Genomic DNA, 72089 nt, shown 5'->3' on the forward strand with positions numbered 1-72089 from the left:
GTTTTGTTGGCAACTCCACTTGCAGCCAAATGGGAACTGGAGAAAAATGGTAAGTTGATCCATTCTTCTGATTCTGTATGATTTGGGGGCATTTATTTATATATGCACTTACTTAGCTCCTACTTTATATATACAGTATAACACTTATATAGTAAAACGCTGTACTAGGACATTTAAAATATAAGATTGAAGACAAACCCGGCCCATAGGGAGTTTACAATCTAGGGGAGAAGGCAAACACAGAAACAATTAACATTTAAACATTCAAGACTGAAATAGCCTGTGATACCCCTGTCTCTATCTCCATTGTCTCTTCAGTACCTAGTCTGGTAACAGAAGAAATTACAAACTTTCTAAATATTTAACAAGACCCTGCTTCATCCACCCTCTGCTCCATTGTGACACCAAGTCCCACTCTCCAGCTGGAGTAGAAGGCCAGTGAAGCAGAGAACATGACATTAATCGATGGTATTTATTGAGTGCTTACTGTTTGCAGAGCACTGTACTAAGTGCTTGGGAAAGTACAATACAAAAGAGTTGGTAGAAACGATCCCTGCCCATAAGAAACTAATGGCCCTGTCCCACTTTGGGCCAGCAGATGGGTGAAGCAGAAAATATGGTCTGACCCCTCCAACCTCAGGGCCAATTCAGGAGTGTTATCCTTTCTTTTAGGAAGCTCAGCAGGGAACGGATCGTGACTCACTACAAAGACATTTTATGGGCCATCTCAAATATTGAAAAAGAGAAGCAGCATAAGCTCACTGTGGGCAGGGAATGTGTCTGTTGATTGTTATATTGTACCCTCCTAAGTGCTTACTTATATTGTACTCTCCTAAGGCTTGGAAGTCTGAAGGACCTGGGCTCTAATCCCAGCTCCACCATTTGTATTCTTTGTGGCCTTGGACTCAATTAGCTTCTCTGTTCTTCAGTTGCTTCATGTGTAAAATGTTGATTAAGACTGTGAGTCCCCTGTGGAACATGGACTGTGTCTAACCTGTTTATTTCGTATTTACTCCAGGATTTAGAACAGTGCCTGGCACATAGTAAGTGCTTAATAAATATCGTAAAAAAAGAAGACATTAGCCCTCCAATTGTGTCAAACTTTGTCTGTCTCTCATCATCAGAGGGCAGGTACCTTAGCCCTAGATCTCTACCTTAGTCTCTCAATGATGTACTACCATGCTATCACTGTTGATCCATATACCTATAAAGGGCTCTGCATGGAGGAACTGACAGCAACTGATTCTAGAATTACATTGCTATAAATTATTCTGTTAAATGAATTGTAGAAAGAGGGAACTTGACTGATGATCCTATAACTATTTCTCTGTACTTCCCATCACGCATTATTTCCACAACAGTCCTTCACTGGGACCTGATCCGGGAAGACAAGGCTTGATCCATGATTGAAAACAATACTAGTAGATTCATGCCAAAAAAGAGGCGGGAAAGGAATGGGTCACTCTTTTCCAGTCATGGAATGCACGTTTGGATTCTTTCAATTTCTACCATAAAGCTACCATTTAAGCATGGAGGTCCCTTCTTACTAGAACCTTGGATTTGAGTCATCTGGGCAGGGAATGTATCTGTTATATTGTTGTGTTGTACTCTCTTAACTCTTAGTACAGTGCCCTGCACACATTAAGTGCTCAGTATATACGATTGATTGATGGGTAGTCAGTCACTTACGTGAGAGCTCCACAAGACTCATTTCTTGTGATTCTCAGTTTATGTTGTAGAGTCAGATTGGCATCCTGATGCCGCAGCTGAAGAGGTGGAGCTCACGTGTGATTCATCTGAAGAGGATGTCACCTGGACATTAGGCCAAAACAGCAAGCTCTTGGGAACCGGCAAGACATTGACTGTTCAAGTCAAAGAATTTGTGGAAGCTGGAAACTACTCCTGTTGGCATGGAGAGGAGGTGGTGGGCCACTCATTTCTGCTGATCCACAAGAAAGAAGAAGGAATTGGATCCACCGATATTTTAAAGGACTGGAAAGGTAATGAAATTCTTAATGCTCTGTTCCCCTACGCAGGCAGTGGTAAACAAATAAGGAAAATAAGTCACAGAAAATCGAAGTATTCTCTTGCTTGTGCTTATTTGGACTGGTGAATTATCAGTCAATAGATGCTTATATGTTGGAAACACACCTTAGGAATCCCTTAAACAGTGTTAAAATTGATTATACTCAAAGACAAAATGTGTATCTGCCTAACTTATTGTTATTGGGAAGTCATCTTAGAAGATGCAAATCATAAAAACATGCTTACAGCCAATTAACCACTCTAACCACTAGAGAGGAGAAGAGAGATGCGAATAATTCAAAACAGGGAAGCTGACGGGCAGCGGAGAGGGCAACCACAGGACGCAGCCCAGAGAGCCTAGGTTGTGACCTGCTGGCACTAGGGCAAGGCGGAGAAAATAGAGTCTGCAGCTGGTGAGAATTTATAAATCTAGTAGTAATAATAATAATAATATTTGTTAAGCACCTTTATAAATTCTAGTAGTAATAATAATAATAATATTTGTTAAGCACCTATTATGTGCAAGGCACTACACCGATTTCTGAGGTAGATGCAAAATAATTAGGACAGACACAGTCACTGTTCCACCAGGGGCTTATAGCCTAAGGGGAAGGGAGAACAGGCTTAGAATCTCCATTTTTCAGTTGAGGAAACTGAGGCACTCAGAAGTAAAATGACTTGTCTAAGGTCATGCAGCAAGCGACAGAACCATGATTAGATCCCAGGTCCTATGACTCTCAGGTTTATGATCTTTCTACTAGGCCATGCTGATTTTCAGGATGCTGCATATAGTCCCTTTCAATGATTGGTTAATAATAATGATTATTTGTTAAGCGCTTCCTATGTGCCAGGCACTGTACTAATTGCTGGGGTGGGTACATGCAAATCAATCAATCAATCGTATTTATTGAGCGCTTACTATGTGCAGAGCACTGTACTAAGCGCTTAATCATGCAAATCAGGTTGGACAGAATCCTCATCTCACGTGGGGCTCACAGTCTCAATCCCCATTTTACAGAAGAGAGAACTGAGGCCCAGAGAAGTGAAGTAACTTGCCCAAGGTCACACACAAGACAAGTGGTGGAGCTGGGATTAGAACTTGTGACTTTCTGATTCCCAGGCCCGTGCTCTTTGGTAGAAAGTTCCCTGCAAATTCATGGGTGATATTTTAAGTTGATACCATGCTTTCATTTTTTGAAAGAACTTTCACATGAATTGTTTCACAAAAGGACAGGTGTTATCCCTATTTTATACATAAAGAAACCGAAGCTCAGAAAGATCAACTGATTTTTCCAAAGCCATATATCAGATTCACAATGGCTGGGACTACAATCTAGGCCTAGACCACATACACAGTGACTTTTCCAGATTCCACTTTGGGTCACATCAAAATTTAGCTCATTTCCAAGGCTCGTAGCAAAAGGAGTGATTCAATATTTGTGACAAGTTGACCTCTATAATCAGTATATTACAAAAATACTTCCATGTTTTGTTTCTTTTCAACTCCAGAACCCAAAATCAAGACATTTTTAAAATGTGAAGCCAAGAGTTATTCTGGTGCTTTCACATGCTCGTGGCTGACAGATGTCAGGAGTATGGATTTGAAATTCACCATCAAGGGCAGTAAGGAGTAAGTATGACTGTTTCTATCTCCATCTTCTTTTCAGATTGGGTGACCTAAAAGTAAGAAACCAAGAGGTTAAACCCAGCATTGTTTCTAATTGACACTTTTCGCTTTCAAAGTGTGAGAAGAGTCTGAACATTAAAGGCAAATGAGAGCCTGTGGGAAATAGCCATGTCAAACCGAGTGTCTTACTGTGTAGTGTGTAGTTGGTTAAATAAACTACAAACTCCTTGAGGATAGGGATCATGTCTACTAATTCAATTCTACTCTTCCAAATGCTCTGCACACAGTAAGTGCTCGAACAGATAATACTGTTTGATTTCTCAAAAGTCTTTCCCATCCCCCAGCAACCCAGAAAGCATCATCAATGCTCATGACACCTTTAGGAACAAAGAAGAGGCAAAACAGAAGCTGAGAGTGATTAGTCAAAATAAAAGCTTTGAAGAAGGCTTCAAAAAGTCTCAGGGTCCCACAGAAATCTTCACCCAAATTAGCATTGTCACTGCCAACCCTTCCTAGCCACTCCCCTCTTTCCTTCGGCTAACTTGGCACTAGTATAGGCACGTTTACCAGAAGACAATTACACCGAATTATCTTCCAATCCTAACTTCCATGCAAACTGAATAAAAGAGGACTTAGAAATGAGATGCAAAGTCTACATGTCCTCTCTTAGGCTTAGGGCACATGTGCCTGTGCTCAATTGCAAGCCCTCACTACACTCCATTTCATCTCACTGGGGACCCTTTGAGCATAACACGAAGAGAAATTCAAACTGAGATAGAAATTATTACTCTGGCTGATAACCAGAACGAAGTTACTTCTACTGCAGCCCCAGTTTACTTCTCTATTTTCATTTCCACCTCTGGGTTTCATTTCAGCTCCTCCGTCTCCCAAGGAGTAACATGTGGACAGCCTTTGCTTAGTGAAGAAAAAGTCCTAGTAGGAGTCAAGGAATACAACGAATACACAGCCGAGTGCCAAGTGAGCTTCTGCATGTATGCTGAAGAAAGCCAGCCGATTAAAGTTGTCCTTGATGCTATTGAGAAAAATAAATACGAAAACTACACCAGCAAGTTTTTCATCAGGGATATTAGTAAGTTTTCAGAAGAATTTCCATTTGCTTTGTTCCTGTGGTCACGTCAATCTGAGAGTTTGAGGTATATAACATCTGCTCAGGAAGGTTATGAGAAAGGAGACTTTATTAGTGCTTATTGCTGGTTCTCTTATCTATAGGGGTTTAATCAAACTTGTGAACTACCTGCTATCAGTGGAAAACACCTCCAGTCAGATTTTCCTCTCAAGGGCAACTTGAGGTCTCACTGACTAGTTGAGCTTCTCCTCAGCAACAACGTTTTTTTTTTCTAATCAGCCTAATTCTAATATGAAGAATTTCCCTTCTTTTTTCTTAAAGATGGCTAGAGGGATTAACCTTGTGAATTTACCAGTAGGAAAAAGTTTCATGAGCTTCCATTGGATTATGAACTTTGCTGGAAGTTTTGGGTCAGGCTGGAGCAACAGGAATTGTTCACTGTGCTTCCTTAAATGTCTGAAACATCTAGATGAGGAGCAATGTGCCCTGGGAGTCAGAGGACCTGGGTTCTAATCCTGACTCCCCCACTTGCCTGCTGCATGACCTTGGGCAAGTCACATAGCTTCCCTTTGCCTCCATTTCCTCATATGTAAAACGGGAGTTCAATGTCTGTTCTCACTCCCCCTTGGACCGTGAGCCCCATTTGGTACGGAAACGGTACCTGACCTGATTAACCTGACCTGACGTGACCAGGTACCTGACCTGATTGTATCTACCCCAGCACTTAGAATAGTGGTTGATGCAGAGTAAGCACTTAACAAATAAAATCATAACAATAATAATAATAATCTTCTCTTTCTGTCACTGATATCGGTGTTCTCACAGAGTGCTTGCCCTACTTGACCTACAAACAAAAGTTAAATCTCAAGGCTGGTCTCAGTACACATGCACTCACTAATTATCTAGAAGACAGAAAAGTTTTAACATTTTATTTTCTTTTTCTTCAGTCAAACCAGATCCACCTACCAACTTGCAGCTAAAACCCTCCACCAACAGTCATAAGCCTGTGGAAGTGACCTGGGAATACCCCCAGAGCTGGAGCACCCCGCATTCCTATTTCTCTCTAACTTTCCAAGTTCAGATTCATACTCCTGGCAAAAAAGAAAAGGTATGTCTCAGTCATCATCAATGGTATTTACTGAGCCCTTATTGTGTGCAGAGCAGTGTACTAAATGCTTGGGAGAGTACAGAGGTGGTAGACAAATTCCTTGCTCAGTCTCGAAGGGGAGACTGACTTTGATATAAATAATTTATTATAATATAATTCACAGATATGTACATAAGTGCTGTGGAGTTGAAGGATGGGCAAATATTAAATGCCCAAAGGTCACAGATCTAAGTGCATAGCCAGAGGAAAGAGTCCTCCTGGAGGAGGTGACCTTAATAAGGCTACTTAATAAGTATGTCCCCAGTCTGACACGTTCCAAACTTGTTGTATAGAACACAGGGACCAGAAATTGGTTCAACCAACATCTGGACATTGTCTCTCTATAAAAATCCAATACCTGTGCTTTCGACTGATACCAGTGGCAAACACCTTCAAAATGATCTTCCTCTGAAGTTTGAAATGAGAAACTCCCTGCATTTTTGTGCTCCTCCAAAGCAGAGACTTTTAGTCTTTGAACATAGTTTGCGGAAGTACAGTGCTTTGCACTACATAGTAAGTGCTTAACAAATACCATAATCATTATTATTATTTTATTATTCTGTCCATTCCAGGATTATTACCTAGAAGCAAGTTAGGTTCTTGGAGATGTACATAATGCAGTAGAAGTAACTTTCTGGAATTAAAACTTTGATTGATTTAAAATTCCACTCAACATTGTTCCTAATGCAGAAGCTCACTTAATGGGATGACACCTGTTGCATCAGAGAAATGTAGTGCTGGATTGTTTTTTTTTTTCACAAGGATTATTGCTAGACGGAAGTTTTTAAGCATTCCTATTATGTATCCCAGACTGATCCCACTCCTTCCTCTCCCCCTCGTCCCCCTCTCCATCCCCCGTCTTACCTCCTTCTCTTCCCCACAGCACCTGTATATATGTTTGTACATATTTATTACTCTGTTTATTTATTTTACTTGTACATATCTATTCTATTTATTTTATTTTGTTAATATGTTTAGTTTTGTTCTCTGTCTCCCCCTTCTAGACTGTGAGCCCACTGTTGGGTAGGGACTGTCTCTATGTGTTGCCAACTTGTACTTCCCAAGCGCTTAGTACAGTGCTCTGCACACAGTAAGCGCTCAATAAATATGATTGATTGATTGATTGATGTGGGCCGAAAGCCAAAACGTCTATGATTGTCTTGATTGTCAGATCATCAGTCTCTGCCCCTCTACAGGGCCGTGCTGGAGTTGTAGGGTTTGGAATTGGAATCCACTTGTCAAAGCTATACTCAGTGCTTGGCAAATAGTAAGCGCTTAACAAATACCATTACTATTATTATTATTATTCTCCTCGGGAGAAGCAAGAGGAAATAAATACATCGTTATTTTGGTGTGTTTCAAAAACGAGGCCAGTAGGTGGCCATATCTCCTAGGCATCGCCCTGGCCTCCCATTGTTCCCCGGCGTAATCCCAGTGAACATTTTTGGAAATGTTCATGAGTTAAGTGAGTTAAGAACTTCAAAATGGTCGAGAGAACAGCTGCCTGAGCAGCAGAAGGTGTTCGTGGTGTGATCGTTTCAGAAAGAGGACCACTGATGACGCCCCCTGAGCAAACTCCTGCCTTCTGATGTGGTTTTTAACTTTTAGTCATGCCGCTTTTACCTTTTAGATCCTGATGGCGGACGGGACCTCAGTTAATGTCAAATGCCACAAAGAAACCAAGATTCGAGTCCAGGCCAGAGATTGCTATTATCATTCGTCTTGGAGCAAGTGGGCATCGGTGTCCTGCAATGACGTGAGTGGGGCTGTAGGAGCCATATGTAATGGCCCAGAGATCAAGGGGTGAGCGGATGATTTGCAAGATAAGGAGGGAGATGGAATGCAGCAGAAGGGGACAGTAACCAAGGAAAAGGGGCCTCTGAAAGTGGGCCATGTCACACTATTCCTGAGCCTATGGCAGAGAATTCCTTATTCCTGAGTTCCCTGATGCTGGTCTTCAGCTCGCCCTGTCTACCAAGGCCAAAACTCTGTGAGTTGAGGTGTTGAGAAATCAGGACAAATCCTTGCCCACATTGTTAAAAGCTATTCTCTCTTTCCCTAGATGGTCTTTAATAATAATCACTGTAGCGTTTGCTAAGCGCTTACTATTTACCAAGCACCGTAATAATAATAATAATAATAATAATGATAATAATCATGGTATTTGTTAAGTGCTTATTATGTGCCCAGCACTGTACTAAGCGCCGAGATGGATACATGCAAATTGGGTTGGACACAGTCCTTGTCTCATGTGGGGCTCCCAGCTTCAATCCCCATTTTACAGATGAGGTAACTGAGGCACAGAGAAGTAAAGTGACATGACCAAGGTCACACAGCAGACAAGTGGAGGAGCCGGGATTAGAACCCATGGTCTTCTGACCTGCAGGCCCGCGCTCTATGCACTACACCATGCTGCTTCTATACTTCATGCTGCTTCTTAAGCGCTGAGGTGGATGCAAGATAAGTGGGTCTGACACAGTCCCTGCCCCACATAGGGCTCACAGTGTAAGCAAGATGGAGAGCAGGTACTGAATCCAGCAGAGAACCCAGGTCCACCGACTCCCAGCCTATGCTCTTTCCACTAGGCCACATTGCTTTGGCCATAATCACACTGAGAACATCCTTGGCATAGACCTGCCCTTCCCTACACCCCTAAAATAATTCTGCCACAGGTCAGTGGATGCTTTTTCAACTCACTTTACCCTGCAGAAGTGTCCCGGGTATTGCCAAGGGATAACTTTGAAGTGTAGGGTTGAGATGGGCATCTCTGAGGGAGCAGCCTACCTAGCTACAGCTCTGCTGACGTGATAGTATTGAGGTAGCATTACTGGAATCAAAATTAGCTGAAAACTAAAAATGAGGTTGGCCCGGTGGAACTCACGGGTATCTGATGTTCTTTCACTTTTACTTCTGCAGTTGAAGTTCTGCAAAATTTTCATTTCTCCCAGCCTCAGAAATGTCAGAGAGATACTATAACTGATGGATAAGAGCATCAGTAAGGTACCATCGTCATCATCATCAACATCAATCATCATAATTGAGAAGCAGTATGGCTAGTGGAAAGAGCCAGGGCCTGGTGGTCAGAGAACCTGGGTTCTAATACTGGCTCTGCCACATGGCTACTGTGTGACCCCGGGTCTCAGTGTCTCAGTTCCTCTCTGTATCTTCTCTCTGTCTCAGTTTCCTCTTCTGTAAAAAAGGGGTTTCAACACCTGTTCTCCCTCCTACTATGGCCTCTTTGTGGCACAGGGACTGTGCCTAACCTTATTAAACTTGTATCTGCCTCAGTACTTAGATGAATGCTTGGCACATAATACGCACTTAAGAAGTACCACAATTACTAATTTTTATTATTATCATCAATGGTATTTATTGAGTGCTTTCTGTGTGCAGAGCAATGGGCTAAGCATTTGGAAGAGTAGCAATACAATATAGTGCTACGGGCTATTTTTTCATTTCTAGGCCATTTCTCCCTTATCTCAGTTTTTTATTTAGGTCCACCTAGATAAGTATCCGCAATTTGCCAGTGCTCATTGAGGGCTGCAGGAAAAGCCAGTGAGAGAAGAACCCGCAAAGATAGAATTATAGTTCATGGTGGATAGTATTCCTGGTCTGCATCTGCCTCAGGGCTGGGCACAAACCCCTACCGGAGACTTGAATGCAAATATTCAGGCAGGAAAGGAACAATCAATCAATCAATCGTATTTATTGAGCGCTTACTGTGTGCAGAGCACTGTACTAAGCGCTTGGGAAGTACAAGTTGGCAACATATAGAGACAGTTCTTATCCAACAGTGGGCTCACAGTCCAGGCCCAGTCAGTCAGAAGTTACCCGGAAGGTGAAATGTGAGAATTTTGGATTAAAAGCTTCAGCACTCTGACTTGCAATCAGTCAATCAGTGGTATTTATTGAGTGATTACTGTGTGCAGAGCATTGCACAGAGCTCTTGAAAGAATGCAACAGAATTGATAGACACATTCCCTGCCCACAGTGAATTTACAATCTAGAGGGAGTTTACAATCTGTATTTCTTGACTCTTTCCCAGGTTAAGCATTCCTGAGAAACCACCAGTGAAAAGGAGGAAGAGGGAGAAACACGAACAAGAGAGAAAAAGGAAATGAAAGTATCAAGATGTCCTCTGCATGGTTTGCTTTTGATGGATTGACAGGATGAATGCTATTTTTATTTGAATATTACCATATGGCAAGTGAAACAATAAGTTATGATGATGAAAAAAATTAACGCTTGACCTGTTTGAAAGTATATCAGTGAGTTTACTTATGTTGTTTTAGAGTACTTGTGTTATTTATGTATTTATTAATTTATATTTATTGTTATTTAATATTTGTTGAGTCCTAACAACTCACAGCCTAGGAATAATTTATACTGGTATGTTCTTATGGTGCAAAAATGTGAATTTGAAATATTTATTATTTATTTTCACTTTAGAACTGAAACTAAACAGGCCTCAGGTTTGTGATAATTGGCAAGAAGAAAATGCTCGGTGCTTTGCCAAAAGCAAAAAGAATAATATTGTGCATCTGTATTAGATGGAAAAATAAGAAATATTTAAAATATCAGTACTTGGGTACACACATAATTTATCTGATATTTGGATAATATGTGCAGTAACTGTTAAGATTCCACTTTTATGTACTCAGAAATGTTTTTTAAAATGTTTTATGTACATGATTATCTGATATTTGGATAATATGTGCAGTAACTGTTAAGAATCCACTTTTATGTACTCAGAAATGGTTTTTTAAAAGTTTTATTTTTATCTAAGTGAATTTTGCATCTTTTTTACTATTTATTCTGAATTGAGCTAATAAAAACTTTCTTTGTAAAAGCTTTGAACTCTCTTGGATTATTTCACTGCCAGGTGATGACTCTCCACCGGGCTTATAATAATAATGATGGTATTTGTTAAGTGCTTACTATGTGCCGAACACTGTTCTAAGTGCTGGGATAGATACAAGGTTATCAAGTTGTCCCACGTGGGGCTCCCAGTCTTCATCCCCATTTGACAGATGAGGTAACTGAGGCCCGGAGAAGTTAAGTGACTTGCCCAAAGTCACACGGCAGACAAGTGGCAGAGCCGGGATTAGAACCCATGACCTCTGACTCCCAAGCCCGGGCTTTTTCCACTAAGCCACACTGCTTCTCTAAGCGAGCTTTATGCTCACCAGAAACCAAGGGACTCCCATCCAAAGTTCACCCTTTGCCTTCCCCTAAGTGTATTTATCCTAGGACTGCAAGGCATTTTGAGATACATTCATTCATTTACATTCATTCATTCGCTCAATTGTGCTTATTGAGCACTTACTACGTGTAGAGCACTGTAGTAGACATTTGGGAGAGTTGGCAGAAGTAAGTGATGGCTCTAAAGGAGCTTGGTTAAGGTTAGGTGAGTTGGGAAGGGGTGTTGCTGGTGAGATGCCACAGTAAGACAGGCAAATGGCTTTGGTTGGTCAGTGGTTGAATCAATCAGTCAGTCATATTTATTGAGCGCTTACTGCACGCAGAGCACCGTACTAAGCATTTGGGAAAGTACAATAAAACAAAGTTGATAGATTAAAGAAAACCTGGGTTTATTTGGAGTGTTTGTCGATCTGTGGAATAAGTTTGTTCCTACCTCGTGAAGCATATTATTAACTGCCTTCATTCCGTGAACAGCTTTCATTTCCACTTCAGCAAAAGTGCCCTTCTCTTTGCAGGCTCACTAAACCCAGGAGTTTTCTGAGCTCAGAGATCCTACCTAAGGTGTAGCATGAACCAAAGGAGAAGTAGCATGGCCTAGGGGATAGAGCACAGTTCTGGGAGTCAGAAGGTCAGGGGTTCTAATTCCGTCTCTGCCACTTATCTGCTGTGTGACCTTGGGCAAGCCACTTCACTTCTCTGTGCCTCAGTTATTACCTCATTGTAAAATGGGGTTTGAGACTGTGAGACTGTTGATCTCAGGCCTTTAGTTTCATTCATATTCAACTGTCCATTCAATCATCTCTTCTGATTCTATTCTTTGTAAATGTTTCTACGTCCACTAGAGTGTAAACTCATTGCAGGCAAGGAATGTGCTTTATGTGTCTGATGTACTTTTCCAAGCCTTTGGTGCAGTAAAGTGTACTGTACCAAATGGCCCCTTAATAAATAAATAAATAAATCAAGCTAACGATCATATTTATTTAGCACTTACTGTGTGCAGAGCACTATACTAAACACTTGAGAGAGAAGAGAACTAGAGTTGACAGACATGTTCTGTGCCTCCTGTCTAGGGTGGGAGACAGACATCAAAATAAATTATGGATATGTACATAAGTAATGCTGATGACGGGGTGACTATCAAGGGCTTAATGTATCAGGGTGACTAAAAAGAGAAAGGAGTAGGGGAAATGATGGCTTAGTTGGGGAAGGCCTCTTGAGAGAAATATTTTTAAGAAGGCTTTGAAAGTGGGGAGAGTAGTAAAACGTCAACTACGAAGGGGGAAGAAGACTCCGGGCCAGGGGGAGGACATGGGCAAGGGGTCTGTGATAAGATAAGAACAAGACTCAATGAGCAGTTTGGCATTAGAGGACCAAAATCAGCAGGCTGGGTCATACAACACCACTGAGACAAGACGGGCACAGGCAAGGTAATTGGGCGCTTTAAAAATCAATGCTGCGGAGTAATTGATGGGTAGGTAGTTGAAGTTGTGGAGATGAATAAGTTCTCCAAGGCAGTGGTTGTAGATGGAGAATAGCAGGACTGCCACAGAAGAGGGTGGGAGGTAGAGGAGAAGCCTGCAAAAGAGTGTGAGAGTGAGGGGTCAGAGAGACACAAGTAGGACCAGGAGAAGACAATATCAGTGAAGCTTAAGTTGGATAATGTTTCCAGGAGAAAGGGTGGTCGATAGTGCCAAAGGCAGCTGAGAGGTCGAGAAGGATTAGGATGGAGTAGAGGTCACTGGATTTGGCAAGAAGAAGGTCACTGGTGATCTTTGAGAGGGCAGTTTCCACGGAGTGAAGGGGAAACTGTGGAAGTCAGATTGGAGGAGGGCAAGGAGACAACTGGAGAAAGTGGAGGCTGCAGGTGTAAACAACTTGCTCAGGGAGTCTGGAGAGGAATGGTATGTAAGAGGTGGAGTGATAACTGGAGGGAGCCTTGGGGTCAAGAGAGAGATTTTTTTAAGCTAAGAGGTACTATTACTTCTGCTACTGCTACTATTATTACTACTACTACTACTCCTTACTACTACAATAACAACTATCTCCATTACTACTTAAATTCCCAAACCAATATGAGATTAAGGAACTAATGAGAAAAGGATATTGATTCAATTCTAACCTAAGATTTCAGTAACACAGTTCTGGAGGCTGAGAATCTGACTCTTTGCAAAATGAAGTTCAAGAAGCACACTGGGGCGCCCTTGATTTTTCAGAATCATCAGTTGGATTCCTCAAGACAAACCGTTTGCCTGGTAGGTTAGCTTCTTGGGAATGGAATGTGAGCCTAACAAATCCCTTATACTTAGACCGTGACCCCCGTATGGGGCAGGGACTATATTTGACCTAATTAACTTGTATCTACTTTAGCTCTTAGAGCAGTTCTTGACGCGTTGTAAGCATTTAACAAATACTACATCAGAAGTGACCTTCTAATGACCCTCTTCCAAATATGGAAAATATATAATTTCATTTGAAGGTGCATTTTTAAGCTACTTGTATTCCCTAACTTCAGCTGAATAATAACTATTTGCTAGTCTCCAATGTCTCTCATCTCATGATCTCAGAGCTCTTGATGAGCATTTAATGAACCATGCCTCGGCAATGGAAATTATTAGTCCATTTTTATGAGGAGGAGTCTGAGGAGGAAAGTACTTGAGTACCTATCCAGGTTATGAGGCCAGCTCAGAGGCAGTGATGGAACAGAACCCAAATGTCTAGGCTCTGGAAATATGCTTCATTCCTGATGAGACTCATCTTGTTCCACGTGTTTTTCAGCAGAAGGATCTTATAGCCTCTGGACTACACTGGAGAGATTATTATCATCACAGTAAAGTACTGAGATAGGTACCCTCTCTCCATAGCTGGCACGATCCTAGCCACAGACATTCTGAAGTAAAGATTATCATTGATCACGTACTCTCTTAATCACAATGTTCTCTTAGGGCAAAATGCAACCCAGGAGACATTATCTTCACAACATCACAAGTATAGGGCAAGTGAAGGAAGCAACATGGAGACACCCACACCACGTATATTTGCATGTGACACCATTAATAAATTTGTACTCAGAGACCGACCAACCAAATTTGACTTCACTGATAAATTTATCACTATTGTATAGTGGTATATATATGTATATATATATATGTCCATGTATATATGTTTGTACATATTTATTACTCTATTTTATTTATTTATTTTACTTGTACATTCTGTTTATTTTATTTTGTTAGTATGTTTGGTTTTGTTCTCTGTCTCCCCCTTTTAGACTGTGAGCCCACGGCTGGGTAGGGACTGTCTCTATATGTTGCCAACTTGTACTTCCCAAGCGCTTAGTACAGTGCTCTGCACACAGTAAGCGCTCAATAAATACGATTGATTGATTGATTGATATGGTATACTGTATTGTATATATGCCTGGTTGAATCAAAGATCTGAAGTTTCCCTGGATTCCCATCACCAGTGATAGCTGAGCTGCAGGTATGTCCAGTACTATCAATCTTATTCTATGTCATCACACTTGAGGATGTGAAATGGACCTGGAAGCTGGAGCCCAAGATACTTATACTTTAATAAGTGCTTACTATGTGTCAGGCACTGTGCTACGCACTGGGATGAATACAGGATAAATAGTTCAGACACAGTATCTGTCTCTCGCAGGGTTCACGATCTAGGAGGGGGAGAACAGAAACATAGAAAATACTTAAATAATAATAATCACAATGGCATTTGTTAAGTGCTTACTATGTGCTAGGCACTGAAACAAGTGCTGGAGTGGATCCAAGCAAATCGGGTTGGATACTGTCCCTGTCCCACATGGGGCTCACAGTCCCAATCCCCATGTTACAGATGAGGGAACTGAGGCACAGAGAAGTGAATTGACTTACCCAAGGTCACACAGCAGACAAGTTGCAGAGGCAGGATTATAACTCGTGACTTTTTGACTCCCAAGTCTGTGCTCTATCCAGTTCAGTGAGAGCATTATAAAATAGAAAAATATCCCTAACTGGGATTCCCTCAAGGCTCAATTCCAGGTCCCCTTCTATTCTGCATTTAAATCCACTTGCTTGGAGAACACATTTGCTTCCATAGCTGGAAGCAGCTGGCTCAGTGGAAAGAGCACAGACTTGGGAGTCAGAGGTCATGGGTTCTAATCCCAGCACCGCCACTTGTCAGCTGTGTGACTTTGGGCAAGTCACTTGACTTCTCTGTGCCTCAGTTACCTCATCTGTAAAATGGGAATTAAGACTGTGAGCCCCACATGGGGCAACCTGATCACCTTGTTTCCCCCCCAGCGCTTAGAACAGTGCTTTGCACATAGTAAGTGCTTAACAAATACCATCACTATTATTATTATTATTATTCAACTACCATCTTTATGAAGACAATTGCCATACTGGTGCCTTGGTAGAGAGACTGGTATCCTGCAGGTGGTCAAACAGTGAAAAATGCGTGACAGGAAGAATGAATCCAGGAGCCCAGAATAATAAAATTATGAGGGATTTTTTTTTATAATATTTTGTAAGTGCTTACTATGTGCCAGGCATTGAAATAAGCGCTGGGGTGGAGATTTAAGCCAATCAGATTGGACACAGTCCACATCCCATCTGAGGCTCACAGTCTTAATCCTCATTTTACAGGTAACTGAGTCACAGAGAAGTTAAGTGACTTGCCTCAGGTCACACAGCAGACAAGTGGTAGAGGTGGGATTAGAACCCAGGTCCTTCTGATCCCAGGCTCTATCCACTAGGGCACACTGCTTCTTCTTTCACAAACCCGTTTGCTAGAAAATCGGAAAAGGCAAGCAATTTATTGTCCCTAATCAGCTAAACCACCCACCCTGCCCAGAAGGGCTTCCTCCTTTCCAATCCAATTAGCTAAGAACTCACACAGTGGGATGCCACTGCCGATAACTGATGTTCTTTTCCTGAGAAGTTGCTGAACTGTCAATGTTTCGTAACAGACAGAAATCTGTTTTCAACCTACATGGAAATGGAAGTGAGTGCTAAAGCACTGAATAGGATGCAATAGGTTCCTGAATAGGTTTGTTCCTGGGTCCCAGGGCCAAGACAGTTCAGCACACAAACACGTGTGGTTGCCCTGTTGGATGCTGGACTTCATGGCTGTTCCCTGAGATTTGAAGTCTAGGCCACTTTCAGTTTGATCTGCATTCACTTCCCGCCTGGCTCAGTGCTTAGTGCTTAGCCCTCTCAAGATGGATCATGATCACAACAAAGGTAGGAAGAACCCATGGTTTATATTTCTTTGGCACCTCTTTAACCTGTGTGGTGTGTAGGGTTCAGTCATTCCGAAGAAATCCAGGAAATCATTGATGTTATAATGAGGTCTTTCTCCTGTAGGGAATTCAAAATTTGTAAGTAGGCACAGTTAAATGAAGAGGTAACAGCCAGAGCTATGTGCTTTAAAACCCTTTCAAACAGGTATAGCTAAAGGGCAGACAAGAGAATTTCAAGGGACAAAAGGATCAGTAAAGCTACAGAGCTCTAAATGGTTTGTTTTTTCTACACTTCCTAGGAGCTATTGGACATTATTGGAGGTGTTTGGCTTCACTGACAAACTGGAAGTCCTTTCACCCCCTTTCTGATAAAGTGAGTTTTCCTGAGTGAGGAAAAAAGCCTTGGAAAAAAAGCCTGTTTGTCTTAGTGCTGTGTTGGCCTATTAGCTGAGTTACTGGGGAGTAAGCAGGCAGGAGTCAAAAAAGAGTTCCACTTATGTTATATCTGAGGTACAAAGGAAACTAGTGTGAGGTAATTTGCGATGACTTTAGTCTAAAACCTTTTCCACACACTCCCTCAAGCAACAGCCTTATCGTTAGTTGTGACCAGGCCTATAATGAGCGCTAATCAGGTACTTGAATCAGATAATCAGGTAACTGAATTTCACATTAGTACATTAGCAGTTTTAAACCTCTGCAAATACCAATCCTTTGTATCTTTCTGTTGGTCTTCTTCCCAATTTAGTGTGGCTCAGTAGAAAAGAGAATGGGCTTGGGAGTCAGAGGTCATGGGTTCTAATCCCTGCTCTGCCACTTGTCATTTGTGTGACTTTGGGCAAGTCACTTAACTTCTCTGTGCCTCAGTTACCTCATCTGTAAACTGGGGATTTTTAAGACTGTGAGCCCCACGTGGGACAACCTGATCTCCTTGTATCCCCACCACCACTTAGAACAGTGCTTCGCACATTGTAAGCGCTTAACAAATGCCATCATCAACATTAAATCTTGACTTCAGTTATTATTCTGTTTCGGAATCTGGTCCTGTTATGATTACTGAGGACTTCACAGAGCTAATCAACATGATCCTGAAGTTTCAAATTTCCCCTGAATTTGCTCTAAACATAGGATTGTTAATTTAGTTCTATTTGGTGTTATAGAAAACTAAGTGGCCTTAATCTCAAACCCCTGAAGTTTCTGTTTCAGAGACTAACAGGCACTTCCCACTGAGCGCTAGTACATTCAGAGTAGTAGTGGGCCTACTTCTGTCACTTAATCTCTGTAGATCTCCTGTTGGAGGCCAGCAGGTAAATATTTTTGTATTTACCTACAATACGGCAAAGGGGATGAACTGTATTTTAACTGTTATTTCTCTTTCTGGGAGACAGGGTCTTCCAAGTCTTATATTTGGGACTCGAGATCTGTTTGTTCCTCCACAGTCCAGGCGGATGTGAAGAGTTTAGCCCTTGCTCCGCTAAGTCTGGGGAAATCAACTGGTGAATCAGCAAATGGGATTGATTCAAAGTTCAGTGTGAGGAGCACATGAGGTGCTTCTTTCTTCCAATTAAGACTTTTTTCCAGATGGATTTTCCTTCAATTGGACTCTTATAGGACTTTGGAGAAAGGGCCTTCCTGATCAGTGGTTGCTCAGTAGAACAACAATGTAAAAATAAGCTGAATCTTGAAATCTGGCCCTGCTCCTACACTAATTGTCACTGCATTTTTGCCATCCAGTAAACAACCATAACACTACATTTCTTATGAGACTTAGAATCTACCGTACCATTTAGCCAGACATGAATTCAAGAAATTGCTGGTTCTCACCTTCTTTTACCATACCCTGATTTGAGGTGTCTTGTGTTTCTGTTTATTTCATACGTGTTTAGTACAGTGCACTATACTTGGCAGTGCTCAGGAAGTGCCATTTCCTGTATTACCCAGTCACTAGCTTTGCTTCCACAAGGCAAACCTAATGGAAAGTTGAAACATTTAGTTTAAAAAAGTGTTTTACGGGCTCTAGATTAGTCAGCCCGTGTTCAGGGGGATTTGCTACTAGGAATTTTTTTTCCACAAATGAAGGCCATTGTGGGCAAAGAATGTGTTTACCAACTCTGTTGTATTGTTCTCTCCCAAACACATAGTAAAGTGCTCTGCACTCAGTAAGTGTTCAATAAAGTGTTCAATTGGTTGATGAAAAAATTACATTAAGGTGAATAAAGGATATTCTTGCCTTAAGACTACATCTTCATGCATACCTTAACCTTGGCCTGGAAGTTCATCTGATTGGCATACGCTCCTGGGGAATGTTGGGGTCCTGCACTTCCTTCCACGATACCACATGACTTCCTAGCTCCTGAGGACACCCTTGGAACCCCCAAGGAAAAATACATAATGAGGATGTGGCTGAAAAGGGAAAAAAGCCTCTGATATTTCTGGTACTCAGGTGGGCTTGCTTACTTTAGGCTTTTTAAGAAGCTCAGAGGCAGGACAGCTGCCATGTTACTCCAGAAACATGTGTTTTACCTGCCCAACTTAATTTATATGAAAGGTAAGGTTGGCCTTTGAGCCAATTAATTGGGTAGACTTGCCATGGATATTTTCTATCTTTCCATCTCATTTTTTCCCTACTGAGAGATCCTCCTTGCAGCCCCAGCCAGTGTTTCCGGATTCAAATCATGGATGACTCAGATCCAACTGTGGGAAATTCTTGATCTTTGCACTACAGCAAAATAGCTGAGTAAATCCATTTGAGCTCACCTCCATCTTAGGAGCTGGGTAATGATTCAGAACAAATGGTGTAGATTTAACCGTGCAAAAATGTTTATTAGACGTAAGTCGAATTTCAGGCTACATAGAGGCACTGGCAAATGATCCAAATCACTAGGGTCTCTAATGAGGAAAATCACCTAACACCAGCCTGCAGCTGTGTTCTTCCACAGCATTCCTCTTTCTGTAAACTGTTTGCGAAGGAATGATAGTAAAAATGTATACACACCAAAAACACCTAAAAAAACAGACAAAAACAAACTACTCGCCACTTTGCTTTAAGAAGCTCAACCTCAACAGTTCCCAGTGGTGCTGGCAATTTTCAGGGAGTCACATTATCACGTTACAGGCTTTCAAATACTTTTCCCTCTTAGTGTGTTTCCATTCAAACTATAAAATCAAATCATAACAAATATAAAAAGCTACCTGGAATTAATGCATAAGCTTATTCAAAAGATGAGCCTGCTACTTCCATGCTATTATTTTAGCCATGCACATTAACATTCAGCCCAGGGGATTGAGAGGGAATTGAAAGAAGGGAGGCTTAAGGAAATAAAAGTTTTCCTGGGATACTAGTATTCCTTGCATTCAGCGGCAGCATTAGTAAGACTGGAAAGGAAAATTCAGCCCTTGTTTTTCAGGCCACCTTGTGAAGGAGATCTACCACTGGGGAATTCATGAAATTGGCATTTGATAACACAATTTCTTATTCTTGGTAACCATTACCACCCAGAGAAACTTCAGCTGGACGTCTTCAAGAATGAGTCTGAACTGAATACTTGGGTGCTCCAAAATATTAAGTGACTGACTAGCTCATTCTGGATGAGCCTTGAAACTGTAAAATCCCTCTGGAATAGCAACTTCAATACTAACAAGGGCTCATTTTAAATGCTCTCCTCTCAGGTTTCTTTTATGAAGGCACTACTGAATTTTAATGCCAATATTTCTTACAGGCAAGCCTCACTTTTAGATAATCCTAAAAGTTTGCCTTTGCTTAAACACGTTTCCTCCCCTTTCAACCTTTTAAGTATTTCAACTCACTTGAATTGAATAGTGACTGAAGCTCATTTTAATTTGGCATAAATAATGTATTCGATTCCTGGAAGGCTTTAGCCTCAGGAGATTGAAGTCAGACCACTTAGTTGTATATTCCCAAATCAGGGCCAAAATTAACCATCTTGTATTTAGGGGTACTAAAGGAAGAGGTGGAATTTGGAATTTCATCTAGGATTGGATTGTGAGATGAGTCCCAGGGCTGGCTGAACCTGATTGCCAAAGAGGATAATGATCAAAATACATAATTAGTGTAACAATTTGGAGTGGAGCAAAACAGAAATACTAAAGTTGGGGTTTACAAGGCAATTTTAAAATCATGAGATTTAAGATGGGTGAAGGCCTAGCTGAGGATCTGATTAACTTAAGTCAGACAGCTTGTCTTTAGGCTAAGCAGCTGCCTGAAAGCCTTGATTGGAGATATGGCTGGAAACAGCATTCAGGCCAAGAAATTCCTCCTGAATAACTCACAATGGCTTTGCTTTTATCACAGGTGTAGTTTAGGCCGAGAGGATCTCTTCTGAATGGGTCTTAGAGGAGCAGCTAAAGCCATACCCCACCACACTGCCAAAACTCAGTCTTTTCCTAGCTCCTTCCCAGGGAGAGCTGGGGCCCACTCCTGATGGGATGGGGCTTTCCCACCATTGGCAAGGTTAGTCTTATCCCAGAATATCACAGCAGGTTCTGGGAAATTGTAGACAAAACCAGCCCCTTTGCAATTAGGGGGGCTCCCTTCCCTACAACCCCCCTGCCAACTATTTTAAAGCCCTGTGCTCTAGGTTGGGCCTTCCTCCCGAATGCGAAAAGTGTCTAATCTGTTAGCATGTTACCTTTCGGTTGACTAAAATGAAAAGTATTTACATATTGAAAAAGAAGATAAATCACAGTATTTTAAGGCCTTCCCAAAAGATATGCTGACTTTTGTGATTTGACTTGCTCCAAGTGTATCATTTCATCATTTGACAGTGTACTGTTTGGGTAACAGAATTCCATGATGGCAGTCTATTCCTTGATGCCAACTCAAACCTTCAGCTGTGTAGCATTTCCCTGGTTCAGGCTTACTTTAGTTTCCATCAGGATTAGTATCAGTCTGTAGCGACAGGCTACTGCAGAGTGGTTCATTATCAACTGCACATCTTCTTGGCTGTGTGCCTTAAAAGGTGTAACCATCGGCACATAAGTGACTGTCTTTAGGGCTTATGATGAAACTCAGAACCTGTTGAGTTGAAGAGTTTGTCAGAGAATCAGTAGACTCTTAATACCAGCACTCAGCTCCCCACTGCATCCTCCAGTATGGCTACTTAGAATAAACCAAAGAGGCCCAATATTTCAACAAGTCTCCTAGGCACAATGTATTAAACTACTGCTCTTCAGGACTAAATGGTACAAAGGATATGATGACCCCTTCGACCAGTATGGTGGATACTTGGATAGAGAAGAAGGGATGAATCTAGAGGTAAAACCAACAGGATTTAGTGGCAGGGGGAATTGTGAGAGTTGAAGAACCACAAGGAGTAAGGGATAACACCAAGGTTTCAGGCTTAAGGGAAGAGGGAGGAGAGTGGTACTGTCAATCATGCCAGAAAAGCTAGGTAGAGAAAGGGATTTGAGGGAGATAAGGGGCAGTTTTAGATATATTGAACTTAAGTTGCTGGGTGGCATCTCCACTTGGAGATGCACCAGAGGCAGAAGGAAATGTGAAATTGCAGAAGGCGTGAGAGTCTTGCTAGTTTATTTAGAGAGGTGTTGGTGTCCATACCTAAATATGTCCACACACCAACAGAAAGACTTGTTTATGTTTACCTGGCAGCCGCAGTTCTGCATACGGAGGACATAGGAATTGTGTGAAAGGGCGTATTGGGGCGTGGATGTGAAGGAGGCTTGGGGAGATGGCTAGGATATATGACAAAGGGGCTGAGCGGCATTGTGTAAAACTCTGAAAATACGGGAATGGAGAAGTCTAAAAGGTGAAACTCTGAACTAATTAACTTGAGTTTTGGCACCACCTAATGGCAGAAATCAAAAACAGAGCATTCATCCTATATCACAACATCCACATTTAATTTGTCAGAACAAAATGTTAGCTTATTAAAGTGCTTGACATTTGCCTTCTGAGAAGTTACCAACCCTTGTTTTTTGAATGGCTTCAGTGTTGAATATTCTGAAGGGAGCAAGGTATTGCCGATGAGAAAAACTCTTAATCATGGATGAGCCCCTTTAATAATTAACAAAATATTTTTCTTTAGTCACAATGCAGACATGATAAACTCTTAAGGTGATGTGAGATGGAAAAACAAGTTTATTGCTGCATTTGAAAAGAAGTTTGGCATATTTGGCTAAATTAGTTGTGTTTTTAATATATAAACTGCTACTATACACAACTTCAAATCATAAAAATTTAATTCTCAAGATTTTTTAAACCACCTGATCTTGATGTCTCTGTGACACGGCAAAACGTTTAAGACAACATAGAACAGATAGTAACCGTTTTAAGAAAAGGTATTTATTATTTACACCACTGCTACAGTCCCTTAAGAACAATATATACCATATTTATTTGAAAGGGTCAGATTTCTTTCAAATACAAGAACTGCATAATGCAACACTGTCAATAATGCCAAACAGCAGTCACATCACACTTCTATAGTGCAGGCTTAAGCAGCGCAAGTAAATGATTCTTGGAAAACAGTATGGCTAGGTATATTAATTGAAACACAGTGCTTGCACCTGGACAAGCTTGAATTAGAACCAAGGAGGTTTTGTTCATGCTTTGCAGGGATAAATCTGAGACAGTCTTTTTGAAATTTAGTGCTTTTTAACTGGTTATGAAAATGGTTTTTCAGCAGAAGTGCTTTTACTTAGCCACCAAAATAACATCAGATTTTTCTCCCCTCAGCTTTCAGTATCTGTCTTTTCTAATCCAAGAATCCACCTTTTCACACTATGGCATATTTGCCTTTGGGGTGGTGCTTTCCAGTCTTGAAGTAAACCATCTTGCACAAAGAAACACTGACACACAAATACATACCAAACTGAGACAGCTTGCAGTTTAGAGACCTAATACTGGAACAGGAAAGGGAAATGATGTCTTGGACAAGAGAATTGGAGGGCCTGCTAAAATTTCAAGGATACCAAATATGGCTCCTTACTCAACTTTTTTGGTCTAAACAAAATACTAAAATCCTATTTCCAGTTTCAATATGGGTTTTGGTCTTTACAGAGCTTAATGATACAAAACATAAAACCTGGAGTCAATTATTTCAAAAGTTACTAAATGATATCTTTAGGATTACTAAAAGCATTCTTCTCCATTTTTAGTGAAAAACATTTACAATAATCATGGTAGCAGTGCAAGAGAAAGTATTGTTTTAAATAGTGACACTAATGTGTACAAGAAAAAGAAACTGGCATTTTTTTTCCTTTTAGCTTATTGCTGTGATCTTCAAAAAAAATGTAAAAAAAAAAAACCCAAAACAAAACAAACAAACAAAAAAAACCCACAGAACTGGAAGACCAAGTATAAGCAGTCAGTCTGGTGTTTGCTTCAGTGTCCAGCACTATTATAATATCTAGCAAAAAAGCAAGGAAAGGTCCCAGGATCTTTAATCTTCAATCAAAATGCCAATAAGCGTTTGTTAGGATTATTGTCCTTGCTTCTTTGAGAGGTATCTGCAAGGAAAAATAAAGATGAAAAGGCTGTAATTAAAAAAAAAAAAATTGAAGATGGTCCACCAGAGAGATACATGTAATGGAACATTAAGATAAAGACATTTGTAAGGTAAAATAAGGATTTATATTAGACAAATGAATTGATATTACTTTATAATTTGTAACCCTAGATGCCCTAGTTTTGCTAATGGGACTTTTTTCTCTAAAGATAGGCCCTTCAGATAACAGACCAAAAGTGAAAGATTTTAATCATGGATCTCAAGTAGCAAAAATTGTCCATTTGTTCCACAGGTTTTTTCTTCTATAAAACTAGTGACAATCCATCACTGAATTGGAATCTGTATGTATCTGTAACCCACAACCCTATCAAATCTACAACACGACAATGAAAGGGCTTGTTTTTATTGCTATACCTAGGGGTGCAAATAAATACATACTAAGAAACCAATTCACAAAATACAAATACATAACAAACAAATTTCACAAACTTCCAGGGTCCCAAATATCTTCACTATTCTTGTCAAAAACTGGAGCAAACAGATTCCAATCAATTGCAGGATCAACCTCCAGCAACTAGGATCTGTGACCTTTGGACATTTAATATTTGCTGTTCATCTTAACCTCAGCACCATGGCACAAACATATCTACAAATTAATATTTATATTAATGTCTGTCTCCCCGTCTAGACTGTCAGCTCACTGTGGGCAGGGACCATGTCTACTGACTCTGTTGTACTTTCCCACGAGCTAGTACAGTGCTCTGCACTCAGTAAATACAAATGAGTTACAACAGTTAGCAGACAAGTTCCCGGCCCACGTGCTTACAGTGTAAAGGCGGATACAAACATTAATATAATTTAGAATTTAAAGATATTTACATACTTGCTGTGGGGTTGTGGGGCAAATATCAAATGCCAGAGGTCACAGATATGAGTGCATAGATGATGCAGAAGGGAAAGGAAACTGGGGCAAAGGGGGCTTAATTGGAGACGGCTCCTTGGAGGAAATGTGACTTCAATAATGCTCTGAGGGTGGGGCAGTGGTGATCTGATGGTATACGGAGAGGACGGAGGTTCCAGGCTATGGGGAGGATGTGGGAAAGGGGTTGGCAGTGAGACAAACGAGACTGGGGTACAGTGAGTAAGCAGGCACTAAAGGAGCGAAGTGTGCAGGTTGTAGTAGGACATCAGTAAGGTGAGGTAGAATGGGATGAGCTGACTGAGTGCTTTAAATCAGTCAATCACTGGTATTTATTGAGCGCTTACTATATACAGCCTGTTGTTGGGTAGGAATTGTCTGTTACCAAACTGTACCTTCCAAGTGCTCTGCACATAGTAAGCACTCAATAAATATGCTGAATGAATGTACAGAGCACTGTACTAAGAGTTTGGGAGAGTACAAAAGAATTAGCAGACACATCCCCTGCCCACAATGAGCTTACAGTTTAGAAGGGGAGGGAGATGTTAATATAAATAATTTATAATGTAAAATTTAGACAGACGCTTTATAGATAGAAGGAAGTGTTTAAATAAAATAGAGTACCAATCGATTGTATTTATTTAGTGCGTACTGTGTGCACAGCACTGTACTAACCTCCTGGGAAAGTGCAATATAACAGAGTTGGTAGACACATTCCCTAACCAGAATGAGTTCCCAGTCTAGGGGGAACAATAATATAAATTAATTACAGATGTGTACATAAGTGCTGTGGGGCTGAGGGAAGGGTGAATAAAGGGAGCAAATCAGAGTGACGCAGAAGGGAATGGAAAGAGGGGAAATGAGAGCTTAGGCAGGGAAGGCCTGTTGGAGATGTGCTTTCAATAAAGCTTTGAAGGTGGAGAGAGTAATTGTCTGCCAGAATATAAAGAGGGAGGGCATTCCAGGCCAGAGGCAGGACGTGGGTGAGAGGTCGAGGATGAGATAAACAAGATCACGGTACAGTGATTAGGTTGGCATTAGAAGTGTGAGGGCTGGGTTGTAATAGGAGAGCAGCAAGGTAAGGTAGTAGGGGACAAGGTGATTGGGTAATTAATTTGAAGTAATTAAATTAAAGTGACTGAGTGCTTTAGATGTTAAGGAGTTTCTGTTTGATATGTAAAATGATTTATAAAAAGTGCAAGGTGATATAGGGAAGGGTGGTGAGGTCTTATATAATAAGGCGGTGGTGACATGGGAAGAAGATAAATTAACCAGGGGAGCTTCCTGAAGGAGGCAGAATTTTAGAAGGGCTTTGAAGATGGGGACAGAGTTCCAGGCAGAAGGAAGGAAATGAGCCAGGAGTCAGAGGCAGGAGAGTTGGGAATGAAGCCCGGTGAAAAGATAAGCTTGAAAGGAACAGAGAATGCAAGATGGGCTGTAGTAGAAGACAGTGAATAGGTAAGGAGGAAGCAAACTGAGAGAATGCTCTGAAGTGATGTTCAACAGTTTGATGCAGGGAAGAATAGAAGCAGTTTGGTCTAGTGGATAAAGCACAGGCCTAGAAGTTAGAAGGACAAGTCAAGACATTATAAGTTTTATATATATCATCTCTCTCCCCTTCTAGACTGTAAGCTCATTGTGGGCAGGGGATGTGTCTGCTAACTCTATCATATTGTACTCTCCCATGCTCTTAGTACAGTGCTCTGCACACAGTAAACACTCATTAAATTCCATTGATTGACTGACTTAAAGAACTCAATCAGTTCACCCCATCCTTTTCTGTTAGGTGACCTTGGGGAAGTCAGTTAACTTCTCTGTGCTTCAGTTAACTCTGTAAAATGATTAAGACTGTGAGCCCCATGTGGGACATGGACTGTGTCCAACCTGATTAGCCTGTATCTACACCAGTGTTTACCACAGTACCTGGCATATAGTAAGTGCTCAATAAATACCATCAATTGATTGCTTAACAAATACCCTAAAAATAGCTAATTAATGAAGGTTTTTTAGGAGTGAGCTGTATGCCGAATGACATTTTATAAAGATGATCAAGCAACAAAGTTAAGTATAGCTGGAGAGGTTGGAGGCAGAAAGACTAATGAGGAAGAAAAATTCAAATAGTCTAGCTGGATAGGATAATGATGAGCAGCTAGACCAATGTGGCAACCATTTGGATGGAGACAAAGAAGCAAATCCTGCAAATGTTGTTGGGGGCGGGGGGTATGGCAAAATTTAGCAACATGCACAATAAGGAAGTTGAAAGAGGGAGAAAAGTCAAAAGTAATGCCAAACTTGTAGGCTGTGGAGATGGGGAGGATGCTGTGGTTAGCTGGATTTGGGAGAGATGATAAGTTCTATTTGAACTTAAGTGTTAGCAGAACATCCAAATGGAGATGTCCAGCAGGCACGAAGAAATAGAGACTGTAGATGGGGAGAGAAGTTGGTAGTAAATAATAGTATGTATTAAGCATTCCCTGTGTGCAGGGAAAGAAAACAAGGAGGAAATTAGGGTAGCTAGCGATCATAAATAGCACTACGTATAATAATTTTACCAAAGGAAACGATAGCTGAAGACATGGGGTGAATAGATGTGAAATATCTGATCCTAGCTCTAGAAACCTGGAAGTGAAAGGGATATAATTCTGTTTTACCCTCCAGCACTAATCCTTCCAAAGAAGAATTCACTACTTGAAAGTTTTAGATATTTCCAAAGCACTTATTGTCAGAGTAATAAACTGATCAGATGGATTTGGCTTCTGAAACAAGTTGAGGGTTAGTAGATATGATTTGGTACAGTAATACAAAGAATGCTTCAAGGTTCTACATGGGAAATATATTTAGAAATTTCCTACTTTAAACAGAAATGTTAAACTAGCAATTTACTGGGTCCCAAGATAACTCTGGGCCATTAATGAGGAACAGAAAAAAGTACTCTAGTACTTACCTTTCCCAATGTTTGTGATTCAGTTCCAAGAAGTCATCTAATTTTGCTATTTCCTTGAGGTACTGGGTTAGCTTTAAAAGCTCTTTATCTTTATCTCGATTCAGGTGAGCCTTCATAAATGGCCTTATCTAAGTGGAAAAACAAAGATCATTAATCACTCTAGACTAAAATAAAAATTTCTAATCAATTAATATCCTTCCACTGACATATGAAGTAATGAAGTCTGTCTCAAAACCCTAATTACATTTCTTACTCATTACCCTCACTTCACTGAGGGCCACCTTATAGTCAGAAAGCTTTTCAATCCTTCACCAACTCTATCACCTCATAGCACAAGAAACTCTATCTTGCGGAATTAGATTTTTACCATTCTTTAGCCTTGTTCTCTAAAATGGCTTTTCTGTAGTGCTTCAATGCTTCTCCTTTTTAAAAAATATATTATGCTTTTGCTTATTTCTAGCCTAGGTTGTTTCTCTCATTAGCCAAAACAATATTCTCTTACCTTATATCTTCTTCGTGCAAACCAAGTTCAGTGAAACAACACTAAAGCAAGGAAAGTTAAATGATAAAACCCAAATAAGGGTATCTGCTTATCAATGTTAGGTATAGTGGTTGCCTGGCTAGGTTTAACTTCCTCAAATATTAGACACAAAATCCACTGCACCTCAGTAACAAGTGCCAAAACCCCTTTTAGCCTATTCCTTTTTGCCATTTTAAGCAACTGTGCTGTTCTATTCTCCTCAAAATTCAAAACCAGAATACCTGAAATACACATTTAGATTAAATAATAACTAGTTCAATTGTTCAATTTTAAAAAGACTAAAAGAGCTATATTTTTCATTCCCATTCCTAGAATATAGTATCAAATACAAAATTGTTAGGAATGTACTCCAATTTTGAGCTGTTTCTCTTTTATATTGGGCAGATAACTAACGAGAAATGGAAAACTCATGCAAACCATCTAAGTGTAGGCTAAACTGTTCTTTGGAAAACAAAATCTGTGAACTACATGCTTTAGCCTTACCTTGAGAGAAACTGGTCTTGAATTCTATTCCAAACTGTGTCTCATTAATTAACTTTACAGTCATCATGGACTATAATCCTCACACTCAATACTTTTCTATCAGTTTAGCGAATTTTTATACCAACAGCTAGCCAAAGGCACTCTCACCTACAGATGCTTTCTTAAATGGCATTGTTTACTAAGCGTATTTTTCCATCAACATCAAAACTAAGGGTTCTAACAAACTTAAAATCGCTTTCTTTCTAAATTGCATTGTCTTCTTTTGTATCAGTCAATAGATAAGTTATGGCATTTTGCTCTAGATTTCCTTATTATGCATTAGTAAAGGCCATGGTTCTTTGGTCCATGGCAAATAAAAATGGTAAAGTTATTTTTATTCAGTTTTCTAAGAGATTTCTTGAGAAAGAATAGAGCTAAGTGCTTAAAGTTTAATGTCAGGCTGGCTACTGGCTTGACATGATGTATTCAGACTTACAGATGAATGAACTAACTTGACCTACCTTGCTCATTTCCCACTACAACTCAGAAAAGTGAGGTGTGTAAGCTATCACCAAACTAATTAATGTGCCTCAATTTCATCTTTCTCACCCTCAATCCTTTGCTCAAAACCTCCTTCCTACCTCCCTCCCCATCACATCTCCTCCAAGAAATCTTCCCTAACTTGCATCTCACCACCGTATTTTCCCTCCCTTTGTTTCCCCTACCGTAATTTATTTCAATATCTGTCTCAACCATTAGATTGTAACCTCTTCCAGGGCAGGGACTGTGTCTAACTTCTCCATTTTCACAAGTGCTTGGTACACTGTTCTGCATAATATAAGCACTAAATAAATACCATTGATTGACATAAAATGGTATGTTTGGGTTTTCCACTGTATTTTTTCTATACCAAACTCAATATCTGGAGGTCAGCTCTTAAGACCATACAAAATAGCATTTGGCGGTCTAACATTTTCATACATTCTCTCGGTTTCAATGACAGAGTTTCTTAATTTCTGAGTAAGCAAGCGATACAAATCCAAATGGTGTTCCTCCTGTTGCATTACAATGATGGACCTGGAAACTGGTTGAGAATTTTAGTTTATGTGTGTTAAGCTGAAAGCTCTTTTGTGATCAGATAATAAAACCTGGATTAGCTGGTAAACAAAGAAGATGTGATTCAACCCACATGGTGTGTATGCGTGTGTGTGTGTGGGGGGGGGGGTGTCAATGTAGTTACAGGGCATTTTTCATATATTTGGTTGTAAATGTTACATGGTTATACTGAGCTAGAGTGATCAAAATGTGCAAATTACACTTTATTTTGACATTAAGAAATTTATACTTTTCAGAAGTGCACCAATATGAAAAGTACCATTCCAATGTATTTGGGTTTTTCATTCCACAAATGAAAGCAATAACAAAAGCTGCTGGAGCTCCATGTCATGTCAGTGTCATCTTTTAAGTTTTTCCGTTCCAGGTTTAAGAATAATTCTCTCAAAATGACTACAGTTTTTTAATACAAATAATACTGTTTTCAAATTGCTTTCTGCTTTCAAGTCGTATCTTCAAGATTAAATGAATACATTATTAACTGAATAAAGTTACCTTTAGTCCATTTTGTGGGTTCATTAGAAAATTTCTTCCAATATCATCAAACATAATGGTATTTTTCTTACTATAAAACTCTGAAAATTTTCCCCAAATAACACCAAGAGGTTTTACCTGAGGAAAAAAATATTATTCCATTATAATTTCCATTTAAAAACAAATACAAATCATGTAACTTGTTCTGTTTTACTTATATCAGAGATCAGCTTCCCACAGAATGTTCTTCATTCATTCAATCATATTTATTAAGCGCTTGGGAAAGTACAATACTCAATTAACAACCTTCAATGGGTTATTTCTAACTACCTGAAGTCGGTAATTTCAATTCAAGTAATTATCTTAAAATAAGAACAAATTAAAAAATAGTTTAAGGTAGATGAGGACAGAAAGATCTAATGAAAACATGGTTTTTCAAATATTTAAATGAAGATCTTCCAGTTAGAGCTTGTTTGCAAATTTTCAAAAGTAGATTTTAAAATTTCCACAAAATGAAAAAGAACTATTCAAGAGGATTATGATAAGACTTTGTAGATTTGGAATTATTTATACCAATGGACTGGTTATCTAAATTTGCTGAGCTGCAGGTCATAGGATAAATTCTTCTTTTAAACTAATGAAATACTCATTTTTGTTTTGTTTTTTCCCCCATCTAGATTGTAAGCTTGTTGTGGGCAGGGAACCTGTCTACCAACTCTGTTGTGTTGTACTCTCCCAAGTGCTTAGTATGGTGTTCTGCACACACTAAGCACACAACAAAGTACCACTGATAGATTGATTTGGAGTCTTTTTGCCTTCATTTAGATTGTGAGTTCTGTGTAAAACAGGAACCCTTTCTAATCTTATTGCCTTGCAATTACCCCAGAATTTTGCTTAGTGTGTCACATATAGTAAGTCCTTAAGGTATTTTTTCCTTTAGAAATACAATTTACTTTTGCTTTAAAAAACACATTTTAAAAAATATGTCTCAGTATGCATTAATTATGAGTATCCACAAGTTTCAAAAAACTCAGTAATAACTCCCTAAAAGTCCAGTGTTCTAAATGGTTAAAATGGAATTATTAATAATTATTGTGGTATTTGTTAAGAACTTACTAGGTACCAATCACTTTACTAAGAGCTGGGATAGACACAAGATAACCATGTCGTGCACAGCACCCTGTCCCACATGGGGTTCACAGTCAAAATAGGATGGGGAATAAGAATTAAATCCCCATTTAGTCGGAGTAGAATGGGGAAAAGGAATTAAGTCCCCCTTTTACAGATGAGGAAATTGAAGCACAGAGAAGTTAAGTGACTTGCTCAGTGTCACACAGCAGGCAAGTGGCGGAGCTAGGATTTGAACGCAGGTCCTCTGACTTCTAGGCCTGGGCTCTTTCCAATAGGTCATGGTAGTTTTCAATTAAGTGCTATTATATTAATTCCTTCCTTAGGCTAAGCCCTGGCTCCCAACTGTTAAACTTACCTAAAATTTCAGTTGGTGCAAAGGCTTAATTAAAAAAAAAAAAAACACAACTAAAAACAACAACAACAACAACAACAACAAAAAACACCCAGTAAAAGTCTTCCTTTTCTCAACTACAATCAATCAACAGAATTTACTGAGTGCTTACTGAGCACTGTATCTAGGGCTTGGGAAAGCACAACAGTGTTGGTAGACACAATACCTGCCTACAGAGAGTTTACAGCCTACAGTCTACATAATCTTATTCAGTGTCTTATTTTGGAAAGTCTCCTTTTCCCTTTAACTCAAAGGATACCTGTACTCTTTTTAATCAAATATAACTATATGTTAGCTGCATTTTTGTGCCTAGACGTAAAGCAAAATCTTCCAAATATGAGAAAAGTGAAGCAAACTGATGATTCACAATTTTAAAATATAGAAATGCAAATACTTCTTACATCTATAAGTCCTCTCCTTGGAGTGTGTACTGTAATCATGGCAGCACTATCCAACATAAAGGTGATTTTGTAATTTGCATTTGTGCTCACTCCCAGTTCCTACAAACATAAAAGTTAAGAACTGTGGTTTCAAAAGTTGCAGGGCAGTTTTGTTTTTCCAGTCTTTTTCTGTAATACACAACATTCTTTGGAAACACTGCATAGCCTCTACAGCAAGCCCGAAGCACCATTTTCAGTTAAAACACTCTAATCTCGTCATTGTCACTTCCTGAATCCCTTAATTTCATCTTAATGTCTGCCTTTGCCCTAATGGCAGAACAGGTTCACTCTAAGTCCCAAGACTTCAGTCCTAGGCAAGGCCTGGAGAAAGTACAATGTGACTTACAGAAATGTATATAACCCAAACCTCAAATGTGGATGTCTATTCCTTGCTCTTTGTGGAACCAATGGAGAAAGAATCCTGAGCCTTGAAACTATGCTAGAATAACTGTAGAGAGCAATCAGGAGGCAGTGAGGAGAGTATCTTAGCATAACAAAAGGGTGAATTGCCTCCCCAGTTCTCCTGACAGTCTTGGTACTTATTCTTTTAAATCCACATCAACCTAGTATACTGGAAAGTAGCTAAAGGGAAAGCAAGAGGAACTAGAAACAAATGACAAATTCTCCCAAATAAGTAGGCTGTTCTTTTTCAAATGCAGTCAGTTCTCTATAATGTTTATTCTAGATAGGGAGCAGAATTTGAGGACATTCCTCGGATAATATGTATTTTTCTGGGTTGAATGGAAGTAACTGTTGGAAGTAACAGTTTTGCACATATGCATGGTGATGGACATAGCACTAATATCAGTTTTTCTTACCATGGGTTTGTTAATAATACGGTAACCCCTGCGTTCTACAACTGACAGAGCCATATTCCAGAAGGAAAAGGGTCCGTTTGCTTAGAACTTTTATCTTCTCATGGATTCCATTCCTCTCAGGAAGTAATTCTAATAGTAGGCAAGGAAATGAAATCTAGACACTCCAGCATAAAATAAATCTCTTGTCCAATCTAGGCATCCTTATTTTTCTAGACACATTTCAGGAAGATTTAATCTAGGGACTGTTGATAGCCCAATGATAGTTTCAAAACTGGGGTAGGGGATGTCTTCTAAAATACTTACTTTCATTTTGGCTTCAATCCACTTCATATTTGTAGCAGCTAAAATATGAGGAAAAATAATGCAGTATGAAAAAGCTTGAATTTTCTAAGAGTAAAATTGCACTTCTTTGACAAAGCACTTTTTTTAACCAGCAGAAATGACACTTGATAGCCCATATTTTTATGACTATTTTACTTTTAAACCTTAGAAACACATGGAAATTTTGATAGGTGTCCCCAGGATAAAAAAAAAATTCTCCAATGGTTTTACACCTCTTTTAATACCCTGTGAGAATTTTGTGAATATTAGTGTAATGATATAGCATTACAGTGGATGAGAATTAGGAAGAGCACAGGGAGCAGTTTTTTAATAAACGATGCTTTTTATTACATCTGTAAGTAATTACATCTGGGTTTCCAAATGCAACTAAAAGCAACTAACAAGCCTTATACGACTTTCACATTTTACCAATCAGTTCCCTCTATATCTGTCTCCATGAAGAATACCAAACAGTTACTTGAAGGCACTTGTCTCTGGAATTAAACTACTGAGGCAACAATTTGTCTCTGACCTAGCTATTATTTCTGGAATTCACCTGAAAGAATAAAGGCCTACTCCCATTTTATACTTCTGAAGTTGTAGAATATTTAATTGTTTTAAGGCTTTTCTTTACACCCAGTGATTTTAAAAACTTTGGCAGCAGTAATTCTTGTTTACAAAGGTTAAATTTCATTTTTAGATTATTTTCAGTCTTTCTGAACATACGAATATAATAAGAGCTTCATTATCAGGAATTGTCGGGAAATGGGAGGAACCAGTTATCTAGTTAGTGGAAAAGGCACCCGATTCTAGTCCCTGATTAAGCCCTCTTGTCCCTGGCTCACTCTCCCTTCTGTGTCATCTACACACTTGGATATTGTATAGTCTTCCCACCCCTAACCCCTCAGTACTTATGTACATATCTTTAAATTATGTACTATAAATTATTTATTCATATAATGTTTGCCTCCCCCTCTACACTGTGAGCTCATTATGGACAGTGAACAAGTCTGCTAATTCTGTTCTATTATACTCTCCCAAGCACTTAGTACAGTGCTCTGCACATAGCAAGCACTCAAAAAATATCATTGATTGATACTCTGTCACTTGTCTACTGTGTGACCGTGAGCAAATCAGTAAAGTGGGAATGCCTGTCTTCCCTCCTTCTCTGACTGTGAGCCCCATCTGGGACAGGGACAGTGTCTAATATGAAACCTCTCTAACGTCTAGCACAGTGCTTGGCACATAAGCACCTAATAGCATTATTATTATTACTGATATTGAAGAGCCAGGGTTCCTGAGTAGGGGGAGGTACCTAACAGAGAGGGCTCAAGAACGTCTTCCAGGGACATGCCAATCAATGGTACTGAATGAGCATAGCTCATGAGAAGCAGCGTGGCTCAGTGGAAAGAGCACGGGCTTTGGAGTCAGAGGTCATGGGTTCAAATCCCGGCTCCACCACTTGTCAGCTGTGTGACTTTGGGCAGGTCACTTAACTTATCTGTGCCTCCGTTACCTCATCTGTAAAATGGAGATTAAGACTGTGAGCCCCCACTGGGACAACCTGATCACCTTGTAACCTCCCCAGCGATTAGAACAGTGCTTTGCACATAGTAAGGGCTTAATAAATGCCATCATTATTATTATTATAGCTCACAATGGCCACCAAACTGAAGCTGTTAAGTCAGTAAAGTGTTGGTGCAAATCCCAAGGAAACTGTGCCTCTACTGAGATACCACCAGATAATTCAAAGATCATAAACTTCTCCCAAAGAGAACTTTAAACCTCTTCTTCCATAAGAGAAGCAGCCAACAAAGTTTTGCTCATGCACTGGTACTCTCAGAAAGGCCAGTTTCTGGTGCTTTCTGCAGTGGCTAGGTGCTAGATAACAGAACTTCACTAAATTTTGCTAGTACTTATGCCTCAAATACTGCTATGTAAGATCATACTGTGGTTTGGGGGGGGGGGGCATAAATCACCTAAAGACAGAATAAAGTCTAATAACTGACAGTTTCAAAAATAAATATTAACCTTCTAACAAACTCAGCTATCACAAGCACCATGAGTTAGTGAAGGTCCACTCTTATGAATAGATGTCATTCTTTGGTTGCTTTGTTGATGATCTGTTACTCTTGTGGTTTAGGCAAACACAAACATGCTGCCACCAAAATATAAAGAAAGAAGTCTGACACTTAAAATTTAGGCTATTTTAAATCAGACAGTTTGGAGGCAGGATGGCAAAAAAAATAACAACATGGAAACATTTCTGGTATAGAGGTAAACCCCCCAGAGTCAAGTATGTCTCAAACAAAGCTCCCTTAAACATAAAAATGTATCTTACACCATATAACAATATCATAATCTTCATACGCAGAGGTCAGGAATTCGTGAAGATAGGGTCTCATTAACTCTACCCCAGTCTCTGCACAGGACCTGTGATCTTTAAAAAGAAAAACAACCCATAGACAAAATGAATTACTACAGTGGACAAACCAGTATAAGCATTAGTATGCTACAAAGTTCAAGAAAAAGCAGAGTTTCATATTGCTGTTGGCTGTACTTTGCTGGCTGGTTTTCCGTAACTGTTAGTGAAGAGTCTGCATTACTTACACACTTAGAATTGAATGTTAATGCTCTAATTGCAGTCTCCAATTTTTAAGTAGGATCCCCAATTCTGTTCTACTCTAAGGGCAAGGATTCTCTGAAGCTACACTATGTAAAGCCATCATGACAAAAGCACAAGAACAAAGCCCAACAGATCTGACCCAGTACAATATTAAAAATGGTAAATTGTTTTTTAAATAAGAACAGCGGTGTATGATTGCCTGCTTAATTTACCTGCAACCATTTCTCCAGCCAAATTTAACAACTTTGACTCACCAGGCTGCTGTTTGACTTTTAAATAAACATGGTGTTCTTCTCTATTCTCAACCTTTCGTGTCCATAATAGTAGCATATCAATAATATCTATTTTCAACAACCCAGGCTTAACATTTTCTTTGCCAGAGTTACACAATTAGGGTGGTCAATGATGGCCCTTGGGAGTAACAGCCATTGAGATGCACATGATATCTGTAGACTGTGAGCCCACTGTTGGGTAGGGACTGTCTCTATATGTTGCCAACTTGTACTTCCCAAGCGCTTAGTACAGTGCTCTGCACACAGTAAGCGCTCAATAAATACGACTGATGATGATGATGACGATGATATCACACACATTAAGCTGGTTTGTAGGATAATTCCATTCACACATAAGTCTGCCCAATTTGCCAAATTTTATATCATTTCTCCCATCACCTAAACTCCCCTCTTGCTCCACAGCCACTGTATTGTTGATGATGGTATTTGTTAAGTGCTTACTATGTGCCAAGCACTGTTCTAAGCGCTCCTTTCTCAGGTCCAGGTGAACCAGGACACTAGATCCGAGCTACCAGAACCCAAGAGGGGGTGCCATGGGGAAGTGAGGGGAGGCTCTGAAGATTAAAATACCTGACAGAGGCACTTGATTCCCTATCCCTACTGACCAGGAACAGGGAGAAACTAGTAAAAAATATTCCAGCAAGCTCCTCTAGACTGTAAGCTCCTTGTAAATGCGGAAAATGTCTACCAACTCTGATATATTGTACTCTCCCAAGTGCTTCGGACAGTGTTCTGTACATATTAAGCACTCAATCGTACCTGTGAGCACTGTGTGCAGAGCATTGTACTAAGTGCTTCGGAGAGTACAATATTACAGAGTTGTTAGAAATGTTCCCTGAGTAAATCCCATTGAGACGGTCAGGGAATGGGAAGGTAGTCAGTCATAGGACAACGCTGGCCATCCTATACACATGCACTTTGTATAACAGAGTTTAGCAAATTTTAATGTATGGCAAAATTTTAAATCAATAAATCTGCATCAGGGAAGATGCCAATTAATACTTCAAAAGAAACTTGGCAGGTCAAAAATCAAAACTTAAAATAAAATGTAATGCCACACAAAACATCTGAGTGTCATAAAAGTTACTAATAAGCAATCGTTCTATTGAGGATATGGGAGAAGGAGCTGACTTACCAAATAGAGTGTAATCAACATCCAGTACCAAGAGCTTTTTCCCTTCTCTCGGAGGATTCAAAATTTCCACTTTGTAATCTTTAACTCTGCGAGAAATTTTTAATAGATTTTCTTCCCTAATGCAAAAATAAAAATACAGTCAAACCATTTATCTCTCCTTTAATATCACCTCTTCTGAAAGTAGAAAGTACTCACCGATTTTCTACTTCAACTACTTCCTCCTCAATGTCAAAATCATTGACAACGTCATCATTGTCAGGGGGTGGGCCCAAAACGTCTTCCTGTAAATGTGAAAAAAATAACATAAAATTATTTGGGATTGTTTAATCCTAATATAACACCAATTGACCGTTCCCCTCTCACACTGTAATGGGTCCCCAATGTATCACATGGACAGGCTAATATAGCAGGGATCACACTGTAAAGAGGACCCAGCCCCCAAAATACATAGTACCATTGACTGCACTTACTGAATACTTCCTCTGTATCAAGTTTTGTACTAGTCACTGGGAAAACGAACAGCGTTATTTACTCATATAGTCCCTGGCCCTCAGTGGGACCCCTATCTAAGAAAAGTGAAGAGAGAAACAGGCGATAGAAATTCAGGAAGTGGTATGATAAATAATGCTAAAGGAAATTCACAACAAAAACAGTAAGAGCTGCAGAAAAAAAAAAAAAAATGTTTCCAGCACAGACACATGTTCATCTGGGACTTGCATTCTAGCAAGCTAGCTTGTGACACAGTCCAAGTTTATAAAACTTTAAAAGCAGTGAAACAGGTTAATTTCCAGAGGAAGCATGTCTTACCCTTTAAAAGGACTTTTTTTTTTTGCTACTGTACCTAGTTCTCTATAAATCAGCTGTTTTATGCTAAGACTTTCATTTATTTTTTTCTAATTTATTGACATGCTGGGATAATCACCTTCTAACTTGCATAAAATATTGCACAACCTAATATTTTAATGGGACCAAGTAATAACAGAAACAAAGATTTACCAAGCTCTCCTCCCGAGTTCCCATCATCATGATTTTAGTATTTGGTTTCAGTTTGAGGGCACCAAGCTTAACATCATTTTCTGCAGGTCTGCCTACAATAAAAACAAATTACTTTTCTTGGAAAAGTTGAGGGGCTGATTTCAGTGCTCCACGGCATAAAACTTAACATAAAAATGTGTTGCGCAAGTTCTACAACATATTTTTAAATTAGCATAGCAATACATTACAGCTGAATTAGTCCCACATTTAAAATTTTGAAAAGCAGCTGCCAATACAGCAGCTTCTCTATCCTGCCCTAAGACACATAAAACAAACTTATCCTTTATGCCAACACGAGAGGCAGTACTTCCGCACCAACTCATAAGTACTGTACCCTAAAAGATGTCGGGCGACTTTTTCTGTTCCACAAAACGGCCAAAAAGCAACTACAAATGGAGTGGAAAGAATGAAACACCAGAAGTTAGCAAAAATGCCTTTTGGTCTAGATGTAAATATTGTGTGCTGATATGCAAGCCATAAAGACCTTTTTGGACTGCCACGATTTCCAGCAGAAAGGTTCATTTACGGGGAATAGAGAGCCCATGCAGAATAGAAAGGTGCCACGATAATAATGATAGTATTTACTAAGTGCTTACGACTTGCCAAAGCACTGCACTTAGCCCTAGGGTTGATACAAGAGAATCAGACCAGACACAGTCCCCATGTCACATAAGGCTCACAATAAATGAGGTAGGAAGAAAGGTATCTGATGTCTATTTAACAGAGTAATTCGGATATACAATATGTCTACCAACTCTATTGTACTGTACTCTCCCAAGAGTTTAGTACAAGGCTCCTCACACAGCGGGCTTTCAATAAATACCACTGACTGATTCAAACTTTGCTATTAGACTTTGACGTGACTGTTTTTACTACGTGCTATGACACTACTGATGCCGCAGCACTAATGTGCTATGACACTAGTGATGCCGCAGCACTAATGTATATATCTATAAATTACAAATTATTTATTTACATTGTCTCCCTTTCTAGACTGTAAACTCACTGTGGGCAGGGAATGTCTGCCAACTGTTTTATTTTGTTTTACGGTATTTGTGAAGCACGAAGCGCTGAGGTAGAAACAAGATAATCGGATTGGACACAGTCCCTGTCCCACATAGGACTCAGAGCCTTCATCCACATTTACAGATGAGGTAACTGAGGCACAGAAAAATTGATTCGTCCAAAGTCCCAACAGCAGACAAGTGGCAGAGTCGGAATTAGAACTCAGGTCCCCGACTCCCAAGCCCATACTCTTTCAACAAGGCCATGCCACCTCTGCTCTGCACATAGCAAGCACTCAAATATCACTGATGATGATGAGATGTCAGTTTGGGTATGTAGCATCTATAGTAATGAATATGACTAATGTAGTCCTAGCTTAAGTCCTACCATTAATGATTAACTTTTTATGTAATCTTGCAAAACTTATCTTCATAGTTAACTAAAAATACCGATTTTCTGCTTGCAAGATGATTTATTTATGTTTGGGTTATAACTGGGAAGAACAAAACGTCCCTCTGAAAGGTGCTCTCTGATGAAAGGATATCAAGGGTAATAGTGGCAAACAACAAATTACATGAAATTCTATTATATGGAAACCTGTTGTGGGCAAGGACTGTCTGTTGCTGAGCTTTGTACAGTGCTCTGCATACAGTAAGAGCTCAAATACGATTGAATGAATGAGTGAAAAACAAGAAAAAATACAAAATACACTCAGTTCTATGCTGCATGTTTTCCTTGTGTATTTTAGCTAGAATGCTGCTAAAGAATTAGGACGTGTTCTCCCGACAATGGATAAAAATGTAACGCAACGTTCGAAGAGAAGAACTGGGCGTAGGTATGCAGAATTAGACATGTGTATGACAATGAAAGCTTTCTTTAATGTAGGGTTTTGCAAAAACACCATCTCCATGTTATGAGAGAACTAGGGGTGTCCCAAGATAAAGCAGTGTGAGATCGTTCACAACTCAATCCAAAAAACAAAACAAAAGAAAAAACAACAAAAATAATTACCTTTAACTTTGAGCCCAAGCAACTTTTGGCGTTCTGGAAGTACTCCTGTAAGTGTCTTGAGAGACTGTTTGAGATCTAGCACTGTATCTTCCTCTGAAAGCGTAGTAATTGAATATTCCTGTCCACCCCATTTTATTATGAGTGAAAGAGACATCCTTGAAGCATACGACCAATGAGTATACTGCTGGAAAAACCTAAAGAGAGGGAGTGCGTAAGTGAAAAGTCATAAAAATTTAAAAAAGATAAGTTGCAAAATACGAAGGATTAATTCCTAATGTGGTAGTTTAAAATTATTTTTTTTCATAATATTAATTGCTTAGGTGTTTCCAATTGAACTCACTTTAACTTTCACATCCACAAACCTGCTGTCAAAATATTTTCTTTAATACTCTCCTTAGCAACCACTACTTGAGCATCGTTCAAAGTACAAGAGCGAGAATTTCAAATTCACTTAGATTTTATGTGGAAACTATTTGGAGACTTCAGCTATTTTCCACATTCTCAGTTCACATAATTATTATAAAGAAAAAGGAAGTTCCTCACAAGTGACGTCAAAAACAACCACTTACGTCTAACACTACTAAAAACTTTAAGTGATACCCTACTAACACTACTAAAAACTTTAAGTGATACCCTAGGCAAGTTAAAATATTTTTGCTTCACCAATCTTCCTTCCTTCTGCCAAATGTTACAGCCTTAATGAGTGTTCAAGTGATCCCTTTAGAGTCACTCTGAATATTCATTTGGTATTTTATTTTTCCGTAAAATGAATTAGGAAGTTAGTTGGTCAACAACACACAATCTTCAAGCTGAAGGACGATTCCACTACCAGCTCTGAAGATGTTAGATGAAACCGAGGAAGCAGCATTTAACATACAGTCAGAGATACACCAAATGCACACATTCCATACTTAATAATAATAATAATAGCATTTATTAAGCACTTACTATGTGCCGAGCACTGTTCTAAGCGCTATGGGGGATACAGGGTGATCAGGTTGATCCACGTGGGGCTCACAGTCTTCATCCCCATTTTACAGATGAGGGAACTGAGGCCCAGAGAAGTGAAATGACTTGACCAAAGTCACACAGCTGACTAGTGGTGGAGCCGGCATTAGAACCCATGACCCTGACTCCCAAGCCTGGGCTCTTTCCACTGAGCCATGCTGCTTTGTAAATGTTCCAGTGGTATGACCACAATCTAATACACGTTTACTCTAGAAATACCACAGCGCTATTTCCTGACATACCTGCCCCCAGAGTTAAACCCAATCACTGCTGGTAAATCAACTCCCTCACACCTCTCTTTTCCCCAATCCACTTTTCTAAGCAGTTTTCTTTCCTCTCCTCCAAGTTTTTTCCTCACACTGGACCCCCTATTCCGGTATTTTCTTTTAGGCCAGTGGCACATGAAGTACACCACTCCACCCATCAGTGCCAAGAAAACGTTATCGGAGTCCTGGCTGAGACCCTGCTGGTGGCCAGACACCTGGGTTCTTACCCTGCCTCCTTACCACATGAGACAGGGAGTCATCTTGGTTTTTTTTTAGCTTTCCCCTCTGTCCAGCTCCAACCAGTTGCATTATCTACAGTCTCTGCAGCTGCCCCCTCTTCCCCATAACCCCCCAGAGGTCCCTCAAGCTAACGCAGCAGCTCCAGTTCCTGGTGCAGTACCACCAATAATCCCAAACCCTGACCTCAGGTTCTCCCTCGCTACCATGAATGGCTCTAGCTTGGCTCCTAAGACAGGCGCAGCCACTGATCGCCATGGTGCTGGGGTTGGCCGCTCTGCTGAAGGCAGAGAAACCAGGGGTCTCTGGTCTCCTTCTGCTAGAATGAAGGAGAGGCACATGGACAGAGATCAAAGTTGGACAGATAGTGGTCCCAGGAGTCGACAGGCCTAGGAGGGCAGGAGGGCAGAGCTAGGCTGTCACCATTACTGTGCCAGCGACTGAAGCTCCTGGGGCAGCAGGGCCAGGAACAGCTGAATAATAATAATAGCTATTATGGCATTTGTTAAAGCGCTTACTATGTGCCAGGCACTGTACTAAGTGCTCGTGTGGATATGAGCCAACTGGGTTGGACACAGGACCTGGTCCACCTGGGGCTCACAATCTCAATTTCCACTTTACAGATGAGGTAACTGAGGCACGGAGAAGTGAGGTGACTTGCTCAAGGTCACACAGCAGATAGGTGGCAGAGCCAGGATTAGAACTCATTCATTCATTCAATCAATCGTATTACTGAGCGCTTACTGTGTGCACAGCACTGTACTAAGCGCTTGGCCCGTGCTCTATCCACTATGCCACGCTGCTTCCCTGGCTGAAGGGCACATGGCACTTGGATGTGTGTACCTGGGGAATACAAAGTGGCTCCTGGACAGTGCATAATGGGATGGAGGTAACTGGCTCAAACTGAGCAGCCTTCCTGATGCTCGGGGGGGTGCGGGGAGGACAGGATCCCGGGGTCCAACATTGTGGCAGTACCAGCTGGGAACCTAGTAAAATATTACTGCCTCCCTCTTGCTGGTGGAGGTGCATAAATTTGAGCATCTTTGGATTTAAAAAAAACACTAGGGGAGACATTAGAGATGGGGAACAAGTTTGGAGAGAAAGAAAAAGTAGTCGATGTGAGGATGGAAGGCCAGAGAGGGATTTACAATGTAAATTTTACTTACCTGTAGAGCTCAGCCATCAAGACCATGGCTGACTCTGGAACAACACTAGCTAACTGCAGAGCTTAGAACAGTGCTTGGCAAATAGTAAGCACTTAGGAAATACCATCATCATCATGTAAATCTATGGAGAAATGTGCCCCACGACACACCCCTATTTTCAAAAAATATAACCTGGCTCTACCATGGGCTTCACCTTACTATATCATGACTATGAGTCTGTAAGTTTAAGACTAAAGAACACAAATCCATAACTGATGGATAATGAACTTTACAAATCCAACCACAGACTAGTGACTTTGGATCCCTCAGAGGATCGGGAAAGAGTACACAAACACAAGGTAATCATCACCATCATTCCCAGGTTCAATTTTACCTTTCATGTATCCTTTCATTGTATAGCAGCATATACCCATTTTATATCATTCATTCATTCAATCGTATTTATTGAGCGCTTACTGTGTGCAGAGCACTGGACTAAACGCTTCCCCGTGCCTCACCTCCCGTATCCTCCGCTGCTTCTCTCTCCCTCCCTCCCTCGGGGCCTAAAACAGAAGAAACACCTGTATATATGTATATATGCTTGTACATATTTATTACTCTATTTTACTTGGACATATCTATTCTATTTATTTTATTTTGTTAATATGTTTGGTTTCGTTCTCTGTCTCCCCCTTCTAAACTGTGAGCCCACTGTTGGGTAGGGACTGTCTCTATAGGTTGCCAACTTGTACTTCCCAAGCGCTTAGTACAGTGCTCTGCACACAGTAAGCGCTCAATAAATACGATTGATTGATCATTTCATAAATTCTACGAAGAGTGTATGGGTGCTCAGGGTAGTGACACACATCCAAAAGGAGATTGATGACGGAATACTCCAACGGGATGTTCAGCTTTCATGAACATGACTTTATAATTCCACTACATCTAATATGGTATTTACCTCACATACTACTCTACTTACAAGAGACAGAACTGATATACTAATGAGGAGATATTTTTTTTTCCAAAGGAAACATAAAAACCAATGGCAAACAGTTCCAAACTTGAACCTGCAGGGAAACCTTAACAACAGCCTGAGGGAGAAAGTGGAAAGGAAGCCTGGGAGAAGGGAAAGGGAGATGGGGACTAAACCAGTGTGTTTTGAGGAGCCTTGGGCAACGAAAAAGATAGAGAAGCAGCATGGCCTAGTGACAAGGGCCCGGGCTTGGGAGTCAGAGGACGTGGGTTCTAATCCTGGCTCCGCCACTTGTCCGCCGTATGACTATGGGCAAGTCGCTTCACTTCTCTGTGCCTCAGTTAACTCATCTGAAAAACGGGGATGAAGACTGTGAGCCCCACGTGGGACAACCTGATATAACCTTGAATCTACCCCAGCGCTTAGAACAGTGCTCAGCACAGAGTAAGAGCTTAACAAATACCATCATCATTATTACTATTATTAAAACGGGAATGAAGACTGTAAGCCCCACGTGGGAAAACCTGATAACCTTGAATCTACCACAGCGCTTAGAACAGTGCTCGGCACAGAGTAAGCGCTTAACAAATACAATAATCATTATTACTATTATTAGAACGGGAATGAAGACTGTGAGCCCCACGTGGGACAACCTGATATAACCTTGAATCCACCCCAGCACTTAGAACAGTGCTTGGCACACAGTAAGCACTTAACAAATTCCATCATTATTATTATAAAAGGTCTCTGAAAGGGACGGGTGGTTGAAGCAGGGTGACTCAGTGGAAAGAGCCTGGGCTTTGGAGTCAGAGGTCATGGGTTCAAATCCCGCCTCCGCCAATTGTCAGCTGTGTGATTTTGGGCAAGTCACTTCACTTCTCAGTTACCTCATCTGTAAAAATGGGGATCAACACTGTGAGCCCCCCACGGGACAACGGGATCACCTTATAACCTCCCCAGTGCTTAGAACAGAACTTTGCACATAGTAAGCGTTTAATAAATGCCATTATTATAGTTATTATTGAAGCGACAAAGCAATAAGGGCAGGAAGCCTTGGGAGACTGGCAGGATATTCATTCAGTCGTGTTTATTGAGCGTTTACTATGTGCAGAGCACTGTACTAAGCGCTTAGTACAAGCGCTTGAAGTCCCAGTCGGCAACAGAGATGGTCCCGACCCAACAAGAGGCTCCCAGGCTAGAATATGCAGTTGGCGGAGGCGGCAGAAGGAAGAGGATGCTCTGAGGGTTTCTTGCTTTTTTTTCTTGATGATGATGATGGCATTTGTTTGTGGCTCAGTGGCAAGAGCCCGGGCTTTGGAGTCAGAGGTCATGGGTTCACATCCCGGCTGCGCCAATTGTCAGCTGTGTGACTTTGGGCAGGTCACTTAACTTCTCTGTGCCTCAGTTCCCTCATCTGTATAATGGAGATGAAGACTGAGAGCCCCGTGAGACAATCTGATCACCTTGTAACCTCCCCAGCGCTTAGCACAGTGCTTTGCACAGAGTAAGCGCTTAATAAATGCCATCATTATTATTTGTTAAGCGCTATGTCCCAAGCACTGTTCTTGTGATGATGACGGCATTTATTAAGCGCTTACTCTGTGCAAAGCACTGTTCTAAGCGCTGGGGATAGAAGGTGATCAGGTTGTCCCACTTGGGGCTCCCTGTATTCCTCCCCATTTTCTTTTTCATTCAATCGTATTTATTGAGCGCTTACTTTGTGCAGAGCACTGTACTAAGCGCTTGGGAAGTACAAGTTGGCAACATTTATTCAATAGCATTTATTGAGCACTAACTGTGTGCAGAGCACTGTACTAAGCGCTTGGGAAGTACAAGTGGGCAACATCTAGAGACAGTCCCTACCCAACAGCGGGCTCACAGTCTAGAAGGGGGAGACAGACAACAAAACATATGGACAGGTGTCAAGTCATCACAATAGAAATAAAGCTAGATGCACATCATTAACAAAATAATATAATACTAGGTATTAATAATGATGGCATTTATTAAGCGCTTACTAGGAGCAAAGCACTGTTCTAAGCAGTGGAGAGGTTACAAGATGATCAGGTTCATTTATTCATTCAATCGTATTTATTGGGCACTTACTGTGTGCAGAGCACTAAACTAAGCGCTTGCGAAGTACAAGTCGGCAACATATAGAGAGGATCAACCATCAGGTTGTCCCACAGGGGGCTCACAGTCTTAATCCCCATTTTACAGATGAGGGAACTGAGGCCCGGAGAAGTGAAGTGACTTGCCCAAAGTCACACAGCTGACAATTGCAGGGGTTCAAATCCAGGCTTTGCCAATGGTCAGCTGTGTGACTTTGGGCAAGTCACTTAACTTCTCTGGGCCTCAGTTACCTCATCTGTAAAATGGGGATTAAGACTGCAAGCCCCCCGTGGGACAACCTGATCACTTTGTGACCTCCCTGGCGCTTAGAACGGCACTTTGCACATAGTAAGCGCTTAGTAAATGACAACAACCTGATCACCTTGTGACCTCAACACTTAGACAGTGCTTTGCACATAGCACGTGCTTAGTAAATGCCATCATTATTATTCATTCATTCATTCAATCGTATTTATTGAGCGCTTACAGCGTGCAGAGCACTGTACTAAGCGCTTGGGAAGGACAATTTGAAAACATATAGAGATGGTCCCTACCCAACAGTAGGCTCACAGTCTAGAAGGGGGAGACGGAGACATATTAACAGAATAACATCTTACCAGAACATATGAAGCATATTAACAGAATAAAATAGAATATATACAAGTAAAATAAATAAACATATTAACAGAATAAGCATATTAACAGAACATATGACACATATTAACAGAATAAAATATCTATAATAAATAAATATGTATTTATTTAAGAATAAATATGTACAAGTAAAATAAATAAACATATTAACAGAACATATTAACAGAACAAACATATTAACAGAACATATTAACAGAATAAACATATTAACAGAATAAAATAGATAGAATGAATATGTACAAGTAAAATAAATAGAGTAATTGGCGGAGCCGGGATTTGAACCCGTGACCTCTGACTCCAAAGCCCGGGATCTTTCCACTGAGCCACGCGGCTTCTCATTAGGTCAGTAGCTCCAGGCTTGGGGTTACTAATCCCCCCCCAAAAAAAGTCTTGGAGCACTTTCTTCAATCAATTGTAATTATTGAGCGCTTACTGTGTGCAGAGCACTGTATTAAGCGCTTGGGAAGTCCAAGTTGGCATCATATAGAGACAGTCCCTACCCAACAGTGGGCTCACAGTCTAGAAGGGGGAGACAGAGAACAAAACCAAACATATTAACAAAATAAAATAAATAAAATAGATATGTACAAGTAAAATAAACAGAGTAGTAAATATGTACAAGCATATATACATATATACAGGTGTTTCTTCTGTTTAAGGCCCTGAGGGAGGGAGAAGCAGCGGAGGATACAGGAGGTGAGGCATGGGGAAGCTTAGTCCAGTGCTCTGCACACAGTAAGCGCTCAATAAATACGATTGAATGAATGAACGAATAATAATGATGGCATTTACCTTCTTCCCTTCCCCACAGCACCTGTATATATGTATATATGTTTGTACATATTTATTACTCTATTTATTCATTTGACTTGTACATATCTATTCTATTTATTTTATCTTGTTAATATGTTTGGTTTTGTTGTCTGTCTCCCCCTTCTAGACTGTGAGCCCGCTGTTGGGTAGGGACTGTCTCTATGTGTTGCCGACTTGGACTTCCCAAGCACTTAGTCCAGTGCTCTGCACACAGTAAGTGCTCAATAAATACGACTGAAATGAATGAATGAATAATGATGGCATTTACCTCCTTCCCTTCCCCACAGCACCTGTATATATGTTTGTACATATTTATTACTCTATTTATTTATTTACTTATTTTACTTGTACATATCTATCCTATTTATTTTATTTTATTAATATGTTTGGTTTTGTTCTCTGTCTCCCCCTTCTAGACTGTGAGCCCACTGTTGGGTAGGGACTGTCTCTCTATGTTGCCAACTTGGCCTTCCCAAGCGCTTAGTCCAGTGCTCTGCACACAGTAAGCGCTCAATAAATACGACTGAGTGAATAATGATGGCATTTACCTCCTTCCCTTCCCCACAGCACCTGTATATATGTATGTATGTTTGTACATATTTACTTATTTATTTGACTTGTACATATCTATTCTATTTATTTTATCTTGTTAATCTGTTTGGTTTTGTTCTCCGTCTCCCCCTTCTAGACTGCGAGCCCACTGTTGGGTAGGGACCGTCTCTATGTGTTGCCTACTTGGACTTCCCAAGTGCTTAGTCCAGTGCTCTGCACCCAGTAAGCGCTCAATAAATACGACTGACTGAATGAATGAGTAATAATGATGGCATTTACCTCCTTCCCTTCCCCACAGCACCTGTATATATGTTTGTACATATTTACTTATTTATTTATTTGACTTATACCTATCTATTCTATTTATTTTACCTTGTTAAGATGTTTGGTTTTGTTCTCCGTCTCCCCCTTCTAGCCTGTGAGCCCGCAGTTGGGTAGGGACTGTCTCTATGTGTTGCCAACTTGGACTTCCCAAGCGCTTAGTCCAGTGCTCTGCACACAGTAGGCGTTCAATAAATACGACTGAATGAATGAGGGAATGAATAATAATGATGGCATTTACCTCCTTCCCTTCCCCACAGCACCTGTATATATGTATGTACATAATCCCTTCCCCACAGCACCTGTATATATGTATATATGCTTATACATATTTATTACTCTATTTATTGATTTACTTATTTGACTTGTACATATCCATCCTATTTATTTTATCTTGTTAGTATGTTTGGTTTTGTTCTCTGTCTCCCCCTTCTAGACTGCGAGCCCACTGTTGGGTAGGGACTGTCTCTATGTGTTGCCAACTTGGACTTCCCAAGCACTTAGTCCAGTGCTCTGCACACAGTAAGCGCTCAATAAATACGACTGAATGAATGAGTAATGATGGCATTTACCTCCTTCCCTTCCCCACAGCACCTGTATATACGATGTTTGTACACATTTATTTATTTTACTTGTACATTTCTGTTCTATTTATTTTACCTTGTTAAGACGTTTGGTTTTGTTCTCCGTCTCCCCCTTCTAACCTGTGAGCCCGCAGTTGGGTAGGGACTGTCTCTATACGTTGCCAACTTGGACTTCCCAAGCGCTTAGTACAGTGCTCCGCACACAGTCAGCGCTCAATAAATACGATTGAATGAATGAATGAATGTTGGGTAGAGACCGTCTCTATGTGTTGCCGACTTGGACTTCCCAAGCGCTTAGCCCAGTGCTCTGCACACAGTAAGCGCTCAATAAATACGATTGAATGAATGAATGAATGTTGGGTAGGGACCGTCTCTATGTGTTGCCGACTTGGACTTCCCAAGCGCTTAGCCCAGTGCTCTGCACACAGTAAGCGCTCAATAAATACGATTGAATGAATGAATGAATGTTGGGTAGGGACCGTCTCTATGTGTTGCCGACTTGGACTTCCCAAGCGCTTAGCCCAGTGCTCTGCACACAGTAGGCGCTCAATAAATGCGATTGAATGAATGAATGAATGTTGGGTAGGGACCGTCTCTATGTGTTGCCGACTTGGACTTCGCAAGCGCTTAGCCCAGTGCTCTGCACACAGTAGGCGCTCAATAAATACGATTGAATGAATGAATGAATGTTGGGTAGGGACCGTCTCTATGTGTTGCCGACTTGGACTTCCCAAGCGCTTAGTACAGTGCTCTGCACACAGTAAGCGCTCAATAAATACGATTGAGTGAATGAATGAATGAATGAATGAATGAATGGAACCCGCCCCCTGAGGGGAAGGCACGGGCTGGCGGCCTCCTCCTCCTCGTCGTCGTCCTCCTCCCGCCGCGGTCCCTCCTCCTCGGCCTTCCCGGGGCGCGGCGCCTCACCTGAGCCGAGTCCCGACCGGCAATGGCGGCGACTGAGGGGCCTGAGGCGACCGGCCGGGGCGGAACCGGCGGCGGCGGCGGCGCCGACCGGAAGCGGCTGCCGCAGCCGGAAGTGGGGGCCGCCGACGGCGCCGCGGTGACCCGGATGTAGCCCGAAGGGCCGCGGAGAACGGCCGGGAGTGCGCATGCGCCCCCCCGCCCCAACCAGCCGCTCCTCCGAGTGGGCGGGGCCGAGCGGACCGGGCCCGGCATTCAGTCATTCTGTCATTCAGTCATTCATTCATTCAGTCGTATTTATTGACTGTGTGCGGAGCACTGTACTAAGCGCTTGGGAAGTCCAAGTTGGCAACATAGAGAGACGGTCCCTTCCCAACAGCGGGCTCACAGTCTAGAAGGCGGGTTCATTCATTCAATCATATTCATTCATTCAGTCATATTTATTGAAAGCTTACTGTGTGCAGAGCACTGGACTAAGCGCTGGGGAAGTACAAGTTGGCAACATAGAGAGACGGTCCCTACCCAACAGAGGGCTCACAGTGCAGAAGGCGGGTTCATTCATTCAATCATATTTATTCATTCATTCAATCGTATTTATTGAGCGCTTACTGTGTGCAGAGCACTGTGCTAAGCGCTTGGGAAGTCCAAGTTGGCAACATATAGAGCCGGTCCCTACCCAACAGCGGGCTCGCAGTCTAGAAGGCGGGTTCATTAATTCAATCATATTTATTCATTCATTCAATCGTATTTATTGAGCGCTTACATTGTGCAGAGCGCTGTACTAAGCGCTTGGGAAGTACAAGTTGGCAACATATAGAGACGGTTCAACCCAGCAGCGGGCTCACAGTCTAGAAGGCGGGCTCATTCATTCAATCATATTTATTCATTCATTCAATCGTATTTATTGAGCGCTTACATTGTGCAGAGCACTGTACTAAGCGCTTGGGAAGTACAAGTTGGCAACATATAGAGACGGTTCAACCCAGCAGCGGGCTCACAGTCTAGAAGGCGGGTTCATTCATTCAATCATATTTATTCATTCATTCAATCGTATTTATTGAGCGCTTACTGTGGGCAGAGCACTGTACTAAGCGCTTGGGAAGTACAAGTTGGCAACATCTCCAACAGCGGGCTCACAGTCTAGAAGGCGGGTTCACTCATCCAATCGTATGTATTAATCAATCGTATTTATTGAGCGCTTACTGTGTGCAGAGCACTGTACTAAACGCTTGGGAAGTACGAGTTGGCAACATATAGAGACGGTTCCAACCCAGCAGCGGGCTCGCAGTCTAGAAGGCGGGCTCATTCATTCAATCGTAGTCATTCATTCATTCATTCAATCAATCGTATTTATTGAGCGTTTAATGTGTGCAGAGCACTGTACTAAGCACTTGGGAAGTACGAGTTGGCAACATACAGAGACGGTCCCTACCCAACAGCGGGCTCGCAGTCTAGAAGGCGGGTTCATTCATTCAATCATATTTATTGAGCGCTTACAGTGTGCAGAGCACTGTACTAAGCGCTTGGGAAGTACAAGTTGGCAACATAATAGAGACGGTTCCTACCCAACAGCAGGCTCGCAGTCTAGAAGGCGGGTTCATTCATTCAATCGTATTCATTCATTCATTCAATCGTATTTATTGAGCGCTAACTGTGGGCAGAGCACTGTACTAAGGCTTGGGAAGTCCAACTTGGCAACATATTAAGACGGTTCCTACCCAACAGCGGGCTCGCAGTCTAGAAGGCGGATTCATTAATTCAACCATATTTATTCATTCATTCATTCAATCTTATTTATTGAGCGCTTACTGTGTGCAGAGCACTGGACTAAGCGCTTGGGAAGTCCAAGTTGGCAACATATAAAGACGGTTCCTACCCAACAGCGGGCTCGCAGTCTAGAAGGCGGGTTCATTCATTCAATCATATTCATTCATTCATTCAATCGTATTTATTGAGCGCTTACTGTGGGCAGAGCACTGTACTAAGCGCTTGGGAAGTACAAGTTGGCAACATAGAGAGACGATCCCTTCCCAACAGCGGGCTCACAGTCTAGAAGGCGGGCTCATTCATTCAATCATATTTATTCATTCATTCAATCGTATTTATTGAGCGCTTACTGTGTGCAGAGCACTGTACTAAGCGATTGGGAAGTACAAGTTGGCAACATCTAGAGACGGTCCCTACCCAACAGCGGGCTCACAGTCTAGAAGGCGGGTTCATTAATTCAATCATATTTATTCATTCATTCAATCGTATTTATTGAGCACTTACATTGTGCAGAGCACTGTACTAAGCGCTTGGGAAGTACAAGTTGGCAACATATAGAGACGGTTCAACCCAGCAGCGGGCTCACAGTCTAGAAGGCGGGCTCATTCATTCAATCATATTTAGTCATTCATTCAATCATATTTATTAAGCGCTTACTGTGTGCAGGGCACTGTACTAAGCACTTGGGAAGTACAAGTTGGCAACATATAAAGACGGTCCCTACCCAACAGCGGGCTCGCAGTCTAGAAGGAGGGTTCATTCATTCAATCATTTTTATTCATTCATTCAAGAGTATTTATTGAGCGCTTACTATGTGCAGAGCACTGTACTAAGCGCTTGGGAAGTACAAGTTGGCAACATATAGAGATGGTTCTACCCAACAGGGGGCTCGCAGTCTAGAAGGCGGGCTCATTCATTCAATCATATTCATTCATTCATTCAATCGTATTTATTGAGCGCTTCCTGTGTGTAGAGTACTGTACTAAGTGCTTGGGAAGTACGAGTTGGCAACATCTAGAGACGGTTCCAACCCAGCAGCGGGCTCACAGTCTAGAAGGCGGGCTCATTCATTCAATCATATTTATTCATTCATTCAATCGTATTTATTGAGCGCTTACTGTGGGCAGAGCACTGTACTAAGCGCTTGGGAAGTACAAGGTGGCAACATATAGAGACGGTTCCTACCCAAGAGCGGGCTTGCAGTCTAGAAGGGGGGCTCATTCATTCAATCGTATTTATTGAGCGCTTACTGTAAGCAGAGCACTGTACTAAGCGCTTGGGAAGTACAAGTTGGCAACATATAGAGACGGTCCCTACCCAACAGCGGGCTCGCAGTGTAGAAGGCGGGCTCATTCATTCAATCGTATTTATTGAGCGCTTACTGTGGGCAGAGCACAGCACTAAGCGCTTGGGAAGTACAAGTTGGCAACCTCTAGAGACGGTCCCTAGCCAGCAGCGGGGTCACAGTCCAGAAGGCGGACTCACAGGCTAGAAGGCGGGCTCATTCATTCAATCCTATTTATTGAGCGCTTACTGTGTGCAGAGCACTGTACCAAGAGCTTGGGAAGTACAAGTTGGCAACATATAGAGACGGTCCCTACCCAACAGCAGGCTCGCAGTTGTATTTATAATAATAATAATGATGATGGCATTTGTTATGCGCTTACTATGTGCAAAAAACTGTTCTAAGCACCCGGGGGGATACAAGGTGATCAGGCTCACAGTCTTCATCCCCATTTTACAGATGAGTTTTGTGGGTTTTGATAGCATTTATTAAGCGCTTACTATGTGCAAAGCACTGTTCTAAGCCCTGGGAGGGATACAAGGTGATCAGGTTGTCCCACGTGGGGCTCACAGTCTTCATTCCCATTTTACAGATGAGTTTTGGGGGGTTTTGATAGCATTTATTAAGCGCTTACTATGTGCCAAGCACTGTTCTAAGCATCGAAGGGTGGGGGGGATACAAGGTGATCAGGTTGTCCCACGTGGGGTTCATAGTCTTCATCCCCATTTTACAGATGAGTTTTGGGGGGTTTTTTGATAGCATTTATTAAGTGCTTACTATGTGCAAAGCACTGTTCTAAGCACCGGGAGGGATACAAGGTGATCAGGTTGTCCCACGTGGGGCTCACAGTCCTCATCCCCATTTTACAGATGAGTTTTGTGGGTTTTGATAGCATTTATTAAGCGCTTACTATGTGCCAAGCACTGTTCTAAGCCCTGGGAGGGATACAAGGTGATCAGGTTGTCCCACGTGGGGCTCACAGTCTTCATCCCCATGTTACAGATGAGTTTTGGGGGGTTTTGATAGCATTTATTAAGCGCTTACTATGTGCCAAGCACTGTTCTAAGCATCGGAGGTGGGGGGGGGGGGGGATACAAGGTGATCAGGTTGTCCCACGTGGGGCTCACAGTCTTCATCCCCATTTTACAGATGAATTTTGGGGGGTTTTTTGATAGCATTTATTAAGCGCTTACTATGTGCAAAGCACTGTTCTAAGCGCTGGGGAGGTTACAAGGTGATCAGGTTGTCCCACGGGGGGCTCACAGTCTTCATCCCCATTTTACAGATGAGGTAACTAAGGCACAGAGATGTTAAGTGACTTGCCCAAAGTCACACAGCTGACAAGTGGCAGAGGCGGGATTAGAACCCACGACCTCTGACTCCTAAGCCTGGGCTCTTTCCACTCATCCACGCCGCTTCTCTGCTTCTCAGGCTGGGTAGAGCAGAGGCGGGGAGGAGAGGAGGAAATGGGGGGATCAGTCCGGGAAGGCCTCCTCGAAGGAGGTGGGCTGTCAGTGAGTGCGCTAAAAGCTAACACTACCCTTCCATTTGTGGAAGTCTAACTGCACGGGACCCAAGGGAAACGGCGACTTCGGTTCCTGAGGGCAGGAATTTGAATAGAAATCCTACCAGACTCTTTGGTGTCTTTCGAAAAAGAGGCCTTAAGACGTAGACTAAATTCCTTTGTGGACTGTAAGCCCCTTGTGGGCAGGAATCACGGTTTTCAACTCTGTTGTACTGTACTTTACCCAAAGATTAGTACAGTGCCCCGGAAAAGAAAAAGTAAGCCCTCAAAAAGCACTAGGGAGAGAGAGAGAGAGAGAGAGAGAGAGGGCGAAAGAGCTTCCCACACCCTGTTTAATTCATCATCATCATCAATCGTATTTACTGAGCGCTTACTGTGTGCAGAGCACTGTACTAAGCATCATCATCATCATCATCAATCGTATTTATTGAGCGCTTACTGTGTGCAGAGCACTGTACTAAGCTCTTGGGAAGTACAAGTTGGCAACATATAGAGACGGTCCCTACCCAACAGTGGGCTCACAGTCTAAAACGGGGAGACGGAGAACAAAACCAAACATACTAACAAAATAAAACAAATAGAATAGATATGTACAAGTAAAATAAATAAAAATAGAGTAATAAATATGTACAAACATATATACATATATACAGGTGCAGTGGGGAAGGGAAGGCGGTAAGATGGGGGCATGGAGAGGGGGACGAGGGGGAGAGGAAGGAAGGGGCTCAGTCTGGGAAGGCCTCCTGGAGGAGGTGAGCTCTCAGCAGGGCCTTGGTTTTCAACTCTGTTGTACTGTACTTTACCCAAAGATTAGTACAGTGCCCCGGAAAAGAAAAAGTAAGCACTCAAAAAGTACTATAGAGAGAGAGAGCGAAAGAGCTTCCCACACCCTGTTTAATTCAGCATAACCCCTCGAGGCCGAGAAGAGGGGCATGGTATCCTCCCGGAATTGCAGACTCATACATTCAAATCACATATATTAAGCACTTACTGTGTGCAGAGCACTGTACTAAGTGCTTGGAAAGTACAATTCAGCAACAATCCCTACCCATCAACGGGCTCGTAATCTGCAGAATGAAGGCAGAGATAAAGAATTGAATTGAGAATTGTAAATTCCCCTTAAACTGTGAGCCCCATGAGGGGCAGGGACGCTGTCCGATCTGATTATGATGATGATGGTATTTGTTAAGCGCTTACTACGTGCCAAGCACTGTTCTAAGCACTGGGATGGATATACGGTAATCAGGTTGCCCCACGTGGGGCTCACAGTCTTAATCCCCATTTTACAGATGACGTAACAGAGGCACAGAAAAGTTAAGTGACTTGCCCAAAGTCCCACAGCTGACGGCGGAGCCAGGATTTGAACCCATGACGTCTGACTCCAAAGCCCGGGCTCTTCGCACTGAGCCATGCTGCTTCTCCATTCATGAGTAGTATTAATGGTATTTATTAAACATTTACCGTGTGCAGACCGTTGTACTTAGTTCTGGGGGAAAACACACAACAGGAAATTAGACATGGTTCCTATCCTTCCATGGGCTCACAATATAAGAGATAGCTCACAGTCTATGAGATAAAATAACATCAGTTATCAGGCAAAAACTCCTCACCCTGGGCTTCAAGGCTGTCCATCACCTCGCCCCCTCCTACCTCACCTCCCTTCTCTCCTTCTCCAGCCCAGCCCGCACCCTTCGCTCCTCTGCCGCTAATCTCCTCACTGTGCCTCGTTCTCGCCTGTCCCGCCGTCGACCCCCGGCCCACGTCCTCCCCCTGGCCTGGAATGCCCTCCCTCCGCACATCCGCCAAGCTAGCTCTCTTCCTCCCTTCAAAGCCCTACTGAGAGCTCACCTCCTCCAGGAGGCCTTCCCAGACTGAGCCCCCTCCTTCCTCTCCCCCTTCCTCCCCTGCCCATTCTCCCCGCCCTGCCTCCTTCCCCTCCCCACAGCACTTGTATATATGTATATATGTTTGCATGTATTTATTACTGTATTTATTTTATTTGTACATATTTATTATATTTATTTTATTTTGTTAATATGTTTTGTTTTGTTGTCTGTCTCCCCCTTCTAGACTGTGAGCCCGCTGTTGGGTAGGGACCATCTCTATACGTTGCCAACTTGTCCCAAGCGCTTAGTCCAGTGCTCTGCACACAGTAAGCACTCAATAAATACGATTGAATGAATGAATGAATGAATGCTTTATGCCTTGTACCTTCTATTGCTAAACCACAGTTTTGACTTCACTTTGTCAAGTGACTTTTCCACTAGAGGTACTGGCAAGACTGGCTCCAAAGCAAGTGGTAGCAAATTTTAATAATCTCGTTTCCCTGTGAGAAAATGCAGTCACGATGCATGACCCAGAAAGAACCTGAATATCTGAGAATTTGTAACCACAAACCAGAAGAAAACTAAAAATGGGCCTTTCTCTTTGGCCAGGATTCATAATTAGTCAGGAAAGGGGAAAGCTGCTTAAAATCTTGGTAAAGCAACTTGCCTTGGTTTAAGACCCTCAAGTGTCCAATTTCCACATTAACCAGCTTGCCCTAAACTATTCAGTCTGTCCTTAGTATGATGATTTGCAAGCAATAAGATCTAAGATCATTCAAAAACCATATCTGTGGCTACATGCATGGTTATGTTCTAACACTGGGAATGTTGGCTGGAAAATCATATGGTGGTGGAGGAATGTAATCTGAAGATATCTAGAAAAAAGATAGTGCGTAAGGCTCTAAAGCAGTGCCTACTCCAAGTAGGTGAACTTGTCAGATGATCGCAAAGCACTTTCCCAATTTAGCATCAGTTAGTCTTGAAACATGGTCAATTAGTGAATTATTCTGACCTAGGAATCCCATGCTGGATAACCCTTAAAACAAAATGGTCCCTCCAGCCACAATGTAAATACCAGATCATGTTGAGCTGTTCAATAATGGATATCTTTGTTCTGGAGTTTTAATGTGTGTGTGTGCATGTGTGCGCATGCACGTGTGCATGCATGTGCATATGTGCATGCGCATGCACACACATATGCGTTACTGCATTCAGGGTCAACCAGACATCCAGCCATACTAAGGCAGGGAAAAATTGCCATCTCCCCATTTCATATGATTCCATTATTTGACTCTATGTGGGCACGCAGCATAACATAATGATGTTATATATGTTTTACCAAAGAATGTTTCTCTACTGACACCCCTTTACTGGCAGCTCAGCTTTAAGACCCTGACTTCTGCCCCCTTACCATGATCACTTCCAAACCAGCAAGAATACCACCAACTTAGAGAAGGCCAGGAGTCTCTATCTAGGGGAAATCCCATGAAGCCACCATCTCTGAAAGGTCCCAAACCACCACCATCTCTGGGAGGTGTGGTGCCATGCCCCTTGCCTCCATGAAGCAGTGCCTTGAGGCAATGACTTACCTCACTTGTTATCCAAAGCAAGGCTTTGTTTAAGGAAAGGAGAACAGAAGTTCCACTTTAGGTAGGACTATCCCAATTTGGGGGATTCTGTCCTGAGTTCCAACATTATGGTCCCACTTTTGGCAAGAGCAGCGGTCATGCCATTGCTGTTGCAGCCAACCTAACCTTCAGAGCTGTTAAAAGGAGTTTCCAGGGTGGCCAAGTGATATATTTCTGGCCAGAACGGAAAGTTCGCTTCACGGCTCACGTTTGGGTATGGCCATGATTGCGTCTGGCTCCTGGTCCCCCTTGTTCCTTGTGCTCTAGTTCGCTACATCTCACATCACTCCTTACCATCACTATCTAATTCAGGTACGTCCTCTGCTGAGGAAAGGTAAAGCAGCAAAAAGCGTCCAGTGTCAAGGAACGACAGCAGGGAGCAATGGCAGTTGGGCTCTGATAAAAACGACCAGGCCTGGATGAGCAAGAACTGTAGAGGGTGAGTTGTTCTCCCTATCCCTAACGCTCCCTTTGTCCCCTCCCCTTTCCCCATTTCTCATTTCTCCCCTTTCCCCATCTCCCTCTTCCCTTTCCTTTTTGACCCTCTTTTCCCTCTCCCTTTCTTCTCTGCCCTCTAGCCCTGCCCCCATTTACAGTCCCCCCCTTTTCTTTATAGCTGTTGTCCCTTCCCATGCCCCACAATGTCTAGTCACTTTAGTTTAAAAGTAGCAGTTTCCTCTCTTCCCGTGTCATCCTCAGCATATTTTTCAACATTTTCCCCTCCAAATCTCTCTATAAAAGTCCTGGTTCCTTACAAAAACAAAGATATTGGATCTGAAATGCAGAACGTTGCCTGATTTAAACCTCGAAAGCTGAAACATAGAAACCCTGTGGCATCAGAACATTCCATTTTATTGGGAAGGTCACCACATCTGTGCCTGCCGTAGGGCTTGTCTGCAGTATACTACCCTCGACAATGTCGCCTGTTTTTAGGAACTCAAAGGAAGCATTTTTCTCAAAATCCCTCCTTCCTAGGCTTGTAATGGGCAAACTTCTGGATAATGACTGAAGCCACACTGACAGAGAGCTAGGAAGCTTGGAATCCATAGGAACCACTCACTGTGGAGCTTTCATTGTCTGAAAATGCGCACCTTCATTAATCCCATTTTTCCCAAAATGGGGGAGATAGGAGAAGTCACGTTAGGTAGGTAGAAAAATTATTGAAAGTTTCCTCATTACTAAAAGTCAATTTGCATGACTTTTCTCCAAAAGGGTAGTGGAATGCAATAGATCTGTAAAGGAATACAGAATTTTTGTAGAATAATGATGCCTTTTTTCCCTTTTTTAAGTTATTTTTTTAAACGATTACTATGTGTCCAGCACTTTTCTAAGCACTGGGTAGATACAAGTTAGTCAGGTCAGGCCCGGTCCCTGCCCAACAAGGGGCTCACAGTCTAAATAGGAGGGAGAACAAGTATTGAACCCTCATTTTACAGTTGATGCACAGAGAAGTTAAGTGATTTGCCCAAGGTAACACAGGAGGCAAGTGGCAGAGCTGGGTTTGGAACCCAAGTCCTCTGTCTCCATGGCCTGTGCTCTTTCCACTAGGCTACTCTGGGTTCAACAACACTTAGGCCAAATGTTTTACTGTATTGCTGTACTGTACTCTTTGGAGGGATTCATTCATTCATTCATTCATTCAATCGTATTTATTGAGTGCTTACTGTGTGCACAGCACTGAACTAAGCGCTTGGGAAGTACAGGTTGGCAACATATAGAGACAGTCCCTACCCAACAGTGGGCTCACAGTCTAGAAGGGGGAGACAGAGAACAAAACAAAACATATTAACAAAATAAAATAAAAAGGGATGATATAAAGCCTGTAGGCAGTTCACTGTGCTCGTTGTGGGCAGGGAATATATCAGTTTATTGTTGCATTATACTCTCCCAAGTGCTTAGTACAATACTCTGCACACAGTAAGTACTCAATAAATACCATTGATTGATGGATTGATTGACATTGAACAGGTGGTATATTTTTCCTCTCAACTGAGCAGTCTTGTGCTAAGCAGTCTTGTGCTATTATATAATTTTAAGCCCTTTTTCTTTTGAGTTATTCTTTCCGAGGGCATTGTCTTTCCAAGATTTCAGGGTATATCAGCTGAAAAGTCAAAGTGAAAACACATAGCAGAGAAAGAGCTATTGTATTAACTCAAATAATATGAATGATTCTCACATAATTCTCACACCTTACAACCAGTCTGTGTCCAATAGGTGAGGCTGGCTGGCCCACTTGCCTTGCCCCTATCACAGCAACATTCCTAATCTCAGTCTAATATTTCAAAGAATAAGGCTATCTAGTACCGATCTTTTCCTAGAACACTTGGAAAACATACTTGCTTATTTCAGCAAAAGTGTGAAAATTAATTTACATACATTGTCTGTTGGAAACTAAAAGCCCAAAACCCAGGTGTATAAAACAAAAGGTAATTCAATTAATCATTTAATCAATTACTGGTATTAATAACTGTATTCAGAGCACTGTACTAGCACTGGGAACGTACAATGGAATAGAGCTGGTAAATGTAGCCATTGCCCACAAAGAGCTTACATTCTACAGGGGGAGACAGGCATTAAAATACATTATAGATATGGGAAATAATAGAGTATAAGGATAGTTACATAAGTACTCCGGGCTGGGGTGAATATCAGACTGCTACAGAAATAGTCTACAACAATATTCAAGTCCCAATATTTAATATCTCTGGATGATGTGGGACCAGGAGCAGCCTGGGGATATAGAGCTAACTTCTCTGCATTGTTCCCTGAAACAGAGATAGTTCTAGGATCATTGTGCAGTCAACAAAGGGAGAGCAAAATTCAGACACCATATTCCCACCACTTTGCAGTCAACACCCACCATCCTCATACAGTGGGTGAATTTGACTCTTCCTCTGTCAACTGCACAATAATAGCAGGAGTTCTGAAAAGTATTACCCATTGCAAGTCTAAATGGGCACAGACCACGAATGTGGAGCATGGGAGTAAATTCTCTAACACAAACACACAGTGATGTCAGAAATATCAACTCCTTGGGAAAGGAGAGCTCCCTGTAGTTGTTTATTTTCATTTTTTAAGTTTGTGCTTTCCCCCTCCATCTTTCTCTGCCTTTCTTCTCTCCTCAATTCCTCCTCCACAACCCACTATGTGAGAGTGAGCCTAATTTAGTTATTGAATAGCTGGAGAATGGATACTGTGTATATTTTTACGCTCTGTGTGGTGCCTAGCACACTGTAGTGCTTTCTAAATGCACAGAGATAGTGAAGAAAATGCAATCCAGTACTCTACCAGTATCAAGCTCGCAAACTAGGCTTCAGCTTTTATAATAATACTAATAATAACGGTACTTGTTAAGCACTTACTATGTGTCGGGTGCTTTACTAAGCGCTGGGGTGGATACGAGCAAAGCGGGTTGGACACAGTCCCTGTCCCACGTGGGGCTCACAGTCTCAATCGCCATTCTACAGATGAGGGACCTGAGGCCCAGAGAAGTGAAGTGACTTGCCCAGGGTCACACAGCAGAGATAAGTGGGGGAGCTGGGATTAGAACCCATGACCTTCTGACTCGCAGGCCCATGCTCTATCCACTATACCTTGCTTATAGATAAGCTTCTCATCCCCCACAAAAGGGTTTCTGTAGTGTAATTGATAATTTTTTTAGTTACTTTACAATGCTCATGAGAAAGGGAAATAAAAATATTTCTTGAACATGGAACCTTTCTAGCTGCCAAAAGGCATAGCTGTATTAAATATGGAACTTAACTGGATTGGAAGTCTGGTCCTCAGATCAAACAGATGATTCTTTTATTGCTTCAGGCTGAAGGTGGGGTGCTGCTTTCGGTGAAACTGTTTTTTGTTGTTGTTGTTGTTGTTTGTTTGTTTTTTCCTCCACAGTTTGTAGAAATCAGAGCCATCCTTAAACTGTGTGGGCTCAGAGAAAAATCAGCTGGGATGGGGACTGTTGTTTCCAGGCTCAGCCTCCAGCTCAAGCTGATGAAGTAGAAGACTAATTGCAGAACTACTTACCATAAGGAAGTGTAGTAGTTCCTCTCCTTAAATGGACCTGCAGGAAGTTTTACACCACCTGATTTGTCAGGGACTGATTTCTGCTGTCCTTGAGGGGAAGCTCCAATAATAATAATAACAATAATAATAACTGCGGTGTTTATTAAGCACTTACTAAGCGTCATGCACTATACTAAGTGCTGGGGTGAATACAAGCAAATCTGGTTGGAGTACCTAGGGCTTATAGTCTTAATCCCCATTTTACATATGAGGTAACTGAGGCACAGAGAAGTTAAGGGGTTTATTGTTGGCTTTTTTTAATGGTATTTATAAAGCACTTACTATGTGCCAGGCACTGTACTAAGCACTGGGTAGATACAAGATAATCGGGTTGGATCGCAACCTTCTCACTTGTCTTCTCTCCCACACACCTCTTCCATGTAAATCTGTGCTGTTCCCCCACAGAGACGATCGATTTTTTTGACCCCATCCAAGTCTCTCAACTCATCATGCCCCACTTAGTCTCCACACCCAAGCTACTTTCCCTTGATGACCAAATTGACCTCTCAACACCACCCTCTCTACTAAACTCAACTCACTCGCTCCCTTCATCGATCTTGTTCCACTAATACACAGCCCTGGATCCACCTGCACAGTCTGCCTCCTTCGTTCTTTTGCATGAGCCCTAGAGTGCTGCTGGCAGAAATCTAAATATCAGGCCAACTTTGTCCACTATAAGCTTATTCTTATGTGCTTTAGCTCTGCCCTTTCCTCTGCCCGGCACAACTATTTCTCCACCCTTATTGATACCCATGCCCATCACCCTGGCCAGTTGTTCCAGATATTTAACTCCCTCCTCAGGTCCCCTGTCCCCTTGCCTCCCCCATCACTTGCCCCCAGTGACCAGGCCACCTACTTTATTAAGAAAATTAACACTATCAGGAATGATCTCCGTAAAATCTCCCCTGTCCCTCCTCAGTCCCTCCCCCATCTTGTCCCTCTTCAACGCTCCCATTTTTCCCAGCAGTATCTCTAGAGGGGATCCCTGTTTTCTCCCTCCACTTGCTCATCCAACCCCATTCCTTCACACCTTATCAAAACATTTGCCCCCCTCCCTTCTTCCCTCCCTAATAGTTATCTTCAACTGTTCACTCTCTAATGGCTTTCCCCCCACTGCTTTCAAACATGCCCATGTTCCCTCGGTACTAAAACAACCCTTGACCCCACAACTCCCTCCAGTTATTGCCCCATCTCCCACCTACGATTCCTCTCCAAACTTCTCGAGTGAGTTGTCTACAGCCACTGTCTCAAATTCCTCTCCTTCGATTCTCTCCTTGACCCACTCCAATCTGGCTTCCATCCCCTTCACAGAAAGCAACCTCTCAAACGTCACCAATGATCTCCTTCTTCCCAAATCAAATGGCTTCTACTCCATCCTATTCCTCCTTGACCTCTCAGCTGCCTTCGACACTGCTGACCATCCCCTTCTCCTGGAAACATTATCCAACTTTTGCTTCACTGATACTGCCCTTCCCTGGTTCTCCTCTTATCTCTCTGGCTGCTTATTCTCAGTCCCCTTCATGGGCTCCTCCTCTGCCTCCCACCCCCTAACTGTGGGGGATCCCTCAAGGTTCAGTTCTGGTTCCCCTTCTATTCTCCATCTACCATATCTACACCTTCGGAGAACTCATTTGCTCCCATGGCTTCAACTACCTACCACCTCTATGCAGATGACAACCAAATCTACCTCTCCAGCCCAGGTCTCTCTCCCTTTCTTCAGTCTTGCACTTTTTCCTGGCTTCAAGACATCTCTACTTGGATGTCCTCCTGTCAGGCTTAACATGTCCAAAGCAAAACTCCTTATCTCCCCTCCCAAACCCTGTACTCCCACTGACTTATCTCCCCTCCCAAACCCTGTACTCCCACTGACTTTTCCTGGCTTCAAGACATCTCTACTTGGATGTCCTCCTGTCAGGCTTAACATGTCCAAAGCAAAACTCCTTATCTCCCCTCCCAAACCCTGTACTCCCACTGTCCTTCCTGTCTCACAAACCTGTAATCCTGGTTTTATCCTTGACTCCTCTCTATCATTCAACCCACAAATTCAATCCATCATTAAATCCTCTTGGTTCCACCTTCTCAACATTGCTAAAATCAGCCCTTTCCTCTCCATCCAAACTGCTACCACATTAATCATCACTTATCCTATTCTGCCTTGATTACTGTATCAGTCTCCTTGATGACCTCTCAGCCTCCTGTCTCTCCCCACTCTAGCCCATATTTCACTCTGCTGCCCAGATCATTTTTCTACAAAAACATTCAGGACTCATTTTCCTCATTCTCCCTATCCTAGGGCAGCCCTGTTAAAAAACTGAGAATACCTTACCAAGAAATCAGTTTCACTTCTGGTAACCAGCAGTACTAAGGTTTGTTTGTTTGTGTTTTCTGCACATCCTAATCCAACTCTTTCCTTTTTCCTGTGAATTTCAATTTCTCATTTTCTATTTAAGGAAGATCAAGGACTTTTTTTCTTAGAGATCTTCTGTATGGTATTTCTTTAACAAGCTTTCATTTTTCCTGCATGGTCCCCTTATAGTAACACTACTTGGACTAATCCGAGGACCCCAGCCAAATGATGGTGGAGAAAAAAGTAGTAGTATGCTAAGTCCAGAATAAGGAAGTGACCCATTCCCTGCCCACAAGAAACTTACTCTCTAATGGGGGAGATAAGCATGGTGGCAGCTACAGCCATGTCCTGGATCTAAGCTGGGAGCTACAGGGATGGAAAAGGCAGCCAGAGAGAAACCCAAGGGATCTGAAGTGAGGAGAGCTGTGATGAGCCCAGTGCAGCTAGCTATTCCCTTTCTCCATTCTCTCCTTATCACTCCTCTTTTCTGAAGCTACCTGGCGCTGATTTTCTACCTGGCACTTTTGCTACTCCTCTGAGAGAGTGACACTCAATGGTTAGACACCCCTGCATAAACGGAAGTTTCTGATGACTAACCAACGTCCTGGCTGCAATCTTGTGGTAGATGATTATAAACAGGATTTTAAAAATTGCACCTTTCATGGAAAAACCCTCAGGGTGCAAGCTCAATAAAATATTCATTAAAATATTTAGATCAGCAAACATCAGCACATAATAATAATAATGACAAGCTAGCAACTCAAACTAGCACAAAAGTAGCATGCTGCATCTCCTATTTCCACTACCCCAGAATAAGCTAAAAGGGGAGGGAATGTGTCTGTTTATTGTTATATTGTACTCTCCCAAGCACTTAGTACAGAGCCCTGCACAGAGTGAGTGTTCGATAAATATGATTTACTGACTGAAAGAGCTGAATTTTGTATCATGCCCACAAAATTAGTAAACTAGGTTTCTGTTCATCAGAGGCAGTTAAATCATTCTCCAATCTTGCCATTTCTCAATCCCATTAATTCAATAGTTTATCTTAACCGTAGAATCAGTCTCTAAGGCCGAGGTTGGCAAGCTTTCTGGGCAGAACAGCCAAAAAAAAATGAAACTTTCTAGCTGTTGGTACACAAAGAGCAAATCATACACTTTAAACATATGTAATGTAGCTTACTTTGTTGCAGAGGTCTAATTATGAAATAATTATAATAATTAGAAGAATAGTTTAAAGTTAATATTACACTTACATTGTCATTTTCTAATGGGACAGAGAAAGGAGAGAAAAAAAGCAATCGATCAATCAATCATTTATTGAGCATTTGCCATATGCAGAGTACTGTACTGAGTACAAGAGAGAATACAACACAAAAGAGTTGGTAGACATGTTACTTGCCGACAAAGGACTTTACAGTCTAGAGGGGAAGACAGACATTAATGTAAATAAATAAATTATTATATGTACATAAGTGTTCTGGGCATAAGGGCACAAATCCAAGTGCAAGAGTGAATGGCCAGAAGAGAAGAAGAATGAGAAGAAGAGGAGGAAGGTCAAAAGGGAAGAAAAGGAAGAGAGGAGAGAGAATCTGAGAGAAAACAGAAACTTGTTCCTCGTTTATTTCCATTCAGGAAGGGGGAGAGTTGCAGGGTACCGTGCCCACTATTGTTGCCCTCACCTCTTCCTCCTTTGCTACCTCTTAGCTGCCACTCTCAGAGCGTGTAGCACCTGGCATGGAAACTGAGAAGTAGCATGGCCTAGTGGATACAGCACAGTCCTGGGAGTGAGGAGGACCTGGGTTCTAGTTCTGGCTCCTCCACTTGTCTGCTGTGTGACTTTAGGTAACTTATTTACCTTCCCTGCACCGCAGTTAGCTCATCTGCAAAATGGGGATTAAGACTGTGAGCCTCACATGGCACAGGGACTATGTCTAACCTGATTATCTTGCACCTCCCACAGTGCTTAGAACAGTACCTGGCACATAATAAACGTTTGACAAACCCCAAACCAACAACCTGCTATTTTCCCCTGCCCTGACTCCTGTGGGAAATGACTAATTCCCTTCCCTGCTTTGACTAACTCAGTTCGGCCCCACTGCTACTTGCTTGAAAGGTGGGAGATGGCATATGGTGGAGGGGGAAGAAAAGGGAGACAGTTCACTATGAGGGAAGGAGCTGGGTTACCCGTGGGCCGGAGTAGCCCCAACTCTCTCTGCCATTTAATGAGGATGATGGGAACCCCATTACTTCCCAGACTGGGTGGGGCTGTGTCCCACCAGCAGAGGTCAAGGATTGGAGCTCGACCTCAGCTCCTTCCTGACTCAAAAAGCTGTGAGTGTGAAACTAACAGTGATAAACTCACCGTGCCAAGTCCATGGGAGTGAATGCTCCAGATCGAGGGTCACTCTTGATCCCAAGAAGCACCGACCGCTGCTCTAAGGAAACTCAGGCCCAAGCTGAAAAGAATGACGTGGACTAAAATCAGCATCTTGAACTGCATTAAGACCAACTGGAATTTAGTGTAGGTTCCACAGCATTAGAACACAACATAGCTACACAGCTACAAGCTACACAGCTAGCAGCACTGCCCATTAAAGTTTCTGGGATGTCTTTAAAGGGGTCTGTTAACTTAGTATGTATTACCTGTTATCTATAAATGTGGATATCATGATAAATATAGATAATAAAATGTATGATTGCTCTTTTTATAAATAAAAAGTGTTTAAGGATACACTTATAGTGTCCCAGGAGTCCAATTTACAAACTTAAGGAGTATGTAACTTTAACAAAATATAAGGGTAAAAATTGGTTGAGATTTCCTTGCAATTTCTCTGTGGAAAAAGGCTTTTTAGCCATAGGTGCTGTTCAGAACTGAAGGAGCAATGCTGATCTGAGTTATTACTAAACAACTTTATTACTTTCCCTAAAAAAGGTTAATTGTGTCTTTTGGTCCATGTGTACCCTGATGTACATGAAATCTAACTAATTTTCTGAAAGATTTCCCAATATAAAATAGTCATCTATATCTTTTTTCATAAAATAATTATGGTGAAACATAAAAATATAAAAAGTTGATATAACCATCACCACTACTTCATTATCTTATTTTGATTAATGGCCTGCTCTATGACAAACCCTTCATACTGTAAATTTTGATTTTCTTCAATCTGGAATATATTCCTGGTATTTCCTTCTACACTGATTTTCCAATCACTTGAAAACCCCTTTTATGTTCTTTGTACATATCTAACACAAGCCAACGACTCTTCTCTAACAAATGGTTCTCTGATTCTGCTGAATCTATAAGCGTGAAGTGGAACTTTGCAAATTTTAATGAGATACTCCCATGTATACTATTCAGACCTCAACAGCGTTTTTGTTTCAGAAAAGCAGTTGCTCTTGTTGATTGAGAGTTTGCAATTCAATTATTTTTCCATTCTGTTAATTCCAAGAGATAAGTAGTAAATGAATGAAGAACTAAGTTGCAGTAGCCCCTCTAGCCTGGAACTTCCTCTGCTTCCATATATCCCAGACCACCACTCTCCCCAACTTCAGAGCCTTTTTACGTCACATTCTCCCTCAAGAAGCCTTTCCCCTATTAAGCCCTATTTTCCCCAGCTCCCTCTCAGTCAACCAACAGTATATACTGACCACTCACTATGTGCAGAGCACTGTAATAAGTGTGGGAGAGTACAATACAACAGAATTAGCAGACACATTCTCTCTCCCTTCTAAGTCATCTATGCATTTGAATCTGTGACCTTGCATATTTGATATCTGCCCTTGCATATTTGATATCTGCCCTATAACACTTACGTACCTATATATAATTATTTAACATGACTTATTTATTTATATTAATGTCTGTCTCCCTCTCTAGACTGTAAGCTCATTGAGGGCAGGAAACGCGTCTACCACAATGTCATGCCACTTCTCCAGCTAGATACAAGCTAATCGGCTTGGATACAGTCCATATCCACATGGGGCTTACAGTCGTAATCCCCACTTTACATATGAGGTAACTGAGGCTCAGTGAAGTGAAGTGACTTGCCCAAGGTCATACAGCAGACAAGTGGCAGAGCCAGGATTAAAACCCGGGTATGTCAGACTCTCTGGTCTATGCTCTATTCACTAGGCCACTCTGCTTCTCCCAGAATGGGGTTTATACACCTGTTCTCCCTCCCTCCTAGACTCCCATGTGGGGTAGGAACTGTGTCAAATCTGATCATCTTTTTTGTCCCAGTGCTTAGCACAGTGCATGGCATATTGTAAGTGTTTAGTGATTACCATGATTATTACCCACATTATTGTACCATTGGCATCATGACTCCAGCCCAAGCGACAGAGCCATGCTGGAGCATCAGGTCTCGAGGAAGAAGCCACACAGATGTGGCAATCAATGCCTACCCTGACAGCAATAAGCTTTATCCTTTCTCTGTGGCTTTGCAGACAAGGTAAAGACATGACTCCCCAGAAACACAAGGAGCCTATCTTTGGGTTCCAACTAATGTCCCAAAAAGGTTTACAGTGGAGTCAGTGATGTTAGGTTGGAACCTTTGCCATTACACAAAAGAACTTGCTGCTACTATCGGGTTATCTTCAGTAGCAGCATGTTCCCTGCAAACAATCTGGGACAGCCGCACTCCCCAGTTCAGAGCCTTCGATGCCTGACTGATCCACCTCTTCCTGGTAACATTCATTCTACTTGTTTGATAACCTATCTCTAGAACTCTGAACATAGTGCTCACTCAGTAAATTCCATCGATTGATTGATTGATTTAGGAAAATAGCACACAATTTGGCAAACCAACCATCTCTGTCCATTGGAGATCCAAGGTAAATGAGCAGTGGGCAGGATTACAGTGCAGCATGGAACATAATGTGTGAACTGGGATGTGGAAAGGGAAAAAAGGGGGAGGGAGACAATTGCTGCAGATAATTCTAGAAAATCACCAAGAAATTATGCTTCAGAAGTTGGTTTGGCAGCTTTTCATGTCATGCCTAGCTCCCCAGCCACTAATAACCATGTGCTAAAGTCACAGAATAAAAAACGAAAGAAAAAATATATTTTGATATGTAAAATTCATGCTACCAAGTTTCAACTTTTCAGGCAGAAATGACCTATCCTTAGTTGAAACTCCCCTGGGGCAGCTGCTTAAATGATTCAAATAATGGCAGGAGGAAGAAACTGAACAACTACTTGAGAAATTTCAAATTATAGGAAAGGAAGGGATTTTGTTCACTACTGATCCTGGGGAAAGGGTTGAAGATTCTTCCAAATAAATGCTTCTTTCTTCAGACATTCTTTTTTATTGTTTTCCTTTTAATAAACTCATTTGATCTTCAATGACAATACTGCAAAGGTTGCTTTTAAATTAAGCGTAAGCTAAAATATCTGGAGATTAATTATGAGTAATAGCAATGTTAATTAAATACTTTTTTGTTGGATAAAATTAGATGGGACCTTTCAGGTATCACTCGGGCACACAGGTGCTACACACACACACACACACACACACACACACACGCACACACAAAATTCCCACCTTCTCTCAAAGTCTTATCCACATTCATTACAGGCAGTACTGTGAAAGGTCTTTTATATTAGATAAAGCCTCCACAGCCAGAGGAGAGTGCATAATAGACTAAAGGTCAATTATCTGAGGCAGATTTTACAACAAAGGACTATTTCTGTGTGATTACACTACTAGCAATAGTTAGTTTTGTGCAGAATATAGTGACAAGTCTTCTTTCTGAATGGGGCTAGAGTTTCACAGTAACAAATACATATTCAATGAATTTAGCATTGATTTCGGGTTGCTCTCATATCTGAGGTGTTTGGTGGTAAACTTGAAATGGCTGCCTACCAAGCCACTCACCAGAGAGTCATCTTCAACTCTCCTAAAACCACCCCTAGTTCAGTTAGGAGAAACACTAGTACTTCTGCAGTTCTTATAATTCTCCCCAGGAATCAACCCCCTAAAAGATTATCTTCATCCAGCGTTAATGGTCTGTTGGAAGTTGGGTCCAATTACCTACTGAATATGTTGTAAATTGTGATCGTCCACTTTCATTTTCTATGTTCTTTTTTATCTCTCCCTTTTTTGCTTTCATTTTGCTTTGCTTATCTTGCTCTTCACATCACAGGCTGCTACTAACTGGCAACAGTATAAAACAAGTAACCCTTTCATTACCCCACACCATGGTAATTTTCCCATCTTGGTTTTGAACTTTTACATTTTGGCATTTACAGGCAGCAGCCTGTAAAAGTGAAAGGTGAAAAAGCCATGTGACTTTTTCATCTTTTATAAGTCTGGTGTTCTGATGGTGGAGGTTACAGACTTTGATGTTTACTTTTGAGTTGAGTCTGTCCCCTTTTCAAATATACAAACAAAAAATTCTTCTGAAAGATCTTGTAATGTGCCTTCCCTGTCAAGGAAGAATAAGTATTAAGTAAACTCAACTGGAACTTGGAGCTTTTAACATTTTACTTTCTCAACAGTCATGTTTATGTATGGCATTTCAGTTTCGAGGTAGTTGGTGGTTAAATTTTATAACAGGGAAGAAATCAGATGGCCGAATTTTTTTCCGTTTTGTATTTTTCTAACTGCTCTGTAACCACTGCAGTGTCTTCCTCTTTCTATCGACTTGGATGCAAGATAGAATTGATAATACCTGCACTGTTAGGGTAGCTGAAGGTTTAAAATTAAAGTTTCTAAGGAACTTCCAGGCCCCTAGAACAAACGGTAAAGTATCCTTATCCCAATTCCGGAGAAATTGTTTCAACTTGTTTAAACTTTTCAGGGCCTGTCGGCAGATCGATGTCTTTCATTATTTGAAAAAGATGCCATGGATGGTCAAATTCATTTATGGATACAATAGTGACTGAAAAGGTCCATGTTGAATCCCCAGGCCCAGTCACACCAGGAATACACAAAAACTATCCATTGTTGTGCTAATGAATGGATTGTTTGCACGGCCTGGCACTGTTTTCTCTTTTGCCTGTGAATCTGCCTCACAGCTCTCTGGAAGTTTCTGCTCAAAGAGTATGGCTCCTTTCTTGACTGCCATTCACCAGGCGGGCCCGTCTATTATAGGTGTCTCCCAGCGTTCAGTCAGATGCAATTTCAATCAATCGATCAATCCATCAATTGAAGCAGTATGGCCTAGTGATTGAGCATGGGTGTGGGAGTAAAGAAGGACCTTGGTTCTAATCCAGGCTCTGCCACTTGTCTGCTGTGTGACCTTGGGCAAGGTCACTTCTCTGTGCCTCAGTTACCTTATTTGTAAAATGGGGATTAAGACAGTGAGTCCCAAGTGGAGATACAACCTTGTCTCTCCCCCAGTGCTATGCTCCTGTAAGCGCTTAATACCACAGAAAAATCAATCAATCAATGGGATTTATTTAGCATTTACTGTGTTCAGAGTACTGTACTAGCATTTGGGAAAGTACAATGCAACAGAGTTGGCAGATGTGATCCCTGACCACAAAAAGCTTCCATGTTACAGCAGGAGACAGGTAATCCTGAGGGGAAATATGTTCTAAAGTTTTGTTTTACAGCAGTCTTAATATGTTTCCTTTGTCTT

General features: G+C 41.5%; 2 protein-coding genes across 3 annotated transcripts in view; one reads left to right on the top strand and one right to left on the bottom strand.

The window, feature by feature from the left end:
• Positions 1-8694, top strand: part of IL12B (interleukin 12B) — an 8733-nt gene extending 39 nt beyond the window's left edge. Inside the window, exons 1-7 of the mRNA XM_038771682.1 lie at positions 1-49; positions 1728-2000; positions 3535-3655; positions 4528-4742; positions 5687-5847; positions 7517-7689; positions 8559-8694. The exon at positions 1-49 is cut by the window's left edge and continues 39 nt beyond it. Of these exons, the coding sequence (XP_038627610.1) occupies positions 1-49; positions 1728-2000; positions 3535-3655; positions 4528-4742; positions 5687-5847; positions 7517-7689; positions 8559-8694 (1128 nt within the window). The remainder of the gene's footprint in view (positions 50-1727; positions 2001-3534; positions 3656-4527; positions 4743-5686; positions 5848-7516; positions 7690-8558) is intronic.
• A 13927-nt stretch (positions 8695-22621) lies between these two features.
• On the bottom strand, positions 22622-50087 carry UBLCP1 (ubiquitin like domain containing CTD phosphatase 1). 2 transcript variants are annotated; one of them, XM_038740210.1, is made up of 11 exons: positions 50063-50087; positions 40468-40661; positions 38413-38504; positions 37612-37697; positions 37417-37532; positions 35704-35802; positions 33345-33382; positions 32185-32283; positions 30283-30399; positions 27672-27799; positions 22622-23809 (listed from the first exon to the last, which is right to left on the bottom strand). In XM_038740210.1, the coding sequence occupies exons 2-11, from the start codon at positions 40619-40621 to the stop codon at positions 23782-23784; spliced, it is 957 nt and encodes a 318-aa protein (XP_038596138.1). In that variant the 5' UTR covers positions 40622-40661; positions 50063-50087; the 3' UTR covers positions 22622-23781. The 2 variants fall into 2 exon arrangements, with proteins under 2 accessions (XP_038596138.1, XP_038596139.1); XM_038740211.1 differs by lacking the exon at positions 32185-32283.
• Positions 50088-72089: the final 22002 nt, after the last annotated feature.

The sequence above is a fragment of the Tachyglossus aculeatus genome, chromosome X1 (genome assembly GCF_015852505.1).
Source record: "Tachyglossus aculeatus isolate mTacAcu1 chromosome X1, mTacAcu1.pri, whole genome shotgun sequence".
In the NCBI taxonomy this organism is placed as follows: Eukaryota; Metazoa; Chordata; class Mammalia; order Monotremata; family Tachyglossidae; genus Tachyglossus; species Tachyglossus aculeatus.

What these genes read in the sequence shown, in the direction of transcription:
- UBLCP1 (XM_038740210.1), bottom strand. Translation starts at nt 40,621, where the DNA reads ATGTCTCTTTCACTCATAATAAAATGGGGTGGACAGGAATATTCAATT. An exon ending in TTATGATATTGTTATATGGT is followed by an intron (nt 33,383 to 35,703) that starts GTAAGATACATT and finishes CTCATATTTTAG; the next exon opens with CTGCTACAAATATGAAGTGG. An exon ending in CAAGGAGAGGACTTATAGAT is followed by an intron (nt 30,400 to 32,184) that starts GTAAGAAGTATT and finishes TTTTTTCCTCAG; the next exon opens with GTAAAACCTCTTGGTGTTAT.